Genomic DNA, 72,089 nt, shown 5'->3' on the forward strand with positions numbered 1-72,089 from the left:
TATAGGAGATAGATTTTGCAGTTATAAATATTTACTGTATGTAAGAGTATAAAGAGTAGAAGAGAAAAATTGATTAAAGATAAATTTTTTATTATTTAAAGATAAATCTTTTTTTCTTATGACTTATATATAACATATCTTTCAAAAACGACGTAGATTTTATATTGGTTTGAAACAATATATTTGATTGCCAGTTATAAGAAAAAAAATAATTTTATATAATTCAAATAATGTTTCAACATTTGTTTAAGTTACAAATTATGAATTTATACTTGAAATAAATATTAAAAAAAAAATCGTATTTCATGTTACAGATTTATTTAATGTGTAAATATACATATTTAATCTTTAAATCTTTGATCTTAAAATCTTAAAATCTTTAAATCATTGTCTGAAAATTATTATTACTATAATATATATTATTGCTATAACATATATTATTTTATTATGTTAAAGCTAAAATTATCGATATTAAAACAATCTATAATTCATCGTTTTAATAGATGTTTTTTTAGATGTTTTTTAGATTAATAGATGTTTTAATAGATGATTGTTCAAATAAAATATTGTTCATTAAAGATATATTTATAAGCAATTTTTGATCAATTTTAATCAATTTTAATCAAACAAATTATTTATTTATTTATTTCAAGTTGTTCAAAATTGTGTAAATTAAATCGAATAAAATAAATGATTAAAATTGAGTAATTTGATTTATAAATTAATAATAATAAATCTTATGAATAATTTAAAAAAAAAGCTAGAAATCTTATCATTAATTTTCATTGAAAAAAAATAGATACATATAAATGTATTATAATATATTCATAGAATATTTTTAGAAGATCAATTCTAGAGATTAAAACATAAAAGTTGATACATAAAAATATTTAAGGCATATTTATTAAATTATAATTTAGATAAAGCGAGATGGAAATAATGAGATCTTTCTATCTTTGTTTATTGCTATTATATTTTATTTCCATTTTGCTTTATTTAACGCAAACTTATATTACTTATAATATAACATAGTAAATATATAATATAACAATAGTAAATTTTAATTCACATTTTTGTATATTATTTTATATGTTTGTTTTGAATTTTAGAATTTAAACTTTTCAAGATATTCTATAAATATAAATATAAAGATATTCTATAAATATAATTTTTATATATATATATTTTAATATTTAATAATGTAATAATTGATATTAATGTTGACAGAAAAATTTTCAATAATTTTCAATATATCTTAATATGAATACACGTTTCAGTAAAAACGTATGAACATAAGATAGAATAATTTAATAATATCATGAGAAAACATTAATTAACATTTAATGTTAATTATAATTAAAATATAATAATGATAATTACAATACATAATAATTTGATATATGATTAATAGTAATATAATATAATATTTTTTTCAGATTAAATAATTGGAATGAAATCATTGATAAAGCTGAAAATTTATAAAAAGGAGAAAAATTCTTTTTATCATAATCGAATTTCCCTCTTGAAATAATGTAATTTTGTTCTGAATATTTTTTTCAAAAAATTATAACTAAAAATAATGGAGATATTTAAATATTTAAATATCGCAAAGAATGCTGTAACATTATTAAAATATGTATATCTTTATTTTGAAAATTTAAATAATCGAAGAAATTTGAAAAAGTGTTTGTTATAGAACAGTTCGCTATCGTACATAGAATACGGATAAAATCAAGATATGAATTTATCGTAAAGAAAAAGGCATGTATTATTCATGAAGCTACAAAAGCTAACTGAATAAAATGCATTCGATATGAACAAGCGTAAATAAACTTTTCTATAAAAAGAATTGTAAGAAAATTTAAATTATTGCAAAGTAATAATGATTTTGCTATATTTAAATATATTATTTTGTATTTATAACATCATTGATATATTTTTAATTTTAATTTCAATTGCAATAGATTATTTAAGACACATAATTTTTAATACAAAATTAAAAATGAAATTGTATAAGAAGTTTCGTTTTCGAGTAAAAATTTCTCAAATACAAATGAAATTAATTAATTTCTTATAACATATGATGAATTATTAATAATTATTATATTAATATTAAGAATAATATTAAGAAATATTAATATTAAGAATTTATATTAATATTAAGAAACTTCTAAATATGAAAAAAACAAAAAATATACAATATATTTTTTTCGTTTATAAATTAATTTTCTATAGAATAATATATAATAATAGAATAATTTCGATCGATTTTTTAATGGTATATATTCAGTTTTGACTTTTTCAAAAATGAGGATTTAAGAATCAAATTTTATTTTATTTTATTTTTTTATATAAAGTAATAATTTATTAATAATTCATTCGTCATTTATAATAATTTATCCAAAAATTAGTTAATTTCATTGAAAAATTTTCAAATACAAAAATTTTCAAACTTGATTTGCTCAAAAACAAAGTTTAGTATAAAAAAAAAATTTATTTTATATTTTCTTTTTATTTTGAATCATAAAATCCTTCTGACTTCATTCACGAATTATAGATCATTCTACATGTATATTCGCAGTCAATGTTTAATAATGAAAGAACTAGCTAGTAATGATTAATAATGATTAATAATGAAAGAAATACTAGTAATAAGGATTATGTAGTAATGGCAGAAGAAATTGCACAAACTTGCTATATTAAAAGTAAAATTCATGTCGCTATCGTTATAACTTCGATAAATGTAATTATTCAAGAGTCGTTACATATTTTATTTTTGCATTCTGTGGATTCGAAAGAGATCAATTTCTTCTTCAATTCTTTCTACTCTTCGTCTTTTAATTTATTACTCGCGCAAATATATATTTCTAAAATAAATTATAGATGAAAGAATATCTCCTAATAAAATTTTTTTACTTGCGACATATGCAAGATGCATGCAAAGCACCTTTCTTTGACTATTATATTAAGAAATATTTTCTCATGATTTCAATAATGTTAAGTGCGATATTAATATGAATGAATCATAGAATGCTAAAAGGAGCCAGGTCAAGAAAAATTAAGCTTGAAGAGAAGTTAAAAAACAAAATCGATAAAAATTTATATAATATGATTTAATATTGTTCGGATGTAAACCATTAAAGGAAATTAATATTTTCACAAATGAACTTTCTGAACTTTTATCATTTTTATATATTTATAAGGAATCTTATACTATAAATCTATTATATAAATAAGAATTATATTATTTGGTGAAAAAGTTTATAATATTTTCGAAAAGCATTGTATATTATATTTTTGAAGAGTTTATAAATAATATTTATTGATAAATTAATAATAAAAGTATGAATAGAATAGTTTTAGTAGGATTTATACTCATCAATATCGATAGTATACATACGCATCTCTATTCACAAATAAGCAAACATTTGAATTTTGTTAAAAATTGCTAATATTTATATCATAACTTTATGAAAAAAAAATCATATAACAATCAATTAGAATTTACTTTAAAATGTGTATCAATAATTTAAAAAAAGTCTTTTTTTAAAATTTATTCTTATTATTTTTTTATTATATTTTCTGGTATATGCATCATGTAACAGAGAAGAGAAAGAGCATAATTTTGACATTTCTCCATCAAAAATTTTGCAAGTGCAAATGTTTGTACAAAAATTTTTTTTATGACTGAATTTACATATATTTGAAGATTAATGTTCTTTTTTTATGATTTTAGCCGTTTTTTTAGCCATTTCATTATTTCTTAGTTTTTAATACACAAAGTGCATTTATAAATATTATATAATATTATAAAAATTTATAATATTAAATATATGTCTGTTATATTATATATATATATCTGTTATATATTAATTATGTAACATAATTATATAATTAATATATAAATATTGTATTATATTATTATAATACAATATAAGATTTTTTCAATGTTTAATATTATATTATAAATAAGAACTTAATTTAAGGAATGTTTAAATGAATTTAAAAATTAATATACTGTAACAAAACTATAGCCTTATCTATTGTCTATTTAAAATGGATATGTTTTCAAGTATTATTATTAACAATTATTATTTACAAATAATTAATATTAATAATTTTATCTAATAACCTTAAAATGTTATTATATTTATTTTTATCAAATTTTATGTTTATAGCATTTATACCATTTTGTTTATGATTAATTATAACATCATTAATATTATTTTTTTTATTGATGATGAATTTCATTTAATATAAAATCATAAATATATATCTTTTTTGAAATATATATTTTTTTTATTCAAATTGTAAATTTTTGATTAACATATGACACAAGTTATCTTCTCACAAAATAATGACAAAAATATGTTAATAAGTGAAATGCACTTAAAAAAAATTAATTAGATAGTTTTATATATATATATATAATTAATTAGATATGAATATATGTAAAATTAATTTATATATCATTATCTATATAATTTTGATATTACATAAAAGTTATATTTGAATTTATATTATATAATTTTATCACTTATATTATTTTTTTAAATAACAAATTAATGCAAAAGTTATAATTTTGGTAAATTTGTTTCTAAACTAAGATAAAAAACAATTAAAAAAAACTAATTAATATTAAAATTTTAAATACTCTAAAATTTATATTGAAAATATTATTATTACAAAATTTTAAAAATTATAAATATTTATTATTATTAATATGTATATTATATAAGTGATATAATAATAGTAATATAATAGTAATATATACTATTATTATTTATTTATATATATTCTTATATTTACAATCAATAATAGCTATTCTACAAATATATAATTCTGTAATTTATTGGTCAATGATTTCTTCCGAGGTTATTGCACTCAGATTCCAATTGTTCTAGAAATAAACAGGCTAATTATATATTGCTCCATTACTTCTCTTTACACATCATAATATTTATATATGTCAGTATACGAAATTTACTCACATTGAACATTTCGTTTCTTTTTTAATTTGTTTTTTTAATTTTATATTATATTTTAATTAATAAAGAAATGGATGAATAATCTACCAAACGAATAATTTCATGTTTATATAATATTTGAATCATAATATCATCAATATTTATTTTTACTCATTTAAATATTTAATTTTATTCCATATCTTTTCCTTACTATTTTCTTTGTCTAATGAATTTTTTTACTTGCTTACATAATTATTGGTTGCACATATATTACATATTTATCACTTATATTTATCGAAAAAATTAGGAATTTTATATATATAAAAATATATTTAAAAAAAACTATTTATTTTTAATAATTAGAAAACATTTTAGATGAATATTATTTTGTATAATGGAGAAAATAGTTTAATCATTTATTTAAATGTTAATTTCATTTTTTTAATAGCTTCCAATATTATGCTCAAAATTATTAATGAAATCATAAATGAAAAAAAAAAAATATTAATATTTTTTTTCTTTTTTGCAATAATGTATATATTATATGTATATTTACACATTTGTAATCAGTCAATTTGTTAATAAAATAATATGTTTATTTACTTACCTCTAATAAATTAAGTTAATATGATTATAAATTACCAAAGATAAATAAGAAAGAAAAATAATTTATTTTAATCAAACTTGATTCGATATTTTTTTGTATAAAAAAATATGATTTAAAAATAATTTAATATTTTTGATAGAATATTTATTGAATTTTATCTTCTTGTCAATCGTATTATAAATAAAAAGATATAATAAAGAAAGTTGGTATATATATGTATGTTAAATGTTAACAAAATTATGTATCACATATATATATATATGTTGAATAAAATTATTAAAATTAAGTTAATAAAATTATTAAAAAAAAATTAAGTTAATAAAATTATTAAATTATTATTATCGAAATATTTTTTTCTATTATTATAATTATCATAAAATCATAATATACAAAATAATAAATAAAAAACGAATGAATATATGATAAAGAAATTTATTTCATCTCTTTGCTTATTATATGTATACAAAAATTAATATGCGTGTGGAAAAATAATTCTAATTTATCATGAATTATTTATATTTTGATTGAATATCGAAAGTAATTTGTATGATTTAAAGTCTTGAATAAATGATTCATTTTTTAAAATAATCATTTTGAGGTAATGTGATAATTATTATTTTAAATTGATGATAATATATGTACTATTCTCTGAATATTATAGATAATTTTTTCATTATACTATGAAAATTTTTCTTTGATATTATTATTAATAAAAATGAAGATTTAAATTTTTATTTTTTCCATAATTGATATTTCCATACGTGTTATCTTCGCTTCGTAGAATTGTCACATATATAAGTAGTATAAAGTGTCGAGAAAATAGATGGCCTTTATGAAAGAAACTTTGATACGTATTCAACTGTAAATAAAAAAATGAGAAAGAATAAAGAAAATGTCATATAAAAACATAAATCTAAAAATTATTTCTCTTCCTAATATGTTTGTAAAAAATTTTTTTATAAATATTCAAAATTTACAAAAATTCATGTTGAAAATGATTCTGCAATAAATAAATTCATATTGATATTTTAAAAACTGTCGAAGATATTCAAAAATTTCTATATTTCTAGTTTTTTCACATTCAATAATAATTCGATTTTTTAGTGTTTTCAATAATGTTTTCAATAAGTATTGGAATACTTATATCTACAATATTTATGTAATAATACACAATATATAATTTATTAATAATGTATATATTCAATAATATTGTTATTGTAAACTATATTCTTAAAATTTTTCTATAAATAAAAATTCAAAGGATATAATCAGGAGAATTTCACAAATCAGGCAATTGGTCTTCTTTCCAACCCATTGATTAATATAATTTTTATTAAAATAATTCTGTGCGATTCAAAGGATCTATATTTTGATCATCTATTTCCTCGATACATTTATAGAAGATATTAATATATTCATGAAATATTTTTGAAGAATGGATTTTAAAGATTAAAACAAATATAAAAGTTGGTATATAAAAATATCAATTAAGATTTATTAATGAGAGAGATTATTCTGTTTTTTTTTGTATTATTATTTCATTCTATTTTTATTTTTATTTCATCTAATACAAATTTAAAATTGTTATTTAATAAGTAAAATTCAATCTATTTTTGTATATCAATTTTTGTTTAAGATTTAAAATCAATCCTTTAAAGATTATTTCATGAATATATCAATATCCTGTATATCTCATTGACAAATTATTTTTTATGTGAATTTTTAAAATTAGTAGTAGAAATGCATTATTTGAAATGATTTGTCCGATAATTTTATCTGATATGTTCTATCGTTTATATAAATTTGTTATATTAATAAATTAAAAAGTTTTCATTGATTTTTTGAAATGAAATGATAATAAAAAATATTTTTTAAATAGACAATGATTGGAATGAATAAAAGTTTGAAAAATAAATGAAAATTTCAGTCTATTAAATTGCTAATATGAATTATAACTAATCGTCTTCTTACATCTTATTTTTATTTAAAAAATACTGAAAATGCAGATATTTCTTTGCAACTGGCATATAAATTGCAATGGTTTTTCTGCGTAATTTATTATATACGATATAATTTTAAATACATGTAACATAAGCATTTCAAAAACAATTTATAAAACAGTAAAATAACTGACTAAGTTAAACTTTTCTTTCTGAAATATTTTTAATGTAATTGTTATTTTTATTCTATTGATTCCAACGTCGTTTTTGACAGAATATTTTTTATATCTAAATAATCTCCAAAATTATTATATAATTATGTGTTAATATATGTATATATATATATATATATATATATATATAATATATATATATATATGTATGTATATATTACTTGTCTATTCTTATAAGAATTCTCTAAGAATTGTAATTCTTGAAAAAATAGTTCGCATCTTTCTTTACAAATTTATCTATTAACTTCTTACAATGTTATCACTGGTCTGGTTTAACTCTTTCGGTATTTGTATCGGAAAATATTTGGTTTAATAGTGAAAAGAATATGAAATTTTCATTTTTCATTGACAACGCGTATGTTTTTCAAAATTCAGTACATGGTACTATACAATTTCAAATAATTTTTTGTGTAAATTTATTGAGATAATTTTTTTGCACAAAATATGATATATGACCGAAAGAGTTAAGTATAATATTTCATAAAATATATTTTTTTATAAAACTATTTTGCATTGAATCAGACGTTTTTGAATTAATATTTATACAAAGTTTTGTTTTTGAAATTATAATTAAAATCCAAAATCTAAAATTATTGACTTTTTAATTTATGAAAAAAAAATTTATTATTTATTATATTAATTTATTATAGTAATGTAAACAACTTTTCAAACCTTATATATTGTATTTTATAGAATAGATGTAAATAGATAACAAATAAAAATAATATAATATAGATTATATAATATAGATAATATAATATAGATAAAAATAATATAATATAAATAAAATATGATTTATATCTTGCAGATAAAATTTTATTTGCTGATGAAGATTATTAATTATTACAGTTTTTTACTAATCTGAAATTTAAGAAAAAATTGTAGAATATATTGGATTCCTAGTAACTGATGATTCGACATGTAAAAAAAAAAAAAAAAAAAAAAAAAAATCAAAAAATAAAAATATTCATTTGAAGCTTCATTTTCGAGAAAATCGAATTTGAAAACTTATTAGATACAAAATGATGTGTTTCAATTGAATACGTGTAAATTATTAGTAAAAATATTCTAATAATTGCAAAAAAAAAAGAAAGTATAGAATAATATTTTTTTCTTAAATTTCTTCTCTTCGAAAAATCGAAATAGAAGAAATGTAATCAAATATTCATGTATCCATTTATTTCATTTTCAAATTTTCAAATTTTATTTTTTTGTAAACCAATTTCACAGTGAAAAAAATTTTATTTTTCATTTATTATATATTTCATTATTTTCGTATATAAAATTAAGTTTTACCAAATAATACAATATTATTCAGTCGAAAATTAAATATAATAATCTATATTTAAAATAAATTTGAGACAATGCTATATCACATGATATGATGCGACGTTTGTCATTGGCAAAAATCTGATCACATGCTTGTCTAATGTAGCAATGGAAACAATATGATGTCGTATTTTTTTTGCAAATTCGGCAAAATTTAATTCATGAAACATAATATAATTCCATATATCAGTACATTGTATTAAATCAATATCTATAATTTGATTTTAATTATTATTATCATTAAAAAAAATAAAATAAAAGTAATAAAATAAAATAACATTTTTGAATCATTAATTTCTCATTACGTAAATAAATTCAAAATTGTCTGATTCAATTTAAATTAATATTCGTGATTAGATATTATTTTAATTTCTTATCTAATTCATTATTTTATATAAACCAGCTTAATAACATAGTTGTACCCATTTACGTTCACTATAATAAAATAAAAATTTTAGTTTGCGAAAAGATCTATTTTGATATTATAGTTTCTAAGTATTTAATCTTGTATATAATGTAGGGAAGATTTGTTTCTCTCTTTTTTTTCATTCAAAATCTTATTTGTATCTATAACGATTTTTCTGTAGAGGTCTATCGAGAGATCTATATCACATTAGGATAATAAAATTATATAATCAAAATTATAAATTTGTTAAATTAATAATTAATTGGAACAATTTATGATGAATAATGGTTAATAAATAGTTATGACATTATATTATTATATTAAATTATAAAGTAATTTTTATATAAGTATATATATTAAAAAATATTATAACATTGTGTATATTCATAACGTATATGTATATTTGTACATATATGCATACATATGTATATTTATACATATATGTATATTTGTTGTTTTAAAAAAATTTATAAAACTTATAAAAATTATTTGTTTTTCTTATATTTTGTTCATTAATTACTATTAATTATTTCTTGAATTTATTGTAAAAAAATTCATTTTTATAAATAAATTTTATTGACATTCTTAATTAATACTTAATTTTTGTTTTGTTTAATTTCTATTTCAAAAATAATAGAAAAAGAAAAATGTTCTTTTCTAAAAAAAAAATATATAGGAAGTGATGTGATTTATAATTATTTACTATTAAAGAAATATTTTTATCTTAATTGCATTATTCATTCACAAAAAAATATAATTCTTTTTACAATTAATATATTTCTTTATCTTTTTTTACAATGATTAAAATTCAAGATGTTTTATCCAAAAAAAAATTATTTCTTTAATCTGAATTTTTGTTTTGAACTTTATACTAATTCAATTTTTCATCATAATATCTTTTATCATAATTCATCTTTTTTTCTACAATTTTAATTTAAAATATTATTTAAATTATTTTTAAACTATTGCCCGAACATTTCAATCATTTACTAGAATAATTTATCAACCAATCTGTTTTTTTATCAAATTAAAATTACATAAATTTAAAATTATCTTTCTTTACTATTTTTGTAAAATCTTAATAATATTGTTTCATTTTTATATTTATATAAATAATGCATACTTAATTTTGAAAATTAAATGTATCATTTGTTAAAAATAATAAATAAACTGAATTTATTTGCATTATTTGCAGAATAATAATAATCACAATATATATAATATAATATTTTTTTGTTTAAATCAAAGGATTATGGACATTTTTGGCTACAAGTGAACATTAAAACTATTACAGAATTGAAATCTTAAATTTGAAATTATTGTATTAAACACAATCACTTTTATAAAAAATCATGAGAATTTATAGATTGTAATTTTTTTTTTGATGATAAATAATGATAATTCTTAACTATTCAAAATGGATTTTATTAAATTTTTCTATATTTCTCAAATTATCATTTGCACGTCATACATATGTAACTCTTATTATCAGTGGTTATCTGCGAGCATCACATGTATGTACAGGATTACCATATGCTATTTCCTTTATCATTAGAAGGGGCTCAATTCTCCTCTAATACAGAAAATATATGATGTTATATTATCTTCACTATTATTGTTAAATTAGGCAGAGATATGTCACGTGACAATGCTTAGTTTTGATACAAATTGTGACATACTTCTGCAATAGTGAGGATAATATAATGCCATGTATTCTTTTTATGTAAAAATTCTTATGTAAAATTGAGCCATGTTTAGTGATAGAGGAAGTAGCGTATTGTCTTTGCAACTTCGTGACTCAACCAACTAAGTATGCTCATAAATAGTTGAGTTATCTTCTATTTATATACATAATATTTGATATTTTAGAAAATATTTTATTTTTAAAAATATATATTTTTAAATAAATTTTTAATATATAAATTAAATATATAGTAAATAATTTAATTTTACAATTCATAGTAACAAATAAAGATATTAAAAAAAAAATCATTCATCAATATAATTTTATATGACAATATAATAAACTGTAATATAATTACAATATAATTTTATATGATTTTGTCATACAAGAAAGATATTATTAGCAACATATTATTATAGAAGATCACTCATTTTTGTTTATATATGAAAGCATTTATAAAAATACCCATTGTCTTTGAACTACATGAGATGAAATTTACATTCACAGAAGATATAATTAATTTGTTATATACGTATTAAATCATTGTCAAGAATGTCATTCTTGTAATATAACTCAAAAATGTTTTTCCCTTGAAAATATATAGCAAAATTATTCTTTCATAATAAAATCCATATTATAATTTTACATTACACACAAGTAGCCTTGTATCCAAATACAGTGTCGGCCGTTTTGCTGCAACACGGTTGATCCAATTGATAAGAGGTATCTTTTTTTTCTTTGGACATGCATTTAGCGAATATATCCTGTTTTCCTCTCTGCTCATTCCTCGCTTCCTCGATCGATGCATCTTTTACGATTTTCTCAATGTTACTGCTGCTCAAACGCCGTTCCATCTGAATAGTCCTCACAGTTTCCTCGTCCTTCTCCAAAAAGTTACACATACTGACGCGTCTCTCTTTCAGCAACGACTTGCCAAGGGAAAAATTAGGCCTGGCCAGAACGTCTGTTCTGTCAAAGTGATAAGCGCTACCTATGCGATCTCTTTGCAACGGTCTGGCCAATACATCCATTCTGTCAAAATGGCAGATACTTCCTCCGCGATCTCTTTGAAGCGGTCTGGCAAGTACATCCATCCTATCGAATTGGCAGATGCTCATCCCACGATCTCGTTGCCACGATTTCGGGGAACTATCGAGCTGACAGATACTCATCCCTCTATCCCGGAACAAGGGCTTAGCTTCTGGGGCTCTGTCCAATGTTTGGCAGATGCTGGCCTTTCGCTCGCGTTGCAACAATTTCGTGGATTCACTGATCTGTTTAAAGTTTCTTTGTGTATCCGATTCAATGGAGGAATCCGGCACGGTATTGTTCTCGGAAAACACCAAGAATTGGAGATCGAACGCGCTTTTCGTGCGTCGCGGTGTACCTTGACCACCTGGGAGCAAAGATGTACTGGAGCCAATGAACACGCTGTTCTGTCTCGGCCGCGTTTGACCCGAAGCATAGTTCAATTCATGTCCCGTCGGATAATCGTTGCAGAGTATATTGCATTTCGAAAATGTGCGCCGATTCTGCGAACAAAGAAAATTGATTTATCAAATATCGATTTCGTTCCTAATTAAACTTTACCAGCATTAAACGTGATTTAATTCTCCTGGGGAATTTTTCTGTACGAAGAAAATATGTGACGCTACATTATCTCCACTGTTACTGTTAGATTAAACAGAGACACGTCACATAACACGATACGATGCTTGGATTTGATAGAAGTGTGGTCATGATGTAATTTAGCAGCGGCAATAGGGATAATATGACGTCATTCGTGCGAAATTTCGCCGGAGAAAAATTAAATCACATTTAATATTAATAGAAGGAATACAGTAGAATTGGTTTTTGATAATTCTTCATTAATAATTCATTCGATTGAAGAAAAGAATTTTAGAATGATCTATGTATTTTTGTATTCTGTATTTGATTGTATTATAAAAGATATGATTTTTTAAATCAAAATAAGATGAAAATTGGGAATAAAAAAAAATTGCGTTTTCTGCTTTCTTAGTTATTGATAATTAAAAATTGATGCTTATTTTGAACGTAAGCTAACCTTTCTACACGAACGAATATAGGGTAAAATAAAGAATATAATGATCTTCAAAAAAAAAAAAAACGATCCAATTTAGCACAGTATAGTACAGAATAGTATTTTCCTTATACATCGTAAGAAAAAATGACTGTAATTTGAAAATTTCTTTTTTAAAATCTATAAAACATTTTCGATTATTTAACACAACTGAATTTGAATTATCGATTAAACAAAGATTCAGTTTTCAAAAAAAAAAGAGAGATTAAATTATAATAATAACTTTTAAATCAATTTAAAGACTTTAAATTTTAATATTAAGATTAACACAAACAATATTTTTCTAGAAATAAATATATATTTTTTAAAAATATATATATTATTTTGAAATTAAGAGGAATTTAAATGTATGTACTTTGAAAATGATAATTAAATAAAAAATTACAAAAAATGCAAAATCTTGCTTTTTTAAAAAGATTTTTCATTCATTTATGTTTGCTGATTATAGAATTTTTCTTAAAGATTGGATATGAATTAAAAATAAGAGTTTTTAACATAGAATATAAAATAGAGAATTTTTATTTGAATAATAAGCAAATAATTATCTATTCTTTCGTAATATATAACAAAGATCAATCAAGTTCATATTAATATTTCTAAAAGTATTTTGATAAATAAATTTAATATATAATTATTTTTGATTATTTGACTTTATTTGAAATTTTTTACTATTTTTATTGCTTTTTTATGTATTCCCAAAATATTGAACTTGGAAGTGTATATACATATTTAGTATAATATAATAATATAGATAATATATATATTATAATATAATAATATATATACATATTTAAATGTCTCATTTAATTGGAATGGTCTGTATATTCGTATTTTACATTGAATTCAATTTATTTCATTTTAAAAAAACATTAACGAAACATTTTGATATGAAAAATAAAAATATTTCATTTTTAAAAAATTTGAAATAATCTATTTAAATTATTTCATATTTCATGATGAATTATATATATTTCTAATACAACATTTTATAATAATTTTATATAATTTATTATGAATAAAAATTTTATACAATTTATTATAAATAAAAATGAATAAATTAAAAACATTGAGATCAAATTTAAAAATTGTTAATTAAAATTGATTAATCAATATTAATACACTTATTTTATTAAAAACAAGTTTTCTTTTGTTGTTTTGTTATTTTAAAATTTATTATAATTCAAGTATAATATATTTTTATATATCTGTATAATACTACAAATATCTGTTATTGAAGAGGATTCTCGATGGAAAGTGAAGAAAAATTGTTGACAAATTTTTGCTGAGATGTCATTTGAACTATTCAATTAAAAAAAGGATGAATGTACGTAATTCAGTTGATATATATATAGGGGTAATATATTATTCGTATTCGCTTCGCAGAACACGAATAGAATGTATATAAACTAAAAATTTCCTTGGTTGAATCAAACCATTGGATAACATTCATGTATAACATTCTATGTATCCAAACTAGATTTCATAATTTATTTTTACAATTATTAAAATATTAATTTTTAAATTTTCATAATAATAACTAAAAATATATAATACGTATAATAAATAAATATAAAATAGTTCGATTAATTAATAATAGTAAATTAATTTCAAGTTATATAGACTATAAAAATCATATTTAATGATCATTATATAATAATATATTAAAATTGCTTTGAAAATTTTTGTATATGATGTTTTTAAATTGTTAATTTAACAATAAAAATTAAATTTTATTTTTGCTTAGAATGATATTAGAATGTAAAAAAATATTGATTATATTTATATTTTAAATTGTTTTCAAATCACATTATGTCTTTGTGCTTCGTAATGTTAATATATTAAAAATATTGGATTTTAAAAAGAAAATAATTATTTACTAATTGAAATACAATAATATTTAAAGATTTATATTAAATTAATTAATTTATTAAAAAATTTATTTCAAATATAATAAATATAATCATTAATTGAAGTAATAATTTTTCAAGACATATTAAAAATAATTATTTAAAATAGTATTCTATTTAAATATAAAAACGAATTATAATTGAAATAATATTTCAAATTAATTATATGTAACAGAAATAAGGAAATATAAATATTTGTATTTTTTATTTTAAATATTATTATTTAAGTTTATATGTTGCAGTACATTATTTTAATATTTTCAATATTTTAACTATGAATATTTTAACACATTATGTGATAAGAAAAATATATATTATTCAATTATTTAATATAATAATATAGTGTAGGGTATATATAGTATGTAGAGTATTATCTTACAATATTATACAAGTTCAAGTTGCAACTTAGGACATCATTTTATATTTAAAAATCTTGTTTCATATCTAATTAATATGTGAAATTATTTTTTTAATTATTATTTATATATATATATAAATTATTTATATTTATATATATAATAATTATATTATTGAAAAGTTTTTTTATTTTATCATATTATTGAAAAGATTATATCATATTAAATACTGTATAAATTTGTGATATATAAATTTTTTTAATAATAATTTTTAATTATATTTTTTGGAAGATATTATCTTGTTTTTTTTTATATGTAATAATTTATATTAATATTAATATATGTATATATATTGTGACATATGTATATTCTGACATAATATTTCTTATATTTCTTTAATATTTGATTATATGAATTATTTGTGTAATATCAAAATACTCATCATTAATAATAAATAAACATATATTATAATTATTTATCATATATATTATTTATTTATTATTATCATTATTAATTATTTATTAGTTTATACAATATTACTATTTATTTTTTATAAAATTTACTATATAAAACATTAAATAAAAAAATAAATATGAGAATATTGTTTTCCTTGTCTTTTATATGTTAAATTTATAATTTAATTTACAATTAAAAAATTAAATTAATGTATAAAATACCTCTAAGAATCATTATTTAGAATAAAATAAAAATAGAATAAAAAAAAAATGAAGTTTATATATGATTCCTAATATTTCTTAATTTTCTTGATGTTTATTAGTATTTAATTCTCTGTCATAAATATGAATAAAACTAATTGAAATGTTGCTTTGTTATACATAATCAATAATGTTATACATAATCAATTATCAATTACTTATAATTTCATAAATAAATCTCAATCAATATTTTTGTATATCAAAAATATTTTGTGTTTGTTTTGGCTTTTAAAATCGATTCTTCAAAGATATTCTACGAATATACTAATCTCAAATATTTTGTTAACATTAACCTCTCTTAAAAGTATAAATATTTTGTAATTTGTTTTCCGTTCATGATATCGATGGATACAAAATGTATATTTGGGATTTGGAATAGTATTGAATTTAGTTGGAAGCCAGAATGCTCGTAAGTCACAGCATGAATGGGTTGTTGAATCAATTTATTGATCGCTTTCATACAAGTTAGTTGTTGTATTGATAAACTAAATTAGTGTTTGTAATTGAACAAACAATAAAAAAATTAAATAAATATAATTAAGATTAAATAAACATAATTAATAAACAGACATAAAAGTATCAACAAAATATCAGAATTAGAAAGAATTGTTATTTTGGATTATTAATTATTATTAAAAATTACTATTATATATTAAATAAAAAATTAATTGTACTGAAAAACTATGTATAATTATGATTCAATATTTAATCCAATGGAATTAGCACTTTGAGATTAAAGATTATTCTCATTTTGAATTCTGGTGAAAAGGATAACTATAGGAAGCTTCGCTGCAAGTTATGTAGATGATATAGCAATTTCAATAAAGAGATATTTTTTTATTTTGAGAAGAATAAAAGAATGGTACGGATCTCAAGTACTTGCAATAAACCTTAGTAAGGCAGAAATAGTTTTTACGAGAAAGAGGATAAACTTATAAAGCTTTATAGCCTCTCATGTTTCGCTTGAATTGGATTAATGTTTTTTTTGAAAATAATAAACTTTTGAAAAAAATGATAGAGATTGTAATGAAGTTTTAATGCTTTTTATAACAAATATAATAATGTACGTAAATTTTTTATATTTACAATGTTATTTTATTATAATTATTATTAATGAATAAAAGTTTCGAATTTAAAATGAATTTAAAAAAATAATTTCTCGAAAATTTTATATCTGAAATAAAAATTCTTAAAAATTCTATATTATATATATGTACATGATATACATAATATTTACATATATATAATATATATTATATAATCATGTATATATAATATATATATGAAGGAAACAAATTTTTAACTTTTTATTTCATATTGTGAATAGTGACAATTTTTGATTCAAATTATTAATAACCATCATCAATGACATAGTATAAATTATAGTAGATAAAAGTAGAGTAAAACACTTCACTTTAATACATCAAAATTTTTATTAAAATGAATGATATAAATTCAAATAGAGATAATATATTAATTATGATAAAATTATAATTAATCAAATATAATAGAAATAATATAACTATTATGAGTTATGAATGATCGAAATGTGATAAATGTATCCGACCAAAATAAAATTTTTCTCATATTATGATCAATCGAAATAAATTTTTTTTATTGATAATTATTATAATATATATAATTATTATAATTATTATAATTATTTCAATATATTATTATATATTGAAATAAATTTATCTCATTGATAATGGTTATTGGCAAAGAAAAAAATATTCCATCGCTTATTTGTAATTAAAAATATTTTAATCGAAAAAATAATTTTTATTCTACGATTTTTTTCATTTTCGTTATAATATAATCTTTAGATAAAATTAAATATATGATACTATATAATTACCAAAAATAGAAATTATCTTCTTATTTGACTCTGAAAAAAATTTTTGATCAAACATAATACAACATAATCAAACAAAATTTATTAAAAATATTATAATATGATATATATTATTAAAAAAAATATGTGTGTGTGTGTGTGAGTGTATGATATAAAATAACTGAAAAAAATCTAATTAAAATTTTTTATATTATAAAAAAGAAGATGAAAATTAGAAAAAATTCGTGAATTATTGTGATTCACAAAAAAATAAATATTATTCTTTAAAATAATAATAATAATATTTTCATAATTGCTTTTATGTATTTAACTATGTGATTTTGAAATTAATTATATATATAAATTATATTGAAATTAATTAAAGTTTTAACTTAGGGATATATAAAATGAAAAAAATTAATTCTTACTAACTTTCTATATTCTGTATAATTTATTTATTATAATTTATGCTATTACTATATCTACTACTATATATAATAAAATTTAAATATTTGAAATAAAATGTTATTTATAAATTTTCCTTGAAGAATTCTAAATTCTCCTTTTATTAGAAACAAGAAATGTGCTCGTTTTTAACGTTTTTAACGTTTCAGCACGTTCAGTCTGTTTATTTTCTCGTTTATTATGTAAAATTCATTGATGAAGTATATTAGTCATGACTATTTTAAATATAAACAAAATCCGAATGAAGTTAAGTATACACATCACGCAAAATCAAAGTTTACATGTGCCATTAATATTTCTTTTTCGATATTTTATGGATTATATTTGGATTTAAATTAATTTATATATTATAATTTGATTTTAATAGGCAGTTTTATCTCATGATGCCGTCTTTTTATTTATGCTAGTCATAATATTAATTCATGGAAAGATGAAATGGAATTGTCATCTTTTATTGATTTAATATTGGCATTCAAATTCAAATATTAAAAATTCAGTTTGTAATATAAAAATATATTATTATATGCTACAATAATTTATATTCATTATGTTCGGGGGTTATGAAGGGATGTATCTTATCTATGATAAGATACATCCCTTCAATAGGATATAATATAATTGTAATTTCAAAAAAATTATTAATTATGCTAGTGGTATTCTTCGTGAAGAAATGAATAAAACCAGAATATGCTTCAGAATTAGAGTATAAATTCAATCTAATTTAAATTTATCTTCAATTTCGACCTAAAATCAAATCGTTAAAATATATATGTAAAATTAAAAATATATTTCTTTATCTGTATATATTAAGATTGTACAATAATTATATGTAGAAAGAAAAGTTGTTTCTAACAATATATTTCAGGATTATTGAAATTTATAAAATGTTATTTTTTTATATAATTATCAAATTTTCTTCTTTAATAAACATAATTATTAACATTTATATATATTTATTAATATAGTTTAAATAAAAATAATTGCTATTTCATAATTGTAATATACAGTAAAATCAAAAGATTGAAAGTATAAGTACATATTTATATATATTAAATGTATAAGTGATAATATTTTTTTTTAATGATTTTATTTATAGGATAATCAAATATAAACAAAGTAAAAACGTGTCATTTTGAGGGATTTAATAATTTCATAGTTTTAAGAAGTATACGATGTAGCAATTTCTATCAAAGAACCAGACGAGGCGCCAATGTTGCAATGGTATACTGGGGAAGAGAGAAACACATTTCTCTTAAGAACAATATACTTTATTTGATCTTTGGATCTTTTGAAATTGATTAAATGCTGTGCATATATTGTAAACCTAGTAAAATTTTAACACAATCAATTGTGATTATTTCGAAATTAGTATTATATATTATTTTAAGATATTAAGTTATTCCAAATTGTAATTTTAATAAAAAAAATAATAATATATATGATATCTATTTATAAATGTATCTATTTATAGATATATATTTTCAAATAATTAATATTAATATTGTAAAAACTATTTTTTAATAGTTGAGACAAAATTTTAATTTAAATTAGTTTTACAATGTTTTCAACAATTGATTTTTTAATCTTTTCAACAATTATATATTAATAATAATTAATATTATTGAATATAATGTTTATATTCCATTTCAACATTACTGGGAATATTTATAATATTTAACAATATTGTATATATTTATATTTTATACATTTTTGAAATTTATTTTCAAATTAATTTTAATAATAAATTTCGTACAATTTCATAAAAATGTATTTATTGGATTTTATAATTTCTATTGATTATAATTTTTATTAGATTTTATATAATACAATTGATAAAATAGAATATATTATTTATCCTAGTGATATTGCTTCTAGTGTAACATTAATAAACAGAATATTATTAAAATTTATATTAAATCAATATTATCTGTAATTACTTTGTGAAATTTGCTATATTATTTATAAATATAAAATATAGAATATTTTTTTTGTTCAGTATATTTTCATTTGTTTCATAAAATATAATTAGAATAAAAAGTAACTTTATTATAATGTCTTTTCAATTCTAATTATGATAAAAAAAAGAAAAAATACTTTTTTAATATTTTTTAATTTTAAATTTTAAATTTAATTCCATCATAATAATCATTATATTAGAAATAAAATGTCGTGTTATTCAGAAACTTGTTTTTTCAATTAAGAATTTTTTTTAATATTAATTTTTGTGTTTTTAATGTGTTAAAGTGACATTCCATTAAAAAATGAATTATTTTATATATAATTTATTTTTTACATAAATACAAATTTTTATTAATATCAAAATTTAAATTACATTATTTTAAGATAATATATTTAGAATACTCTATATCATACATATTTTTAGATTATACGCTAATTAAATAAAATTTTGAAATTATATTAAATGTAACTTTAGAAAAAAAAGACGTATAAAAGTATGATCGAAAACTCGATCATAAATATCAAACATAAAAATACGAGAAAAGCCGAAGAAAGAAAATACAATTGTATGTATTTCCATTGGATGTGTTTCATCGGTGTAAATCGTGGTATATGGGTTTCTAGATTCCTACAACCGCCAATTCCAGAAGCAACACACGATACACGATTCTTCTAGGGCTATATTAGAAAAGCCTGGTACGAAACTGTGATTGGAGATTGCAGGAGTCACGAGAACTGACCTCCTATATAATTTCTCGGCTGGTTACCGATTGGTTGTCGTCTTTTGCGGTATGAGATACGAACGAGACGATTTCCGTTTCCTCTGTGTCTCCGCATAACATTTATTGCTCTCTTTTTATATCTATTGGGAGCAAAGAACAAAATAATATCTTGGAAACAGATCCTGGATCGTTTTAAAATAAAATATAATTACATATATTTTTGAAGTAAATTTTGTAATAAATATATTTGTTAGATTTTTTATAATATAAGTATAAATTTATAATATATGTAATTTTTTTACTTGTATATTTTAAAATGTTAATTTTAATTTTTGCTTTTGATTCTAGTGAAAAAAAAGTAAATCTATGAAATATTTAAAAATTTAAAATTAATTGCAAGTTAAATAATAAAATTTATCATTTGAAATTTTATAAAAATGTTCTGTATGAAATATTATAAAAATAAAAATTTACATTGTACAGTGTACAGTCACGTATATAATTCAATTTCCATAGATCTAATTGTAGTAATATTGTTTAATTGTTCATGTATGTGTATATATAGTATAATATTATAATACATAAATCATAAATAAATCTTTTAGCATAATCATTTTTTGAAGTAACATATAAGATGATTCTCGTAACATATTATTTCAAATAACATCGTGAATTATTCACTAGTATAATATTCATTTATTACATTAACTTTTATTATGATATAAAGACAATGTTTTTTTTATAAAGTCAGAAATTCCTACTATTAATAATTTTAACTGCTATAATAATTTTCTTTAATTATTTATTTCAAATTTCTTTATTTATAATTATTTCTACTATTTTTTGTTACAATGAAAATGAATCATAAAATGTAATCATAAATTATTTTATTTAATCCTAGAATAAAATTTTTTTTTTAAAAGAATTTTTTGAAAAAAATCGATAATGTGGTTTTATGTTAGAAAGTAATTATGATATAATTATGATTTTTTATGATTATAAGCAAATAAATAATATATCGGATTTAATTAAAATTAATATTTAACTTTGGTGTGGAATATCCCCTAAGCATATTCATGTGTCATAATAATTCATCATTGACGTGAGATAAAATCTAATATATAGTATAGTTATATATAAAATTTTATCAGCTATATGTTTTTCAAAACTTGCATCAGTTTATATATTTATGAAACTCTATATTTTATTTACTTTTATTATATTTTTTTATTTTGTTTATTTTGTTTATTTTTTTGTGAAATAATTGGTAGCAATTATAATATGATTCGCAATATTTCGCAATATGCACAATCTTTTACTTCTTTGAACAAAATTATTTTTATTTATGACATATCCTAAAAAATAATAATTTAAATAGAGATATAGAGATATAAAGATCATATGAAAATCAATTTTAATTTTTTAAATGATATTATATAATTTTTATTGCATAATTAATGCAAATTATTATTTCTTATAAAAAAATACTAATTGTAAATAAGCTATGTAAAAAAAATTTTTAATTTGGAAGAACCTTGAACTTGTAAAAAACTTACCATATAAATAAGGAATACATGAAATGATATATTATGTATACTATTCATGTTCTCTTTATTTTTTATATAATAACTAATTTAATAAAATTTTATATGATTACTTTTATAAGTAATATGATGAACTAAAATATCTTTTAAATTAAAAATTTTTCGACGAAAATAGCTCAGTACTTTTTTGTATAATAAAAATTATTTCATTTAAAAAATTAAAAACAATAACATTCACTATTAATATTGCAAAACTTATATCAAATAACAAGTTTTAATCAACATTTTTGTATATCAATTTTTGTATTTGTTCCGTTTCTCGCAAATATATTATCTATATTAATTTCTTTTAGCAAATCTTAAATGAATATTTTTTTATATTTCTAATTTATAAATATAGTAAAAACTCTTAATTTTAAATGTCAAAATATGAAACATATTCTTCTAGTTTAGAATCTTATATTTTTTTTATTTAAAACTCTTTTTAAATAATCTATAAACTATTTTGTCTTTTTATATCAGTTTCTATTTTATTAACATATATAAATATTAATATCATATAAAAATAAGAACTGAATTCGAATTGTTATATATGGAAGAATATTATTTATGTATTAGTATATTTATAATATATTTATATAGTATACAGCATATTATTCTGTTTATTATTTAATTTTGAATTTATTTTTAATTATAAAAATATAATTCATGCTTGGTTGCACAAAAGATTCTATATTCTTCTTTTATATCGTGCATTGAATTCAATATTTATCATTATCTAAAAGTTTAAGCTTAAACTTTGTTACTAGCTTAAACTTTGTTAAAAATTCGTAATATTCAAAGTATAATTTTCTTTTCAACAATAAGTACCATCTGATGTTAAGCAGGATAAATGTCTCCTCGAATAATTTATATAAAAAAGTTTTATTTCAAAAATTGCATAACGTGAAAAAAGTTACAACTTAATGTTCTTTTCACAATAGATATATATATATATATAAAAGTTTTATTTTATATATATTTTATTTTTTATTTTTCTAATAATTTTTTTAAATAATCATCAATAATTTTTAATATATTAAAATCAATTTTAATTGTTAATCTTATATCGATTAATTCTTAAAAATAAATAAGAGAAGAATAATGATTAGATTAATTATAATTAGATTATTAAGAATAAATTTTAATTTCAAGTCGATATAACAATAATATTTATGCAATTATTAAATTGTAAGAAAAATGTAATCTACCAAACATAAATCTTTTTAAAAAGATCCGTACAGGATTATATTAAAAATAATATATCGACAATCCTTTTCAATTTTCATTTTCGAGACCGCATACAATCAATATTATTGATAGTACTTATCAAAATATTTGTCAATATTATTGATCATGTGCAGACCTTTTAAAAAAAAAAAATGCAGCGGAAATGTATTATCTATAGTGAAAGCCAATACGTACATAAGTACGTAAATACTTGTCTATGAAATATAGATATATATAATACGAGACACAACAATTCAATGATCTTTACTATATCTTTTAAGAATATCATCCATTTATTTCATTCTTATTATTTAAATTTACTGCATGATCTGAATGTTGAAGATTATAAGTTAAAAGTTAATGTAACAAGAAACTTATTTTGATGATAAAATTGATGATAAAATCGTACAAATTTTTTTATAGATCGAAAATATTGTTAAAAACATGTTAATTAAAAAAATACTATCAAAAAATGGTTTCTTTTCGAGAAATCAATAAAGATGAAAGGAAAGAAAGAAGAAATGGAGGAAAAAGAATGAAGAAATCTTTTTGTTCAAAATTAATTAATTTTATCATATATAAAATATATATAAAAATAAATTATGATAAACGAATATATATAATAAACTAGTGATTAGATATTAATTTCAAGCTAATTTAAAGCTAATTATACAATCGAAAGATAATATTATTAGAATATTAATTTCGTTATAATATTTCAAGGAATTAATAACAAGTTATGAATATTTACATTGTCTCGCTCAATATGTTAACAAAATATAATTTGAAACATGTTATCAAAGTCCTATTCATATATCTCTTACTCGATCTCGAATACATAACATAATTTCGATACTGTATATTATACTTTTAAGATTTAAATTTAGAATTAAATTAAGATAATTTTAAAATTTATTAGATTAGATTTAAGTATTTAATTCGAAATATATTTATATTGCATATATGTATATTATTTTTTTCTAATCTGAATTTTTGACAATTAAATTTTGTTAAAATTTAGTTTAATTTGATTAGATTGAAATTTAAATTTATCAAATATTAAATGTAATTTAATGTTGATAACATAGATTTATCTCGCAGATTATTAGTTAATTATTAATTAGCAATTATTAGTTAATTTTTATTTGGATTAAATTTGAAAGATATTTTAATTTTATTTACTCTATCCCTTGGATGCAAAGATTTCAAATCTACGAATTTTCTCTGTCCGTATAACAGATGACAATTAGACTCCAGACAGAGACAAAAGAGACAAAAGAGAAAATAGAATAGAAGAAAATAGAAATGTAAAATATTAATAATAAACGTTGATATAAATTATCTAAATTATTTAAGGTAAAAGAAATTAAATCAAATCCATTAAAAAAAAAGTTAATTATCAAATATAAAAAAGCATATCATATTCGCATTGATTTTACTAAATATGCTAAGAATTATTTTATTTTTATTAAAAAGGATATATTTTAAATACTATGATTTTCTTCGAAAATAAAATATAATGTATTTTACCTGAAGTTGATTTTGTTCAATTGTGGTACAACTTGATCTATGTTGTTGTTGAAATTTCGGTTGATATGGTTCTAACATTCTGATTTTTCCCCATCGATTGAAGAATAATGCAATTGCCGCAGCCCAAAGGAGGAGAACCAAAATAACTATCAAAGCCTCTTCTGCTCTGACTATGACTGCACCTATACCGCAATACCAAATAATATTATTTCTCATTATTTTAAATTTATTATATAAGTACAAATTGATAAAAAGAAATATAAATATAAAGTAATAAATTCATTAAAAATTAACAATCTAGCATAATTAACATACATTAAAAGTATTTTGAACTTTAATTATTTTGCATAATCTTTTTAATCCCTCAATGTAACACTCTAATCAAATAATAAAAGAATATTTTTAATAAAAATTTATATATATGATTTTTAATATATATAATTTATTAAAAAATTATGATAAATAAATGAGTGCATACTTTTGATTAGCTGTATACTATTGAACAGACAATTCAAAGCGTATATAGAGACTATGTTTATAGAGAGTATGCATTCGGATGGATCCGGAAATAATTAAACAAAATCGTTCAGACTTGAGCATATATTCGAAACATTTAAAAATCGTTGAATGTTTGGAATGTTTGAAAATTCGGGTATTCAATTATTTAAATCTTAATTTTGGAAAAAATTCGGATGAATTGGGATTGTTGAAAATGTCGAGTTCTTGGATAGTTAAGTATTACGGATATGCATTTGATTTTTTTCAATCCAATCGGATATTCATATATTCATAGGAAAATTCATTGATGAATCTGCTAATAGATCTTGAACAAAATGCTCTTTTTTCGTCTCTTCTAATTCTAATTTCTACCTCTTTCCAGCTCTACATTATTTTAATATTCTAAATAATCTATAAATATTTTGTAATTGTTTAATATTGATTTTAATATAGTTTTAAAAAGTTTTGAATATACTTAAATAGAATGCTAAATTTTAGAAGAATCTTTGGAGGATATATATAATTCTAATATATGGGAATAATATACATATAATCTATAACATATAACCTTGCTTCAGTTTTTTAATAGATTTTTTAATAGATTTTGGAGCTTTAATTTTTAAAGCTTAAAATATTCTTTCATAAAATCGCAATTTTGATAAATATGATAAAAAAAAGAATCTAAAATATACACATGATATCAAAATAAATAGAAAGCAAAAATTTTATAAATATATTACATAAGATGTTTGTATGTAATATATATACTTGTTATGTATATATATTTTGATATTTCTTTTAACAAAATTTTTTTTTAATTTGTATGGAATTTCATGAAATATAATAGATAACAAAAATGTATTATTTATAGCGTATGATTCAATCGATATGTTAGTAATTTCTCGAAAAAGAAAATATCAAAAGCTACATATCGATATATCGATGATATAAAACATTAATAAAAATTGCAAAATATGTTAGAGATATTAGAGATATTTAATTAATTATGTTACATATTATTTTCAATAAATAAAATGTAACACATATATAGAACGATCATATGTATAAATAAGTGAAGAAAGACAAATGTGAAATATATAATCATATTATTTAATCTACTTGAATTATTAATTGCAGTTTGATTTATTCAGAGAAAAATTTCAAAAATTACAATCTCAATATATAGATTAATATGTTAATATTCGTAGAACATCTTTGAAGATTATAGAGATCAAAATCAAAATTTATTTATTGAGTTGTTATAACCAATTGAATTTTGCGTTAGATGATAAAACGAGGTGGAAATAGAATATAATAAATTTATCCTACTTTTATCTAACTCAACTTTTAATTAATTTCAATTGCTTATACTTTATTATTTTTTATTATTACTTATCTTATAAAAAATTATCTTTGTATCAATTTTTAAAATCAAATCTTCAATGAACATATTAATACTCTGTATAAATATTCGATAAAATTTAAATATAATTTATTATGTATTTCGAACAATATAACAAGTACAAAGCTTTTACTGCGAATCTATAAAAAGATATTTTATCGTTTCCCTCATGTCAAATGCATGAATATACAAATTATAAAGAAACAAATATCTTATTTTTATTTTTAAATTTAAATGATAACAATAAAACGATTTTTTATAATGAGATTAAATTAAAAAAAAATGATGTCTTAAAAAATATTGATTTCAATAAATATCTTGAAATATTTTATATTTAAAATATGAATTTTTATGAATTATCAATTCTATTCTTTGATAAATAAAAAAAATTTCATGTTTTATTTGCGTGTGTCACGTGTATTGAATTTATCAATCATGATTAGATAAATACACAATGAACAGTTATAATCAGATATAGAACTGAAATAAAACAGACATGAAGAGATGCTAGTGAAGAGATGTGTAGCAAGTGAAATAAGCCAATTATGATTAGAGTAGTAAAATAGATTAACTATGATCTAGACAAATAGAAAAGATTAGATATAATCATAAGTGAGAAAAAATAAAAAATTTAATTAAATTTATATTAGATCAATGCAGCTGAAATGTTGCTATTGTGTCTAAGATGTATCATATTATTTATAAATAAAATAGCATATAATATTTTCATTATTCAATATATTTTCTTCGTTCATGAAATATAGTTGATGTGATTTTATTAATACTAATGTGATTTATTTAATACTTTGTTAGGATAAAAATGATCTACTTTACTTAAAAAAAAAAAAATTTATACATCATATTTTAATATAATTTTATCTGATAACAATCATCAACAAATTAGTCATTTGTATAATAAGTGCAATATTAAAACGATTAAAATAATCTTAAAAAAATTAAAATTCATATGAAATAATAAATAATAATTTAAATAAATGCAAACAGAAATTTGATATTTATTTTAAAATTTACAAGTGTTTCTATTGAACTTTATTCTTTGATTTTTTTTCATTTTCTTCCTTTATCATCATTCATTTTTCCACAATTTATCTATTATTCTTTCGTTTTGAAATGAAGATTTACTAAAAAATAAATTTTACAGAAGATTTCTCGAAATCAATTGCATTTTGTATGAAATGTTGGTCTACATTGTTCATCTTGTTCTATAATTGCTAATAAAAAGTTCCTGCACTTGAAGAAATATTTTCAAACGTTTACTTAAAATTGACTGCAATATTCATTAAAAAAAAAAAAAAAGTTTTAAAGAAGGAGAAAAATAATTGCTGAAGAAAGATAAAAATTATGATTAAAAATGCTTACTTTTCTAAAAGTAATATTATTATTTATAATAGTCTGCATAAATTATTTAATAACTTGGTTGATTGGTTATTTGTAGAAAAGAATTGTGAAATACCAAGATTTTTGTTATATCTTGGAATAAAAAAATTAAAATTTTAAAGAAGTATATAATATAGTATAGAACTTAATAAAAGAAAATTATTTTTGTGAAATTTTAAGATAATTAAGAATTGATAATTTAATAAAGTTAAATTTGTAGAATTTGAATAATTGTTATTTAATATCAGTATATATTCATACAATTAATAAATTATTAATAAATTTTTAAATCTAAATTAATAATAATAATGTTAGTAAAAATATATTTACTTATTAGAATAGAATATTGTTATTTAAATTTTATTGTTTGACATATCAAAATAAAATAATTGATTTATTTCTCTGGATTTCATATATTTAACATATGTATCTTTGTATTCTATTTAATTCTTCAGAATTTTAAAAATTTTTTTGCGAAAAAAAATAAAAAAAAGGATAAATGAATAGTTTTTAATCTAATTTTATTTGTTAACAAATTAAAAGTACGGATAAAAATATTTTTCAAGATTCTTAATAATATATACACATATATATTACAACCATGTAAAAATATTTTATAAATAGTATGTTTATATATAAAAATTGCCAAAGTTTATATATAAAAATTTTTTATCGTACTAAATAAATTAGAAATGGTATTATAAATTTATTATAAAATTATTAATAAAAATAGTTAATAGTTATTAGTAGTTAATAAATATTAAATGTACTAAAAATACGAAAAATGTTGAAAATTATAACTGATTATCATTTTTAGCCAACATGTTTTAGCCATATTATTTGTAGAATATATATTTTATATAAAATTTTTATATTTATTATTTAAAAAAAAAAATAGTAATATTTAGTATGAGAAAAGTGAAAACTTAGAATTATAAATCAGTTGATACTTTCTTCTATGAATATAAATATAATGTGTTAAATATTTTAAATCTGATTCTCATTTAAATATCATAAATTTACAAATTTCTGCTATTTATAAAATATTGATTGAAATCTTCGAATATCATTTAGATACCTTATAAAGAATTTCAGATACGTATACATAAAAATTTTATTTTAGTTATTATAATTCATTTAAGAATTTTGAAAAGTCATTAAAATTATACATAAATGGTCCACATATGTATATTTTAAACATAACATTAAAAACAAAGAAGAAATTTAATAATCTCAGAGACATCCTATGTATATATATATATATGTATAGCATTTATAAATTAAATAATATTTGTTTTGTTATCATTTATAAGTTAAATATTATATATATATATATTATATTATATTATAATAAATAATATTTATTATAATATCGATTTGAATAAATTTGAATATTTTTATAAAAATATCCAAATATTTCTTATCACTTCCAAGTTGACTTTAGCATATGTTACAATGATTTTTGTCCCAATATCTGTTTATTCTAATTATGTAATGTTAAATGATATAATGTTAAATGATATGCAACCAAATATTCTAACAAACAAGAAATGTGGCAAAGGACTCGTACATTATGCACATACAATAAGAGCTACTTACTCAATAGAATCTGCCTGAATCAATGAATACGATGTGCTCAGCCAATTTAGGCTACCTCCATTGACGCGTTCTATAGATAACCTATACATGACGCGTTGTATACATAAACCTAATATTATATTATAGTAGATATATAAAATGTTCCAAAGGAAACAACATAAGTAAAAAAAAAAAAAAAAAAATTTTAATAAATGAACTTTAGTAATTCTAATATTTCTGGAATTTTGTAGGTTTGTAGTAAAAATTAGATAATTCTTTAGATCATAATTTAATATCTAGCATAAAAACATTCCTTAAAAATAGAGTTGTATCTTTCTAATTACATAGTATATATTAAGTAAAATGAAATGTAGGGATGAAATTTTTTTATTATATTTGTGATATCTAATAGTGAATAAAAATTGCCTAATATATTATAATAATATTTAAAATCTGAATTTGATTAATTAATAAATATCAAAAATTATTTATAAATTATTATTTATATAATTTTATAATAATATTGAAAACTTATTAATTATATAGACTGTTAATATTTGTAAATTTTAGAGATAAAAAACAAGCACAAAAATGTCAATGAAGCTTTTATTTATTTAATTATAAGCAGTTTAAGTTTTCGTTAGATGAAACAAGACAAATAAAATGAAATAGCTTATTTTCTATTTGCTTCTCATTTCATCTAATGTAATATAATTTAAATCTCATAAATAATTATATATTAATAAATCTAATAAATAAGTATTATAAATATATTTCATTTGATATTTTAGTATGCGATTTTTATTTTTTGGCATTTAGAATTAGCTCTTTAAAGATGATTCACAAAAATATATTAATATTATATATATATATATATATATATATATATATAAGATATATATTATCGTACTTTTATTCGTATAGAATGAATAAAATAATTAGATTATCTGGAATATCTTTGTTTTTTTCGATATTAAAGAACATTTCGAGTAAAATTTGATTGATTTTAAGAATGTGCATATTCTAATATTATTAATTTTTTTAGATGGAATCATATAATTTTTAATACATTAATTGATGCAATCTGTTATTTTCTATAAGAAACTATCTATTAAAAAATGATTAGATTAGAAGATATTTAATAACCTAAATTTTATAAAATTTATTATATATTATACATATTTATATTATTTTATTATATAATTTATTATATAATAAAGGCAAAATTTTTATTTATACTTTTCTTGTCTTTCATACATCAAATTTTATAAAAATAAATATCTTGTAACTAATAATTTTTTGTCGTACATGGATTAATACTTTATTATAGAAAATATTGAAAGAATGTTAATCGATGAATCTATTAAAAAATATATGATTCAATTTAAAGAATTGAATTTCATATGTTCGTTATTTTTAAACTTTTTTATTTTATTTCACGTACAGAAAAAATTTATTTCTAGTGATGAAATTATTTTTTATTATTTATTTATTCTCTTTATATACAATTTAATCCAGCAATAAAACTTGTTTAGTTTATTTTTCTATGTTAAATATTGTTTTTTCAAATTATGATGGCATATTAGATATCATTTATTATATTCTATGTAATTATATTCTATATAATTATATTAATGTAATTGCACATTTGAAGCATGAAAAAAATTTTAAGAAAATTCATTTAATATTTTCATATATTTTTTAAACTAAAAAATTAACTTTTCAAAACAGAATGTATATTTTGCATTTATAATTTTTAGTATTTCATGACATGAAAGATCCCAAATTATGCCATTGCAAGATTAATAATGTTGATAATTTTTATGCACGTAAGAATTTGATTAAAATTTAATTAAAAAAAATAACAAAAATTTATAGCAATGGAAGCGAACTACAATACAAATTAAAGTTTTTGTAAACATTTTTAAGAAAAGTTTATAAAACTAATTTTCAAGAAAAGTTTACGTATAAAAAGAAAAGTTTCAAATTTTACAGCGTTATATTTTTAAATGCAAGAAATTTAATTTGAAATGAAGCATCAATGTTATGGTGTTGGGTTAATGATTAAAAGTTTTTCAAACTTTATCTTAAAATAAATTCGACCATGTTTTTTCAATAACTGTTTAAATCTATAAAGTTAAATAGTTAAAAAAAGTTGAATAATGTTTTTTTATTGATTGATTCTGAATGATCGACAATTTACATTAAATATACATATGATATTTATGTAATTACATTTGTAGAATTATTTTAATAATAATCAGTCGCTGCTTCATAACAATTAATTATAATAATTTTTATTTTACAATGTTAATAGAGATTTTTAAATTTTTACATTAATTATTTTTATTTGATATAACAATTAAAAAGTAGTATTCACACCTGCAGTATTAATATTAATAATGATATTGATAGATGAAAGCTAATAGATAAGTGTTTGTAGAATGCCCTTCGATAGATGTCGTAACAAGTGATATATTTCTCAAATATAAGTAGACTGTATTTGCAGTTAGAAGTATGATGTCTATAAGAGAATTAGATTTCTTTCAATATCATAGCACATCGTATCCGACGGTCAGATGCGTAATTACAAAGAAATTATCTAATTATCATATCCGGCGATCAGAATACGACCTCTCCACAATGAGACTTTCTTTAATGAAGCTTGTGCTCTTAAAAAATTCCTTCCTAATTTAAGGAGGATCTCAAGTTTCCGGTGGGGCACGATAATAACGAATAATCGCAGTTAGTGCTTGGTTTGCGACACTCTCAAGTTAGAGAAAAATTTCTCGAACTAGATATATATATATATTAATGATAATTACATATGAATACACACACATATATTATTCTGCTGCATTTACAAAAGAGACTCAAATTATATGATTCAGCTAAATACTATTTATTTAGTATTTATTATTTATTTATTTATTATTTAGCAAACCAAGCTTTCATTTTAAAGGAAGAAATTTAATGTAATAAGAAATAGTAAAATCTTGTTCATTTTGCTCATTAGCATACTGATTTTAAAAGTTTTTAAGAGTATCAGTTTTAATAGATATATGTAAAAGATTGAAATACAATAGAAATATGAGATATCAAGGTTTTATACATTGACATATTTGACAATTAATGTAAATTCAATTCTTTTTTCTTAAGTTTTTATTATTTTTTATTTTTTGGTTATAAAGTGAAATAAATTCTTTCTATTTTAATAGGCAAATTTATTTTGAAATAATTTTTCAAGTTATTTTCTATTTATCTATTATATCAACTGCATTTAAAATATATTATATATTATATTTTATATAATATATAATAATAATATATATATTTATAAAAATGTGAATAATATGAAAAAATATTTTAAAAATTATATATATGATAAAAAGATTGATTTTTAATATATGACATCGATTTTTATTTGATTTTGCGATAACAAACTTCTTATAGATTTTTTAGATATTTATTATTACTATTTGAATACATTATATACATGTTTTGAATGAAAAAAAAAAAATATATATTTTTTTGATAAAATAATATCCCATGTATAACATTTGAAATCTTCAAGCATTAAATAATATAAAAAATATTATAAAAAAGTATCCTATTTTCAAGTTTTATGATTATGTTTTTAAATTAACATATATAATTAATTACTTCAAATCATTACTTCAAATCATATTTCTTTATTTTTTTATTTTTATATCATTCTATTTCTTGAATGATCAATATTTCTTATTCTTATTCTTAATAACAAATCTCTTTCTAAATTTTTTATATTAAATATTAAATATTAATATTTTAATAAATGAGTAAATAAAAATTATTTTATTTGATTTCTTATTTGATTTCCATATCAATATTTGATTCTTAATTTATAATCAGCTTAAAAATATTTAATTTTATTCAATCTATAATCAATTCACAGATATTTAATTTCCAATTCTCAATCAGATCATAAATATTTAATTTCAAAATATTTATAATCATTCCTTTTAAGATTTTTTGCGCAATATGCCTCAAATTATTTATGAAAATGAGAATTGATGAGATGTCTGTTTGATCAAAACATGGTGAATCGATAAAAACTAGAAAAAATCGTATCATAGTGAAATTTAAAGGTTCAATTGTTCCTTCAATCTTTTCGAATTCTTTGGTTTGAAATAGGGAGATGAATTGTGAACCATCCATGACTTTCAAATTACAGGCAACGAGAGTTATCAATCTTTTGTGAGATTTTTCAACTCACCATCCGGATAGGTCGAATTAATTTTACTGGTGACGTTCAATTCGGATGGCATCGATCCAACGAAGATCATGTCGTCTGGAGCTTCCTCCAGCTCCAGTTCGATTTTTGTTACGTGCCCTAAACAAATGAAAACAAAATAATATATTATGATTAGAGATTTTTAAAAAGAAAATGTGACAGAAAGATTTATAAAACAGAGTTTCTTTGTGTAATAAAAGTTGTGATGATTATTTAGAAATATTAGATTATTTAGAAATATAATCTCTTCACCGATTGTTCTTGAAATATATTGTCAAGCTCATCATTTTGAATAATGCATGTTATTACCATTCAGTCTTAGTTTTCGACATATTTACAAAAAATTGAATATTTTTAATAGATTTAGATTTATTATTAGATTTATAAATGATTATTATATTTTTTATAATAAATATGTTATTGCTATGTTATATTTAGATAGTTGACACGTGATTTTTTCCAGAGTTAGAAATTTAAGAAATTTAATTATAATGAAGTTATACATATGTATTTTTAAATATATGTAATAGTTAAATTAATATTTTAATAAATTTTTAATTAAATAAAAAATAATTAATATTATGATAAATTATATAAATAAATTATCATAAATGAAATCTATCTTAATCTAATCTATAATTAATTAATTTTTTTTTTATTGTTTAAGCTATATAGGAATGCGGTTATCATTAGACAACAAAGCATTTATAAATCATTATTAAAATTATACATAGTGCAAAAATATTATTAAAATAATAGATATATAATAATATTAATATTATTAAGAAATTAAATAAATTTAATAATGATTTTTTATTTTCTATTTTACAAATTAAAAAAATATCGTTTTTATTAAATATTATCGTTTATTAAATATAACGTTTATTTAATAACGATATAAATATCGTTTATTAAATATCTATTTGAATTAAAATGTGATAAAAAATGTAAAATATAAAAGTTTCTTTTTTTATTTATATAATAAAAAATAATAAAAATAATATATTTCTATTTCTATTCTTTTTAAAGAAAGAAATTGATCATTAAAATCACTTTAAACACATCTAACAAATCATAAATAGATATGTTATGCTGTTATTATATTTCTCTCTCTTTGAAGTTATGAAACTTTTGCACTCAACATTTTCAAAAATACGTTGTTTTCCAGATATACGCACATATAAAACTTCAAGAATGTTTATCACAAAATATTTAACGATACAAATTTTAAAGATCTAGAAATACGAAAAAAAAACAATATTTATATAAATGAATAGCATAAATCTTGCATCGATTATGAGATATTATCATGTATAAGATATTTGTCATACATGAAGCATTCTTGTAATTAACTATGTTATTTATTTTAATTCTTTCGCAGCAATGAAATCGATCATTATATTGATGAATTATCGTGCTGTAAGAATTATTGTCTTATATTTTCATATACTATTAGTTACTATTATATTATATTACTAATTATGCTTACAATTAATAAAAAAGAATCATTATTTAAAATGAAATAATAATATTATTAATAATTGAAATCCAATTATATACATTTAATATTGATGATAAAAATATGATAAAAAAAAATTTTGATATTATTTTGAATATTAGATAGATTAGATAAAAATAGTGTTGAGTTGATAATTGAGAATCTTTTTAATTTTTTAAAAATTAATCCAATAATAAATCTTTATTTTTCAATTATTTATTAAAAATTATGCTTTGCTATGATACGATAGCACTTGTAGAAAACGCTAATTTGCTTATGATATAAATGGCGTTAATCTTTATAGATCATCTTTTGAATATATATATATATATATATATATATATATATAGCTAAATGCGAAAACATTAATAATGCGAAAAGATTAAATTATTATTTTTTATCTATTCTTATATTTTAAATTATTTTTTTTACATTTTTACATTATCGTTTCATTATATGAGCTAATATGATTGTATATTTTTTCTTGTTTTTTTACTTGAAAACATTGAAAATATAAAAATATAAATATATAATCAGACGATTATATGAAAAATCACTTGTCTGTATCTTAAGCTCTATTTATATTGGACAATTCTTGTTCAAAAAATGAAATTGATCGATAAAAAATAAGTAAATGGGCTATTTTTGATTGAATGTTTCAACAACTTGATAACAATTATCTTTATATGGATTAATAATTTAAAATTGATTAACAATTATTCAGCTAAAAGATGCTTAATGTAAAAATAGTTTTAAAGAGATCACGTTTAACTACTATTAATTAAATTTTAAATAAAGAAATAATAATACTATACTTAATTAGTAATTATATCTATGAAATAAAATATATATAGATTGATTATTAAAAAAATTCAACTTTTTTATATTTTTTATCTTTATTTTTTAAATATATTCAAAAAAAAATTATTAATATATGAATTATTGGTATATCTTACTTTGTTATTTTTAGTTCCAATTTATTCATCTCAGAGAATGAGAAATATAAATAAATTCTCAAACGATTTGTTGTTTTTTAATTTTTGACAATATATAAACATATATTGAAGTATATTTGATGATCAATAGAAATTAAAACAAACACAAAATTATACAAAAATTAATCGATTAATTATTTATGAAGCTAAACAATTACTTATTTATTAAGCTAAACCATTTAAATTAGCGTTGAAACGAGACAAAGTTAGAATGACATATCTATCTAATATCTACTTCTAATACAGAAGCTTCAGTTGATCAATTTTTGTAATTTCTTTATTTGTTTTGTTCCTTTATAATCAACTAAAATAATAATAAGATAATTTTAAATTTTCATATTTATATTTGCTCTATATCTTTTTTTATTGATATAAATATTAATATTTAAATAAAATAAAATAAATTAAAATATAATAAATATATTATGTTTATAATTTTTTATATAAAATAGCTTTAATCACTTTTCGATTATTAATTTTCACGAATCATTATCATTAATTTGATTTAATTTTTATATTTTTTATAACATAATACCATAAATAATATAATCGCTAAATGTTAAAAATATTAGAATTATATTGGTATGAATAAATTGGTACTATATATCAAAATAGATTTACAATTATCATAATGATTTAAATGATATTCAATGATAATCAGTAACCTGAATGACTTCAATTAGTGATTGAATTGATAACAGTCAATAATAGTCACTTTTAATTTAGTGCATAATCAATTATGAAAGACTTCATTAATTTTAGATAATAATATAGTACTCGATAATATTAATATAATAATATATATAATATAATAATTAATTTAAATAATATTAATATAATAATTAATTTAAATAATTTCATACAAATATAAATATAATATATGAACTGACAATAAAAGAATCACATATTAAATTTGAAAAAAAAAACGTAATTAGCTAAAACATAAATAAAGAATATTATATTATATTTGTAATATATTTATTTTCTTCAATTATATCATTTTTATGTAAATATATATTTTTTACATTACATATATTTTGCATATTTCATATGAATAATATAAATATGAATGTTCAAAATTTTAAAGAATGATTATTAGTTTAAGTTAAAATAAGACGAAAATCAAAAATAAAAAACTTTTGATTCTGTTTTTTAATCAAATTAAAAACACAACAATTAAAAATCGACAAAAATAACCACAAGTATGAGCAAATTTTCTTAAAGGAACGGATATTTACTAATATTTACTTCACTTTATTTTATACGAAATATAAAAAATTCGATTCAAAGATTTTTCTTGTAGAATTCATAAAGTCTTTTCAATTATTTAACCTAATTAAACTCAAATCAAATCGATTAAACAAAGTAACAAACTTTAACTTCAAATACAGAACTTAAGATATCGTTTAAATTAAATTAAATAAAGTCTTCAATATATCATTAGTACTTCGTTACAAGTAATTTAATTTTTTCAGAAATAAATATATCTATAATTTTAATTTATTTTAAAATTTGAATAAATTCTATTAAGGTAGAAAAAATTTAAACCGTATATCGGATATTATTATATTATATAATTCCGAAGATAATTATTTTTAATTATTTATATTATAAAATTCCGAAGATAATTATTTTTAATTGATGAAAAGCTCATAAAAAACGTGAAACTTTGTTTTTTAAAACGTTTTTTTATTTATCTCAATACGAGTTTCGAGATATTGTCGTGAAAAGGAAATGATTTTTTTTCTTAATCATTTACTATCTGCGTCTTTGTCGCACACATTGACTTCTCACTGATTAGAAGCTTCATACAAGTTACAGATAAAATTTTTAGAATAACATGTGCATAAGAAAAAAATTAGATAATAGGATTTGCGAATTCATTTTTATAATATTTTTAGCTTCATGAATATTTAATATCTCGATTATTCAAAATATTCGAATGAAATAAGAAATGATTTCAATGGTTTTTTTTTCTATGATTTTTTGAATGACTTTTGATGCCAAAATTTGGAGCTTTTTTTTATTTTTTTACATGAAAAATCGAAGTTTTATTTGTATTCATTTTTTACAAGATTATTTTGCAAAAATAACCTATTATGGAGATGTAAAATATAAATATAAAAACTTAAATTTATTGAATTTCATATTTTTATAGTATAATATATAATATGAATAATAATAAATATGTGCACGAAGTCTTTATAAATATTATTTTAATACTTTATATTATTGATTGCACATAAATCATAAAAAAGACAAGAATATAATATCGAAGGTTAGTTACTGTTTTGTGTGTTATTGGATTTGAAAATCATTATATTTTGCATTGTTTGAGCTGTTTTACATTCATTCACAAAGAAAAGTTTACTCGCGTTTATATTATAGCTATAAAGTTATAAAGATTTGGCTATAAAAGAAGGCGAAAATGAAATTTTTTGATTTTTGTTGTATCTTGGCTTGTAAAATCATTTTTTAAATACTAAATTTTTAAATACTTATAATTATATATAAAATAAATATTATTTAATAATAAATCTTTAATAACAATATGTCTTTTTAAAATTTAATTGAAAACTTAAGATTAATATTAATATTAATATTAATATTAATATTAAATAAAATCTAAAATAAAATGATATATTTATTAAAATAAATATTATGATATTATAATATTATAATATTAATATTAATATTGATATTTCATTATAAGAGAATTTATGAAATAGATATAAAAAAAAATATTTATAAGAATTTAAATTAATAATGTGGATTATAAAAAGAAGCGTAACGTAAAATTAAAAACATTGATTTAATTTCTGCTAAATTAACCATATTTTACATTAAATCATCCTCTATATTAATAGTTATTAATACACGTACCATTCTGATTAACATCCTGATGTTTGTCCAGTGAAAATGTGACATGTTGTTTTTTAAATCGATTTCTCCCCTCCACACTGATAAGTAAAAAAATTCTACGCTCTTCTGAAACCATAAAAAAAAAATCTTTAAAAAATGATTTTTATTCTCATATTGATTTATTTTTTTAACAATAAATAAATAAAATAAATCATATATATATATTGATAATTTGATTACTCATTATGTTCAAAGATGATCACTTTTTGAAAATTAAATTTTTAGAGAAACAATAAATTTTCTTGTAAAATTAAAAATATTATTATCAGCTTTTTTTTTAAAAATATTAATAGTTATAATGATTATGATTAAATAAATCATTTTGGCACTGAAATATCAATATATATATATTATCGATTTAAGTGAAACCAAAAAAAAAAAAAATTGTATTAAGATTAAAATTTGTTAATAATTAAAAAGAAATTTGCTTTTAATTTTCTATACTTACTAATGTATAGAAAATACTTTCATAAAATTGTTGACATGTTATAAGAATTTTAAAATTTAAATATATTTTTTCTTTTTAATTCTTATTTTTATTATATTAATTATAATTTTATTTTTCTTAATTTTATATTATAAATTTATTAATATTTTAGAATAAATATGTGAAATTATGTTTATATATAAACGAAATTATATAAATTAAGTACTTGCAAAATGATAATTTTCTTTAATCAAATAAATATTTTTCAAATTTTTTCATTCAAAAATTTTATTTTTATATAATATAAATATTATTTGCTATAAAAAGTACATTACTATTAAATTATAATACTATAAAATTGTAATAATAAATTACAGTAATTTCCGTAAATTATGATAATTTCAAATGACATTGTAACATTTTAAAAAATTTATTAATTCAAATTCCAAGAAATTTTAATTATTTTGTTGGATGGTAATTTTAACTTGTGAGAAGTACGAATAACAAAAAAAAAATTTTACTCGTATGTTTCATTCCGCCTTATTATCTATCAATGCAAAACGATTATTTTTTGCAATGTTTTCAAGTTTTTTTGTTATGAGCAAAGTATTTATATCTCTTTAAAAATTGTATTAGTTTTACGAAAGTTTGATCATTTATTCCAGTATTATATGAATTTCAATGATTTTATATCTGATATTTAAAATTTCTATTTTTCCGATTTACAAACATTTCCTAATAATACAAATTGTCGATAAAAATGTACATCAAAAATGTTTTAATTTTTTTTAATGTTCATAAATGTTTTTTAAGAATTAAGATATGATAATAAAGAAATGTTGGAATATTGAACAAAGTTTATTAATATTGCATTTATTAAAAACGAAAGACTATCTTTTGTCTACAAATTAATAATTAATGTTTTTAAAACATTTCATAAATGTTTTTAAATTCGTATTATTTATTGTTCATTTTTAAAAAAGTTTCAAATAAATATTTACAAAAATAATATATTTACAAATATTTACAAATGTATAATATATCTTTATTCCAAATAATCTTAATTTTTTAGTTTTCTTCATTTTAACATTTTCTCCTTGAAAAATATTTCATTGATATTTACCTTATATAATTTTCATTATATAATAATATAATACAATAATACAATAATAATATCAATACAGATATTAAAATCTCAAATAATAAATGAGAAGAAAATTTATGATCTAATTATTATGATGAAAACTTGGGAATCATCAATTTTATAATAAAAGTTGAACGTTTCCAAGGAATAAAACTTTGTTCCATAATCTGTATCAACATTTGATTTAATTAATGTTAAAATCTTCCTCAAGATTTGATTTTATGTCAAATTCATTCGATTATTCAGAAGTAATTGCTCTAATCTCAATAACTTTCTAATTTCGTATCTGCAAGTCTAGACCATTTAACATTTCCTGATTTTATCGTTTTATGTATACTCATCTCATATCTTTTATCCTTGTCCTATATATCTCGAATTTCGTATCAGATTTATTCAAGATTATCCAAGAAAATCATTAAAATTTTTATTCAATTAATTATTCAAGTAAAATTTTTATTTTATTTTTCATTTGCTTTATTATATATCAAATAATGTTATTTGAATAATATTGTATTTGAAGGGCTGAAAATCATAATGATAGAAGTCATATGGAAATTATTTTGAGAATTATTATTTAAGAAAATTATATTAGAAAAAATATATTATTTAAAAAAAGAATAGTTTTCTTCATTATATTCTTTAATTTCAATATTGGATTAATTTTAATTTGAGATATAATTCAGAATTTTAATATACTGAAATAAAATAATGTAAAATTCAATAGCATAATTTTATTTTCTATTAGTTAAACTTACATCATTATAATTTTCAATTGAAAAAAACAATTATTTTTTTTTGATGATTCTGATTTTTTTTTGATATTATATCTGAGTTTAAATATTTTTCTCTTTGCATTTTTTGAGATAAAATTTTATGAATTTTATGAATTTTTTTACAAAAATTTTTTTATTTTATTTTCTATTCTTATTGAAATAATTAAATATATAATAAATAAATCATTTAATAATAATTATATTTATTTCTTACATGAAATTTTGAAATTAACAAAATTCTTTATAAATATATTATTTTAAATAAAAGTATAATATAATAATTTTGAGATATCATTTCTTTCTAAATATTTTTCATTTTTTCTGATAATAAGTAATTAATGAATAGAAATGAAGTATAATTTTAAAGATTTTTAATTTTGAAGTAATTTCAAAATTTACATATTTTAACTTAATCTAATTTAATTAGTAGCTAATTAATTAATATTTTCATTTTTATACATCAAAGACTATCAGAAAATATAAAAAGAATTTAAAAAAGAATTAAAAAAAAAATGATGTTTCAAAATGAAATTCAGCTTAAATATAATTATATATCATATATATCATTTATTTTTTTTAAAATAATTATTTGTTTTTGTTATTTTTTGTTTCAAATAAAAATTTCAATCTTGAATTTATCTATAAATTTTCTTTAATCTAATTTTTGATTATGTGTCAAATTCATTTCTATCCTTTAATGATACATCGATTTAATGATACATTTTCGCAAATGGTTCTTTCATGAATTTTCAACCTCTTTGACTTTTTTGATTTTGCATGAGATTCATTAGCATTTCGTTCATTCTCAGAAGATTCTTAATTCCACATCAAATTCGTTTGCATTTAACTAATACATTGAAAATAGCTTTTGAAATATGCATTTTTCACTAGACTCTACATTTTTGCAAACTTGACATACAATAGTATTAATTTTTTTTTGTTCATTGCAAGATATAAAATCTAAAATTTTATATACATGAATATACATAAGTATTAAGTTGTACCACAAAAAATTGCCGTTTCTGTTGGTAAAAAGAAAAACAATATATTTTCAAAACTATAATCTTTATCCAAGCAAAATACGAACCATTGGTTTTAATGACCTTTTCCCAACGAGATTCCAAGTGATATTTCCATTTTTATAAAATTTTATAAAATTCATTTTAATATGAAGAAATTCTTCGAATGCTGTGATTAACTTCTCGAGTGTCGAATATTTTATTTTTTAAAAACAACTAAATGGCGAAACAAGTGAGTATAGTGAGTATGGTGGATGGATTAAGATTTTAAATTTCAATTCAACTAATTTTTGTAGAATGGTTTATGATGGTTATGATTATGCGGTCGAGCATTGTCATGTAGAAGAATAAGTCCATATCTATTGATTAATACAGGCTGTTTCCTAATCAATTTTTGTATGATATCAATTTCTTAGCAATAGGATGCTGCTGTTATAATATTTTTTTGTTTCAGAAAAAAATAATGAATTAATTATCATCTTTACAGATCATTATCATTTTAGTCATCAAAACTTTTTTGGATCGTAATGATGGTTTCAGCATCCAATCATTATTCAGATCATGTACAATTATCATATAGCATTCATTTTTCATCACAAGTTATAATTCTATTCAAAAATGGATTTTTATTGTTTCGATATTTTTTTTTATAATATTACACTAAACAACTTTTCTCTGTTAGTTAATATGATACCCACTTTTCATTTTTTCACTTTAGTCGCTCAAATGAAAATTGTCATTGGAGATATATTTAATTCTGAATGTTTGTTTGTGGATTAGTTTCCATTTTGGCTTTCAATTTAATATGGATTTCGATCTATCTTGGGGCTCATTTTCAAAATTTTTATTTTTGAAAATTTTCAAAATTTTTGAAAATTTTTTATTAATAGAATCTTCGAAAGCTAACATAATATTTTGATATACTTCAGCTGCACTGTGATGTAATACAGGAATAATATTTTAAATTCATTTGGTAACACTATATTATTCATTTCTCAAAAAATAGTTAAATTAATATAAAAAATAATTTATTACGCAAAGAAATGTAAGAAGACAAAATATGCTAAGCAAAATATAGGTCAAGTAGAGTTTATAAGTCACAGTTGATTGTCATTTATTGTAAAATTGGCAATTTTATATGATACAACTTAATATTTACAGACAAACAAACTAAAATCAATATTATATATTATATGTTATTTTGCAAATAAAATTAATATCAGAAAAAAATTGCAACATATTTATTTAATGTATGTAAAATATGAAAAACATGTAATATATATTTGCATAAAAATGTTATAGCTTTTCTTTCTAATAGGATAGTTATGATTTGTACTATAAGAAAATAGATAAAGATCTAAAGACTAATTTATACAGCTTGTCTACGAAATTGTCTTACATAGTCTTTGATCAGTATAGTTTTTATAGTTTTTGAATATCATATTTATATTATTTATCATATTTCAAACTGTTCGTTTATTTTATTTTATTTTTTATTTTTCACATTTACAATTTGTCAAAAAATACAAATAAAACAAATAATGTAAATAAGCGAATAATGTAATTAATTTTAACTTCTTTCATTATTAGTAGAATTATGCTTATTAGCATTTATTAATTAACATTTATTTAGTTTTTATTATTTTATATATTAATATTTTTCTACTATATAAATTTTTAATATCATAATAATTGTTCTTATGTAGAATGGATGTACAAAATATTTCATCTAACAAACAAGTTTTTCACGTTTTGAAAAATGTTCATAATATAATTTGAATGGTCAATGAAAAAATATTTTCAATGATAAATTTTTCTTTTATAAAAAAAAAATATTCCTAAATGAAAATTTGATGATTGATTTTTTGCACGAACTTTTTCGCCAAAAAAAATTGCTACATATAATTATTCATCATTAATTTGCGAATTTTTAGACACGTAAAATATGCAAAAAGCATGTGAAACTTATATTCTTAAAACATGCGAATATATATATATGAAAAATATGCGTGTACAAAAATGTTCAACATAAATGCATTGCATTTATAATATTATCTGAATTGGTGTAATGGATATTTAACAATTTTATTTTAATTAATATTTATTTATGATGAATGGCATTACAAAATCACAAATAATTTCTCCATATTTATGGAATTTAAATTGTTGCAATCAAATGATAATTTATATATCGAAAATGAACATTCTGTAATACAAAATGTGATGCTATATTTATATTTGTAAATATATATATCAATATTTTTGTGATACATAACCATATTCTTCTTCAGTGTTAATATTTGCGATTTTACATATCTCTGATTTTTATATTCGGATTTTTGTTTATAACTGCATTTATTTTCTCCTGAATTTATTTGCTGCAATTATCAGATACATTCTGTGAATGAGTAAATTACAATTCATAAATTTTTGTATTAAATCTGTTAAAAATAAATTCCCGACAATTCCCAATCTCTTTGTCATGGCTTATAATGTTTGATGCGTATTTTAACATGATATTTTTTTCAGTTTAAAAAATAGCACAATCCAAAGAAATTACATCGTATCCTTGAAAATTATCGAATATTGGAATATATGCTTCTATCTTCATAAAAATATTCAACTACTTATTTTCAAAATAAAATAATTAGGATATAATAATTTCATTTTTCTAATTAATAATAGTAATCATCATTGATTATATAAATACAATTTAACAATATGAACTATGTATCTATTCAAATTCTATGATATTATTATTTTATTGTATTATTAAAATATATTACTTATTTATTTAAATGTAACAAAATATTTTATTTATAATTATTTATATAATCAAATATATGAAATTTATTATAACATATGTACGAACATATGTGTATATGCTTTCTGATTAAAAATATGCAAAATACAATAAAATACAATAATAATATATCAAAATATATATTTACATAAAATCTGCAATCTATTTATCATATATATGTACATATGCAAAAATTTTCATTAAAATCAAAATATTTGATTTAAGCCAATTTTCTTGACGATATAAGATCTTTATGATTCTATATGTTTGAAGAAAACAAAGAAAAAACATCATCTTCAACATTTCAAAATAATCTTTTGTCGTTATAAATATTGTATTTCTTTGTTTCGTTAAGGATTGGAACAACCCACTTAACCGTGAGAAAGGAAACATCTAGTGAATCCCGAAGTCTCGTATTTCCAGGATGAAGGCTCGGTTGCCGTTAAAAGCTCGATAGACATTGGATAAAGAGCGAGGAATTTGTGTGAGAAAAGGACGAAGCAAAGATAATTACATCAAGGCATCGTCAGCTTCCTCTTATCCTCTTTACATCTCTCTCTATTCCTTTCGAATAAAAACGTTTTTTTGTAACATGACATTTTTTTCCATCTAAAGAATAGCGTAGTCAACTCAGAATACATCGCATCCTTGAAAGTTTTAAATACGTTTATATTGAAGAGCGAAGCGTTACGTAATAAATATATTTATTACGTAAAAATATATTTTTTTCAAATGTTTTTTTCAATTTTATTAAAATATTCTTCCTCATATATGAATATTTTTTTTACTTTAAATAATTGATATGATTAAGTTATTTCTAGATTTCTAAATTTTAGATTTAAATAGTTAATAAATAGTTTTTTTTATTGGATAAAGTTTTCTCACTTACTTTATTTCTATACTGATTAGAAACGAGAAAATACTTACTTACATTGATACTCTACTCGGTTAAGTGTTAAAGGAGGATCCAGGCGAAAACCAATTCATTTAGTAAAGTATTTTATGTTCGTGTTATATGTATTATCATTGATTTTAAAAAAAAAATAATTATCAAAATTGAATTTTTATTTTCTTCTTAATTATTTTGAATCATTCAACTCTTTTCAATGATTAAATTAATAATAAATAAATTGGACTTATATAAACAAATAAAATGATGAAACAGTATATAAGATATAGATCTTTATAATATAGATTTTTATGAGACATCACTATTTTTAATTTTCTTAAGCATTCAATTTCGTTTCCTTAATTAACATTAAATATATATTTATATTTCGATGTTCATTATGTAGGATGTCTCAAAAATGTTATGGAACATCCATAAATTGGAAATTCCTGAGATAATTTCAAACAAAATTTTCCTTTGTAAGAAATTTCGTTATAGTTTTGTTAACTTATTAACAAAAATAATCACGGCGCGTAGCCAATCTACTATTGAGCTGCAATAGTAGCATAGGTGAATAAATCCAAGCAACATATGTCGAACAAGATATGTTGAATATTATGATGATAAGGAAGAGCATCTATTCAGATTGTTCAATATAGATAAGATACATAATAATTTGCTACTAATAGTTCGATATTCAATAATAGAATATTTAATTAATAGTACGTTGGGATATTAAGCTGTTTAGATAATCAATGTTATAATAATAATGTTATAATATAATAAGAGATTTTATCGAATATTGAAATTCAAAATATGTATAAAATATATATAATTATTTCGAGTATTTCTTCTAATGAAATAAGAAATAATTATCATAGAAAATAACCACATTGAATTATTTTTTTAATGATACATGTATTTTATAATTTCTGAAGTTTCATCAATTTCCAAATTTTCAATTGCCATTCTTTTTATTCATAAATTTTCTACAGCCATAGTTTTAATTAATACATAATACTTAGAAATAAGATAAATGCTCATTGCTTCATTTATCAATTACAAAGAGTTTAAAAACTAATTTAATTAAAATATATATTTCACTGATTTTGATGATCTTGATATACATATATATATATATATATTATTAAGTTCATTATTAAATGATAATATAAATAAGAATTTCAGAAACTTTTTAATCTTTATATATTATAATGTTCTAATAATATTTATATTATATTATTTTCAATATAATATTTTTTAAAGAAATAATGTAAAATCAGCAAAATAAAGCGTGTATAAAATTCAATGCAAATATAGAAATCTGGGTTATGGGAATTTTGTTTCTTATCTTTACAATAGATAAATACATGTCTGTAAATATTTTTCGAACAAAGATCTTACCACTATAAATTTCCATATAAATATTTTCTTATGTATTATGTTTATGTATTCTTACTCAACATCTGATATCATACTTACAAATATTATTAGGTCAATGTAAGGATGAAAATTGCAAACGCAATAAAATTTTAACAAAATTATTTAGAAGATAAGCTTTGTTTTAAACATAATAAATTATTGAATGAACCAATAAATAATGTTCTTAAAAAATGAATTTAACATAAATATAATTTTCATCATTCATGAATTATAATTTGAATTTAAAAAATTGAAAATAATGCAAATTTAATTAAATTTAAGAATTTAATATTCGTGAATAATAATGATATCATTATTAATAATAAGATTTGGATTCGATTATAAAATATATATTTAAACAAATAAATTTTACTTTTTATTTTTTAAATTAATTATTACTTTTAAATTAATTTTATTTTTTAAATTAAAGATTATAAAAAAATTAATTAAAATTGTCACGATATTAAAATTTTTTATCGACAAGATATAACTCATATGAAATTTCGATTTACATTAAAGATTGATGTACATTAAAGATTATACAAATTTAATATGTTATATAAAATTATATATATACATATAAATATTGAATATAGATAAAAATAATTTTGAGATGGATTTTATTTTTGATAATAAATACAATTTTACGATAAAAATATAATAAATCAATTAAAAATAAATTGAATTTAGTTTTCAAAATTGAATATATAATAATATTATATCTAATGGAATATTATATCTCAATAATCTTTTCAGTAATATCAGAAAAATTATAATTATTAATTAAAATTATAATAAATCTAAAAATTTATGAAAAAATTTTTATTTATTAATTTCTTCAGGGAATATTATATAATATTATATAAACTGACATTGTATTGATATTGTATTATATAAACTGACATTGTATTGATATTGTATATATTTAGTTTTTATTTAAATCGAAATTATTGTAAATAAAAAAAAAGGTAAAATTTATTGAAGAACTTTTTATCACAAAACCTTTTCATAATAAAAACAAAAAACTCAAAACACTGATGATATTTTATTTTACTTGACAATTACTGCTTTGAAAGTGATATTTTTGATGTTTTATAATGTTCTTCAAGAAATTAAGTTATAAGCCATTTAAATTTGCAGTCAGCAATTAAAACAGCCATAATGAAACGAAGTGGAAATCGTTCGTCTCTGTTGCACTCCATTTCTAATGCGAACTTAAATTGTTCATAACTTAATAAATAATCAATATTTTTGTATATCAATTTGTTTTAATTTCTAAAATTGATTTTGTACATGTAAAACTAAGAGTAAGAATTTCTTTAAAATGTTTAAAAGTTTAATATAAAAATAAATTTAAATAAAATAAATAATTATATAATTTTTTATATTACATGTTATATTCAATAGAAATGTTTACATTTCCATTGAAAGCAAATTAATTATTCAATTTAATTTTTATAATTAAATATACAATTTTACGATAAAAATATAATAAATCAATTAAAAATGAATTGAATTTAGTTTTCAAAATTAAATATATAATAATATTACATCTAATGGAATATTATATAATATTATATAATAAATATAATATATGTATATACATTATATTAAAATTGTACAATCAATATTATTATATCATATCATATTGTATTACATAAAATATACATAAAAATGTCTACAAGGAAAAATTTAATATCAAATGTTATATATAAATTAATAGTTTTAGTAAAATTTTATTTTTTTTCGTTTCATTTTACAAAGTCTGATTTTATAACGTAATAAATGGACTCTAAAAGTTGCTGACATGTCTTAATGAAATATCTTACTCGATGTGCCATATTTTTTTCAGGATATTTTTTCATTAAAGAAAAATAAAATATTTGATGAAACGCGATTATTTAATTATTAAAGAAATAAAAAAATAAAAAATTAAAAAATATCTTTTAAAAAAGAAGGCACAAAAGACATATTTTTTACATAATAAAATTTTAGAAACTACTACAAATATCAAACAGACTATTACAGAATAGTTTTACAATAATAGAATATAGAAGGAACTTTTCAAACTTTTTAAAGTATAAACAATTTTAAAGATGGATATTATCTTTATTATTATTTTTTTTAATAGAACGATATTATTTTTTTCATTTTCAGATGACTATTATCGAATATAATATTTATTTGAAATATATTTTCACTTTGTATAACCAAAAAGAACGAAGAATATTTTTCTTTAAATACAAAAAACACAATTTTTCTAAAAATTAAATTTTGAAATGATTTTTATCTTTTTTCCCTATTCATTTCTGCATCAAAATCACAGATTATTTATCTGCATATATTATCTTAGTACTATATTTTGTACAAATATTTTAGAATTAATAATTCAAAAAAAAAAAAAAAAGAAATGATAAATAAATCGAAAAATGTAGAGCAATATATGATTTTTATCAATATATAGTATATATATAGAGTATTATGATTATCTTCTAATAATAGTGAAATTTTATGATTATTTTTTAATAGTAATAGTAATAATAGATAGAGTAAAACAGTTCTACAAGTTATTTATTATTTATTTATTGCAATACTGACATAACAAGAATTATTTCAGAGAAAATGAAGTTGAATTTCTTAAATTTAATAAGAATGCATAAGAACATTAAAATTTCAAACTGCAAATTCATTTTTCGAAAACTATAAAATTATAAAATACTATCGGTAAAAATACAGATTAAGATGATATAATATAAAAAAATTTTTAATTAAATAATTAATTAACAAAACCTCTGCGATTTTAAAACAAAAACACTCGTAATAATAATAATTTTACATATTATAATTTCTATACTATAATATTTATAATTTTTAATTTCTATATTATTTATAATTTCTACATTAAATTGAATTTATAATTCCACATGTTTATGTACGATATATATGCAAGAAAGACATTCATACATAAAGAAATATACAATTATATAAAAAATATATATATTCACGAATATTTAGGATGTTAGGTGTTAATAATAAATATTAACAATAGATAAATATAATTTGCAATTATTATATTATAATTTAATATATTGCAAGTATTATATTATAAGTATTTTCTTATATTTAATGAAGTTATTTGACATTTATTTGTAAAAATTTCATACAGAATATGCATATTTAAATTATAATATTTCTAATATTCTGATATTTATATTATATATTATTATTATTATTACAACATTTACTGATAAATTAATTTAACGACATAAACAGACATTGAAACGGGATATATATAATAGGAGAATAACATATGCATTAATGTGTATATGCATGTATTGCATTATGCAATAATTATTCATTAATAATATTATATAAAATAAGCAAAATAATAAATATATTTTTAGAGCCTTCTTATCATAAAATAAATTTTATAATTTGGTTCCATTGTTTTATTGATTTCCAATAAAAAGTATTGTGCTATTGCACGAACATACCTAATATAATTATTTTAAAACTTGAACAATATATTTAAGATTTCTAAGATTTCGACACATTGCTCAATTGATCTTATTCTTCGGACTATAGACTAAACATATATATGGACTACAATGGACATCTGGATTAATGAATCTATTAATTATGTTGACTTGTAAACATAGACAAGCACCTAGATATATCACTTGAATAGGCAGTTGTATTGTGCGTCTGAGACATTATTGGAACGGAGAATGAATGCATTATTTTTCATACATGTTTTTTAATCAAAATTAAATTCATATTTTAAAAATAATATATTACAAAATGATATTTCATTAAAATTAATATATATTATACGACTTATATATATTTGAATCATAGACTGGATCTGAGAAACATATAATATTTTGGATTTTTCAAATTTGAAAATTAAAAAATTGAATTTTAGTTATAGATTATCTTTTTTCAGATCACTGTGCGCTACAACTGTGTGTTTTAACACGTTCCAAAATTTTCATGGAGTATCAAAATGAATGAGATCGATGAACAAGAATGAACTTACATGTGCATGCATGTGAAATCATATCATGAAACGAGAGATCTAGGTTTGCGAGGAAACTCGCAAAACCTCTGCGATGCGAGAAACATATGATAAAGGATGATTGTCTACAAAAAAAGAGGGTCTTATGTCATCTTGAAAAAATTTGACTGTGAACATGAATATAAAGTAGATGGAATATTAAAGTTGATATTAACGTTTAATATAACTTTAATATAATATTATTAATATTTAATTAACGTTTATGTGATATATTTTAACTAATTTTTTTATTTTTGTTAATATGTGAATATTATATATTATATTCATGTATATCATATTCGAATAATTTCTTCATCAAAACTATACTTACTTAATGTATGTATACAGATCCCGTGTTCGTTCAAAAATATAGAAAAATGATTTAACTGGAGATTTCTGAGATAATTTCAAACTATTTTTTCTTTTGAAGAAATTTTCGTTTCAGCTTTATTAAATAAGTTATTAATAGAAAATATTACAACAATCATGTAGATTTGTCGAGTTGTATAAAGTATATTACAATAAAAATCATAATATTCCATTCATATATTCATTATTGATTATATTATGAAAAATTAAAAGAATGTGGTAGAAAAATTTATTGACTTATTTGTTCGGAAAAAATTTTAGAAAACTTTTCGAACAATTAAGTTTAATAACTTTAAAAAAAGTAAAACAGAAAAAAAAGGAATTATAATAAAAATGATGATTACATAAAATACGAGATATTTCATTTAATTAAATCAATTGAATATCTTACGAGAGATTAAAGTTAAAAAAATATTTTAACTAAAATTGAAAAAAGTACATTATATCGTGCAAACAAAATCAATTTTATTTTTTTAAATACATTATATATGCATTGATTATTCATGCAGGCATTCTCTAAAAATATATTAATATATTTAAAAATTAATTTAAGATATTTTACCTAAAAAAAGAAATTACTATATGAAAAATAAAAAAAAATATAAATAATATACTTCTTATTATTATACTTCTTCTTAATATACTTCTTTATTGTTCATGTTCTTTTTATTTTTCATGTAATAAATGTCACAAAGTTAATCTTATCAAATGTATCTTTAATTTAAAATATCTCCTAAACTAATAATTTTTTGAATAATAAGATTAAGACTAAAATTTTTATATAATGAAATATAATATTTAATATTTTATTATTATAAAATTTATTTAATAAAACAAAATTTAGATTATAATTTTCTTATTTATAGAGAATATCAATAATATAGATAAATCGATTAATTATAATGTAATGTGTTTCAAAATTATATAATTCCATAAAAAAATAAAGTTGACATTTTTCAATATTATTTAATCTACAAAATATGATGTAATATGATGTTTCTTTTTGAACTAAACAATTTTAATTATCTTTAATCTCTTTTGTTAAATGGAATACCTTATCTATCTAATTCTTCGTGACTTTGTGTCATGGACAACGTACATTTCACAAATTATTAGCGAATTTTGAGAAAGATGAGCACAAAAAAAACTTTCTCAAGTTCACCGTTTTCGTGTGACTATTTCAGAGTGGAGATGGAGACTGTCATCTTGAAGATAGATTTATATTCTTGACACATTTTTTCATATATTTAAAATATTCAACAAGAAAATGCTTTTTATAAGAAAATTTTAATATAAATTGTATATAAAATACAGATATTAATAATAAAATCAAATATTAATAATATAAAGAATTTTTTTCAAAAGATATCATTTTATATACATATATAACATATATAACATATATAACATATATATTGTATAAAATAATATATTTTTTATTTGGCTAGATATTACTTGAAATAATTATATATTCATTTAGTTCATTTCATATGATTTTTTTCTAGATTATATCATCTATTTATAAGATTTATTATAATATATATATATATATTGTAATAAATATATTATGAGAAACATATATTTTATATTTTTCTCATGGACTGTTTGAAGCACGAATAATTTTGAATAAATTATTGCTTATTTTATTTAAAAATTTTCTTAAATCCTCTTAATAAGGAAATTAATAATATATTTTTTATATCAGAACAATTTATTTATGTAAATAAATTTTGAATCAAAAAGAAGATGGAAATGATATAATGGTATAATGAAGGTAGAATCATTTTTTTGTTTCCATTCTTATTTCATTTAAAAGTTTAATTGCTAGCTCAATAAATAAATCTTAATCGGTATTTTTGTATACTAATTTGCATATTTGTTTTGATTTATTTTAAATATAAAAAAAGAATATAAAAAAATTAAATTATAGTCAGATTAATTAAATCATTTCATACACTAATTTTCGAAAAAAAAACGGTGATAAACAAATTACAGGATTATCAATCTTTCCTTTATACAAAAATTTCGGTTGAAATTCAGTTATTAAGTTATAAACAATTTAAGTTTGCAAGCAAGTTTGTAAGCAATTTAAATGAAGCAAAGCAGTAAATAAATAAACCTTAGTTTAATTTAGACATTTTATATATCCAATTTTTATCTTTTTTTTTTTTGCCTTTAAAGATGATTTTTCAAAAATGCATCAAAAATTATACTAAAATATACTAAAAACTAACATTTTATACATGAATCTAATGGAAAATAATATTCAATTCATATAATCAATTAGGTTCACATAATAGGTTATCTCTATTGCTTATCTCCAAATTCAAATTTAGATAATTCAATTATAAAATCTATTTTTATTTCATTTTTTAAATTTTTCTCATATTGCTTATCTCCAAATCTCCATTCAAATTTAGATAAGTGAATTCAATTATAAAATCTACTTTTATTTCATTTTTTAAATTATGTATATGGATAAATATTTTTTTTCACAGTGCTCGATTTTCATCATGTCCGATTGAAAATAAATTATCAATCAATTATCGATCAGTATAAAATCACATCTCAACTGCGTTAATATTTGCGATTTGTTTGTCGACTTAATTTGAAAAGTCGAATGGTATGCCGATCGATTAATCGATTGATGTTGAAGCCATGTCGAAACTAGTAATGGAATATATTTAACAACATAATCAGATTTTATTCACCGTTTCTGAATCCGCTTAATCTATTCTTGAGATTAAATATTAATGTCTTTCGAGATCAAAGCTTTATGTAATAAAGTCAATTTTCATTTTTATTGTAAATACATAAATTAGAATACACTCAAAATCTTCGTTTCTTAATTGTTTTTCTTATTTTTTATAATTACCATAAGTGGGAATTTTAACAATTCTCATTGTCATGAATTTTTGTTTGTTTTTGATGTGATGTTAATAATTATTAAGAAAAAATATTTCTTCACTAGTTTTGATGCTTTTTGAACAGGTTTTTCCTGTGTATAACTGCCAATTTTAATTTTTGAGATATTTACAAAAAAAGATTATTATTATTGCATAGAATTTTTTTTATAAATATATGATAATATCTATATATATTCAAAAATTATCAAAATTGACAACGAAGATCAAAATTCATTATATTGATGAAATGAAAAGGCTAAAAATGTTGGCAAAGCCCATAGAATTCAGCAATCAATGCTAGATGAGAAGTGTCAACGTCAATAAGGACGTGGCTTGCTCGTTTTTTACTCATATCGATACGTGGCATCAAAAATGCATGATGAAAAGAAAAAGAAACGACGTGGAAAAGGAGTATCATATCAATCAACCGACATTTATTCTCATTCGGATAACAAAATCCAAACAAAACAATGTGAAAAAGCTCTTAACCTATTATATTATTTGTTTTCATTTAAACATAAACATTTGTATAATTGGAATGAGATTTGCCATACAATTACAATAAGGAATTGAATTTCATCCAAAGACCAAAATTTAATATCGATGAATAAAGTTAATAATAAATAAAAAATACAAAATAAATGATTAAATCGAATACATTAAGAATGTAAAATGAAAGAACATTCATTCGTGTAAACGATTACATAAATGCATCCTGTTCATAAACTCGTTTCCAACAGAAGGAAGTTCTTCATCACGAATATTCGTGGAAAATAGAACTAGAATGCTCATTAATCATTTCCATTTCGGCTCTATTCAATTATATTCGTGACAATGATATCTGAGGAAAAAATAATAATTACGAATTTCATCATAATTTACAATTTAACAAAAGAAAAAACAAAAAAACGATAGATAAATGATAGAAATCGTGTGCTCGTTCTTTTTATATTTCAGAATCGAGCAAGCCTTCATAGAATATTTGGATACGTTCATCTCTATGTGGCAATCAATGAATGGTAAAAGAATACTCGTTTCATTTGAATAACAAGCAATTGTTTTTTTGATTTAACCATCATTTTTCGAATTTATAATAACAATAAAAATAATTCATATTTTTCACAGAAAATTCTCACGTGTATGTAAGAAATTAATATATTGATATTTTTGGAGGATCAATTCTAAAGACCGAAATAAATATAAAAGTCGATATTATTAAAGTTAAAACATTAAAGTTAGAATTATTGGAAAACAATGACAATTTCTCTATTATTAAAATATTTCTACAAAAGAAATATTACATTATCTTTGCTTCTTAAAATTAAATAAAATAAAATAATTAAAATTAAATAATTAATTACATCTAAAATATTTATTGCAATCATTATTGAATGTGTTTTAATTAAATTGCTGTAAATATTTTGTAAATATCTTTTCTTCTATTTTTATTATAACATTGTGCAGAAACATTTTTTCTTAATTGCTTTTATATATATTATATGTATTATTCATATTATTCATTTTCATCATTTACCTTATTTTCATTATTATTTTCCCGATTTTTATTTACAGTCTTATGTAAATATTTCCATTTTGAATAAACTTTCAACTAAAAATAGAAGGAATCGAAAGAAAAGAATTCAATTTACGAATTAATTGGAATGAAAATTCAATCTATTATATTACAGATATACTGATCTCTTCAAATAGAAGATCCTACAATATTCATATTTCAATTATTCGAAACAGATATAATTCATGATATTAATATCATAAGTATTATATTTTATTTTAAAATCTTTTATCTATGTTAGAGGATAAATGCAGTAGTCTGAAATATGCTGGTTAGGATTGCCTGCTCTATCATTAAAAATGATTCAATTCCGGCAAATTTCCGCAGGAAGAGAATACGTGACGTTACATTATCCCCATTCCATTGTTATAGTAGACAGTGTTATATAGACAGAGGCACATCACGTGATACGATGCAACGCTTGGATTTGGCGGAAATCTGATCATGTGATCTCTGTTTAATTTAGCAATTGGAGTAGGAATAATGTGACGTTATATATTCTGCTCCTGTAAAAATTCACTATAAGAATCATATATTAATAGGAACTATTTTTAATGATAAAGAGGATAATGTATATTCAAATGTTGCTTAAAATTTATTTATTAAATTATAAGCAATTTAAGTTTGTATTACAAAAAGCGAGATAAAAATGAAGTGCAATGGAGACAGAATGATTTCACTCTATTTTCATCTCATTTCATCTAACATAAACTTAAATTGCTTATAATTTAATAAACAAGTGCTGAACTGATATTTTTATGTTTATTTCGGTCTTTAGAATTAATCTTTCAAAAGTATTCCACAAAAATACTAGGAATACTCTGTATATGTATATTTTTTTTTTATATCTATTGTGATTATGAATTTAATTTACGTAATAATAAGCAAATTCATTTATAAAAATTGAATCTAAATCATAAACTATACGAAATTTATTCACACATTCTTAATAAATTAATTTATTATAATTTATTATAATATAATTTTTTAAATGTTGTTGAATGATATTTCTGAGTATATTATTATAAACTTGATACTTTTCCAATAATAAATTTGATTTGTAACAAAATAAAATTACATTTTATATATTAAAATCAATAAAAAGAATAATTAATAAAGTTTAAAATAAAAATTAGATAGTATTATTTTATTTTTGGTATTAAAGAGGTAAATTTTAATATAGAAATTTCAACTATAAATAGAAAATAATTTATTCATATAATAATAATATAAAATAATATATAAAATATATAAAATAATATGCTGATCTTAGAACTAATAATAAAACTGATAATTTTAATAAAATATTTTATAATATCGTTAAAAAGGAAATATTTTTAAAAATTGAAATATGAAAAATCGGATATTCTTATTATTGAATTCAATTTAGTGAATCCTCATTTTCTGAAAGAATAAATTTAAGTAGAAGCTACGCAAGAGAACCAAAAAATTTGATATTTATTTAATCTTTGTATTAATTCAATTCTTCTTGAAAATCATAAAATCTTTTATAATTTTTGTTAAAGAAAAATTTTATTAACAAAATAAAAATCTTATAATTAAATGCTATAAATTTATTGCTCTTATTATTTCAATTATTTCATAAAAAAAATTATTTCAACAACAGACGAATAGAAACATAACATTTTTTTCTCTATATTCAAAAATGAATTAAAAATAAAAATTAAAATAAAATAAGCAAAAATTTAGATTTGTCTAAACTTAATTTAATTGTAAGATAAAATTGAGTAATATTACAGTTATATAATTCACATAGATACATAATTCATCACTTTAGAACCACATTATAACCACAAGATCGTGGTTGCTGATGAGCAAATGAATTAATATGGAAATGATAGTATCCACACTAATCACTAATTGAAATTATTATTCAACATCGTCAATTATATGGATGCTATCACTCGTATTATTTTCTAATAATATTTATTTGAAACATTTTTTTTAAACATTACTAATTGGGAAAAAAATATCAAGCAATCATAAAAGAAATCTCAAAATTTATTTAACAGATGTCATCAAAATTGTATCTATGAATTTTTTTGTTATAACAATTGGTAAACGAAATCACTTAAAATTAAAATTAAATTAGATTTGTAACATTAATTGCAAAAAGATTTGTAAATCTTTTGCTAATACTTATGAAAAACATAATGCAAATTAAAAATATGATATAGTTTCTTATTTTGTTTATGTTATTTCTAACATTTAATTCGAATTAAAATGGTATCATAATAAAATTAAGATATCTAACAAATAAATATTAATATTAAATATTAAAAATAAGTATTAAATAATAAGAATAAATACTAAGTAAATTAAGTAAGTAAATTAAATAATAAGTATTATATTGTGATATAATTGTTCTAAATTTTAGATTGTGTATGAGAAGAATTATTTTTTATGGATTAATATTTTTTTTAATAAAGTTTCTTTTAATTTAATAATATTCGTTTTATATTATATGATTGAGATATCAAATATTATATTATATGAGGTAATATTATATTATATGAGGTAATAAATAAAGTTGATTTAATATAAATATAAGTATTTATTTTTTTATAAATTTAGCAAGAAATTTTAGTCACCTTAGAATAGAATAACACGTACGTCATAATTCAAAGCTTTCAAGACATTTTAACAGAATGATCGTCCCATATAAAAGCACATAAAGGAACAATAAAATAACGTCCTTCGAAAGCCAGATCGATCCATAATTGTGCCAATTCTAAATTGCATACTATTTTGCAACTTTTTTTCTTTCTTAAAATGTATTTTTTAATTTATATCATATTTATATAAGCCTGATAAATTGCTAATATAATTAAAAATTACATAATTTTTTAAAATAGAAATAAACATAACTATATAAACTATTTTTCTAATAAAATTAAAAATATATAAATTTTTATAGAAAATAAACAAGAAAAATTGTTTTTCTTCAAATATTGAAGAAAATTTATTATTATTTAAATATATTAAATTAGTAGATTTATATTTTTTTAGAATTCATAGTTTTCAGTTTCAGTGATATTTGACAAATTTATAACTAGATGATCTATAGATACGTAATAAATATCATCTACTGTCGTAAAAATATAAGTTCTTTTATTAAAAATTTTACAATATACTTTATTTTATAACGCGTGATAAAACTATTATGCTATGATTTTATTATGTGTAATATTTATTATATTCCGATAAATAAAAAGAAAAATTTATGATGAAATAAATTTCTATATTTTAAAGATACATATAATATTTTATTTTTAAAATTTATAACTACATTTTTTGAAAAATATTAATTTCTTTGTATATTATTGCTTTAATTTTTTAAGAAAAAGTAGTCTCTGATTTTATTACATAAATTTTAATTTCATATTTTTTTTATTTTTTATAAGTCTGTATTTTATTTATTATAAATATCATAAACTATACAATATATATAATTATTATAAATAATTATTGTAATGTATATTATGAATATTATATTATTATAATTATTATATATTTATATATATTATATAATATATATATATATAATAAATATTATAAACAATTTATAAAAAAAATTTATAAACTTTTTATAATTTTAATTTTATAAATTTAAAAAATTATAAAATTATAAAAATTATATAAATTTAAAATATATTAAAATTATTAAAATTTTAAATAGAAAAAAAATTAAATATTGTTTGCTTTATTTTTAAGATGATAATAATGATTAATTCATTAGCATAATGTAATCTAATGTAAAATAATTAATTAATTATAATAAGTCTATTCCTAAATGACTATTAATGAGTGATATTTTTTAATTATTTTGATACATATGATAACATTTCTTAAATAACTTGATAAATAATTAATTTAAACTTAAAAAATAAATAATTTAAATAAAAGAAAAAAGAATGATAAAAGAAATTCATTATTATCTTTCATGCAAATTTATATTTATATACGTCATAAAAATTTCCTTAGTTTTTTTATATAAAAAACTATGCCCATGTTGTGCATGTAAAAATGTCATGCATTCTCTTTGAAGAAAATAAGTGAAAGAAAAACTTTCAGATTTTGCACGAGTCTTATATTTTATATCAATATATATATATATATATATATATTATTGTACTCTTGAGCAAGAATATTATTAATAGATTGTTTACGTAAATGCATATTTTTGTAAAAAAAAGATAAAACAATAGAATTTGCACAGCTGAAAAGAATATAAAATTTGGAAAAATACTGAGAAAAAAACAAATACTATTTAAAAATACTATTTCATTTAATTAATAACTATTTAATAATTATTAACTAATTATTAACTAAACATTCATTTAATAACTTAACTTAAACAATAAAGAATAAAATTAACAAAATGCAATGGCATCAAAAAGTATCCATCTTTTAAAACAAATAATTTTTTTAAAATTGGATTTAATAATTTAAATTGTTTTGAGAAGTTAACTTGAGATTAGATTAGATTGAAACTTAATTTATGAAATGTAACAAATTTTTGAAAAAATTGCAAATTTGTCAAAATTATCAGAAAAATATAGCAAAGATGCATTTTTAGGACTTTTTAAATTTGTAATGAAATTTTATTTTGAAAATTTATGTCAATTATGTGTATGCTAAAAATTTTATTAAAATCGATTAAGAAATAAGTAACAGTCATTAAAAAAATTATAAAACTTTATTTTAAAAATTATATTATAACTTGTGATTTTCATTATCTTTAACACTACAGCTCATAGCAATGTTAATTGATTTCGATAAAATTTTTCGCATATATATAACTGACATAAATATATATATATTTTTTCCTTAAAGACACAGAAAAAAAAATTGAAAGAATGGTATTTACTATTTTTTTTTTTTTGCGATTTCAATAAATAATAATTTTTTGAACATTCTTTTTTTTACATTTTTTTAAATGCAAAAAATTAAATCTAATTTTTCAAAGAAATTCAAGTTAAATCTATTAAATTTAATTTAAAAAAAACATTTTATTTTAAAAGATGTACCAATAATAAAATTTTTGGAGTTACTATTTAATGAAATGAAAATTCTATTTTTCATAATACATAATTACATTGTACGCTAGTATGAATTAATAATTATTTATAAATAATTATTTTTGATTCAAGGAAAACAATTTAATTACAGATATTTTTATCTGTAATTCAAAATAAATAGCTGTAGTAATTGTTTTGTATTGTTATGTAAAGATGATTTAACGATAGTTTTAAGTCTTTATAAGTTTTCAATGGCAGTATTCTTCAATTCAAAATCTTTCATTCATTGTATGATATGTTGCCGTAACTTTTTGTAATGTTGACACGAATTGCTTGGTCAAAATATTTTCTGTTCAGAATCGCTTCAGGCAATAACATCCTGTCTGGCGCTTTAGAAAAGAGAAATATCGTTCTCCTCTTTTTACGGGTGCGAATCTTTCAACTGTGTTCTAAAATATGATATATTTTCAAAAAAAAAAAAAACAGTTTTTATTGTTCTGAATAATTATAACAGATTACATAATTTAATATTCATTAGATGGAAAATAAGATATGAAAAATAAATTTTTATTTATTAAAACAACTAAATATGATAATTATTTAATTATAATATTTTCATATATGTATTTATAATTTATAGTTTATAATTTAAACAATAATTATAAATCTCATCCATTTTAATGATTTCATATGTTATGAAGATTATCATACTAAATATTTTTTCTTCATTCTTTTTCTATATATTATCATTGCTGAGCTTTAATTTCCAAAATATTCGCAAAAAAATTTTCTTCTTCTTCACTCAAATATGTGACGGATTTTTTTGAACTTGTCTTATGAAAACATTTATTAAGATATGAATTTTAGCATAAACGATCATCTAACAATGATTATATTCTATATAACCTAACTTAAACAATAAAGAAAAAAATTAATAAGTTTTATCTTAGATTAGATTAGATTGGATTAGCTTTCGTTTATATATAAGACCAGAAAGAAAACAAAAATGAAAAATGAAATGAGAAAGAAAGAATATGTTTATAAACTATATATATATAGACTATCTTAACAATAATTACATTGTACGCTTGTATAATGTAATTAATTTAAATAATAAAGAAAAAAATTATTGAATTATAGCTTAGACTACATTAGATTAATTTTCATTTATAAAACAAGCATAGGAAAAAAATAAGGATGAAAAAGAAGGAAGATAAAGAAGTGTGAAGCAAGATCAACATATATAGAAGATAAAGAAAAAACTTACAGGATAAGAGATAAAGGAAGAGAAACGAAGAATCAGTAATATCAAAAGATCTGTGATGAGTTTATCGATAGAAGAGAAGTTTTAATTTAAAGGGAATAAGTTTTTAAATTTATTATATATGAATACTAATATTATTTTTACATAGACAACTTGCAGAGATATAAGATATTTATTCTTTCAAAATAAAAGTTAATGTAACTTATTTATTGACAATGTATAATTATAAATATTGATTTTATAAAAATTATAATTGTAGAAAGTTGAAAATTCTTCTTTTTTATTTTTTATTTTTAGTTCGAGATGTTTAACAAATTCAAATATATAAGAATTTTCTGTCATGACTACATGGGATGAGTATTGGTCAAATGTGGTTATGTAGTTTATAGATAAGCTGGAATCATAGTGTTGAATCGAATAATCTCTTTATAGCTAACAGTAGAAGCTCAAGAATTAACAAATATGTGACGGATTAATTCACATAAACATCAAAAATCACTAAGAAAAATGTGAATGAATCAGTACTATCGGATTATTGAATTAGCAATGTTACAATAAAATTACAAAAATTGAAGATTATTCACTCTAATTATACAATTTTTATATTTTTTTTATATATATCAAAAGATAAATAATATTATAAGAATATAAAACAACATAAGAATCTAAATAAAAAAATGTTATTTGAATAAAATTTAATCATTTTTCAGTCATAATATTTAATAATTCCAAAAAGTTTTTTTCAAAAATAAAAATTCTAATGTGTCTTATTTATTTTTCACAATATTGGAAGTGATGCTACAATGAGTTCAACGAATTATATATTATAATATTAAAATGATATTAAATTTAGAAATGTGGAATTAATCAATAGAAATATTATTATGGAAAATTATTTTATTTTATTTAAAATTATATATTTAAAATGGTAATAGTTTTCCGCATATTTTATTTATTTTATTATTTTAATTATGATATCGATACTAAAAATCAATACAAATTTATGAAATTTAACATAACTTTATTTTTTTAAATGTTTTCTATTCTTTGACAATTATAAGAAACTATAAACTATATTATGCGAATGCAAAAATTATCTTTTCATAATTTATTTTATTTTACAATTATTTATAATATTTATGGATTTGCAATATTTATAATTATATTGAATGAAGCATATCTATGTTCTGGAACAATTTTTGTTAAATCAATGGCTGTCTTCTTATCTTCTGCAGTTTATGTTGCGGTTTTATTGTATATTTCACATTTTGATCGTTTATAACGACTATATATATATATATATATTTATATTTAAAACAAATTAAAGTTATTTAAGTGTTGTTCCAGAAACTAGATATTATCTAAAAATGATATAATTCAATTAAATTAATATTAAATACTAAATAATGAAGTAGTATTTAATTGATTTATTAATTGAAAATTTGAATAATAATATTTTCTTATGTAAATAATTTTTAAAGAATGTTATTTAACATTGGCTTTTAAAACATATACTACATGAGTGTATATACATATAATAATTCTATCAAATAAACAAATGGAGGCGCAATGATCAGATCATCTAGGATTAGGATTATCTAATGAGTTTTCTTTCTTTTGTCTTTTGTTTTCTTATATTTGTTGTTGATTCATACATTACATGATGTAATGAAGAATTCAAATCTGAAGAATTTATATTTGTTTTGTTTTTCTTTTTTTTTTTTTTGGTTGCAGATTATAATCGATGGGCTTATTATATATATTTCGTATATTCTATTATCTATTCCATTTTATTTGTATTCCAATTTCTATTCCATTTTTATGTGATTTCATTACACAACATTATATAACATTGTCAATTATCAAGTATTAATATATAGAATAACATTATTTAATTATTTTTAAAATTTATTTTGCCAAATACGATTTCAAAGATTCTTTAAAATAATAAAATTTGATTTTTTTGCATATTTTTTTTTAATAAATTTTTAAAATTATTTTTGATTTATTTATATATGCACACATAAAAAATAATCTTTCAAATTTATACAAATAAAATAGAAAAATAAAAAAATTGCATTTTTAAACTTTGTTTTTTATTTATTGATAATTCAAAAGCGATGAGAATATTCCTGATAACAGAAAATTTTCCTTCATGAATAGATATAGTAGATAAGTTTTTGAAATTAATTTATATTTACAAATATAATTTATTTCATATAAATCGTGAAAAAGAAAGCTACGATTCAAAGATCTTGCAAAAATATCAATTAATTAATTAAACACAAATTAAATATAAATCGATTAAATAAAGATCAAACTTCAAGGAAAAAAGACCACATTTAACTCAATTTAAAGAATATTAAATCAATTAATATATCATTAATAAAATTATTATAAGCAATATTTTTTCATAAATAAACATATGCATTTTTTTATATAATTATTTTTAAGATTATTTTAAAATTGGAGTAATCTTTAAATCGCTATAAATTCGAAGTTATTAATTTGAAGATTTTTAGTTGACTAATGAAAAATCACGAAAGGCATGAACTTTTGCTCTTTAAGAGTTTCTCATTTATCCTAATACGACTTTCAGTTTTGAGATAGTGTAAAGAAAAAAGGGTAATTTTTAATCATTTACCACTCTCCATCTTCATCACTTCAATATTTTTCTTATATTTCATCACTGATCAATTTCAAACCAGATAAATGACGAGAAGATGGAAAATTCTGGAAGAATATGCATATTTCCGAGAAAAAATGTAGGTCACAAAGCAGATTCATTCTTAATTTCTGCACTGTCGTTGGCAACCAATTGAAATATCGAGATATAACAAAGCAATAACTCCAATGATATGATTTTTTTTATTTTATGAGAAACTTTTAATAATAACCTTTTTAATTCCCTTTTTATGTATTTTTTATGTGAAAAGTCGAAACTTTAATTGTGAATTTTCGCGAGATTATAATCTATTTTTTGTGATTTTTAAAGTAAATAAAAATAATAATATAAATACAAAATATTTTATGTAAATATTATTTTAAATAATTACCTGATACTGCATTAATAATTTATATGTGTAATTCGTTTAAAAAAGATTACTGTTGATTGATAAACTGTCGTCCATTGTTAAGTTTGAAAATCATTGTATTCAACATTGTTTGAATTTAAGTTTACTTATGAAGAAATATTTATTGGCAATTAGAATTATTTTCATCAATTTTTTAAATGCATTTTTTTTATTTTTGATTTTTCTTTTATTTTGATCTGAAAAATGAATTATGTCTTAAATTTTCGAACACTCATAACTGTTTTATATATAGAATATTAAAATTTATATTTATAAGATATTTTGGAAGGTCGATTATAAAGATCAAAACAAACACAAAAAATGATAGACAAAATTATCAATTAAGATCTATTTATTATTTATTTAAGTTATAAGCATTTGAAGTTTATATCAGATGAAGCAAAGCGAAAGTAGAGTGAAATAAAAATCATCATCATAAAGATATAGATGTATACATATATATCTTGTACATAAATTCACTCTATCTCTATCTTGTTGCATCTTAGTGCAAGCTTGAATTGTTTATAATTTAATATTTTTTTATATCAAATTTTGTGAGTATTTTAGTCTAAAATTGACTTACGAATATATTACATATCTAGTAAAATATTAACAAAGTATTAAATATCAAATGTATAATGAACAAATAAAATGTTATTGTATAATATATAAACATAAACATAATATAATAAAAATCTATATAAATCTATATTATTTACCTTAGAATTAAATTCAATAATTTAAAGCAAAATTTATATAATTAATTAAACAATAAAAAAAGAATATGGATAAGTCAATAAAAATTAATTAATACAAAATTAATATAAATTTCTTCATATAAATATGATTAAAATAAACGAATTTTTTTCTATTTTCTTACGCTTTTAAATATTTATTTATATTTTTAAAATACTCTATTTCAGAAAAATATTAACAGAATAAAGGATATTTATTTACAAATATGACTTTCAATTAAAAAAAGATCGCAGTTAACTTATATATATAGGGAAATTTTAAAGGATTTAAAAAACTTTCAAAAAAGTAATCAAAATTAATATAGATTAAATTATGAATTTTATTAATTAATATATTATATTAATATATTTTATTGCATAATTATATACTATTGCGTTATTTTATTTACCTTATTTTATTTAAAAATTTATTAAATATTAATAATAATTAATAGGAGAAATTACAATTTGCATATAATTGATCCAATAACGTGTCTTTTTATTTAAAAGTTTTCTTACAAAATTATTTGAAATAAAAAGATATATTATGTAATAATATTAAGAATTTTTGAACACATAGAGATTATATAAAAGTTAATTTTTTTTAATAATTATAAATATATAAATTATATGGAATAATATAATTTTTATTTTTTATTTGTTTTTTTTTATTTTCTATAAAAAAAAGTATTAAATTATTTATGAAAAATTTAGTACTGATATATTAAATATTTATTGTAAATAATTTGAATTCTATTAAATTTATTATATGGAGTACAAAGAATATACGATACTCTAGATATTTTACTACTTATGCTCTCCTTGTCTTCCAGTTACAATCTTCGAACTTCAAATTACAATCTTCTGAATTAATTATTTTTTAACATAAATATTGAATGAATTATAAAGAAGTATTAAAGAATTTTCATATATCAAAAATAAGTAAATAAATAATTTATTCAAAAAAATAAAAATAAAGATTTGTGTAATTCTACGACTATGTGTCAATTAAAAAATAATTCTTCATTTTCTTAAAAAAACATATTAAACATATTCTCATTTCTTTATATATTATAAATATTTTAATATCTTTTGCATAAAAAATACAATTGCATTGATTAATGACATTAAAAATGAATAAATTATATAATTCCATTTAAAAAATTAAAATTGATTATATGATTTCTATCATTTATAAAAAACTTTTAATATAAAGTTAAATTTCTGTAAGAAATTTTTTTTTGTAACAAGATATTTTATTATGTATTACTTTGTATTTAGATAAAACAGACACTGTATACATTTTTAAATATTTTTAAAAATTCTTATATATATATATATATATATATATATCAAAAGTAAATGAAAATGAATGTTACTACATATTTAAGAATAATTTAATTGTTATTTTGAAAATATCAACGTATAATAAATTACAAATTGCATACATTTTCATTTTCGATTGCATAACGTCAGGTTTTCTTGTCATAATATTGGATTTGCTGATGACATCAGATTCGTTTAGTTGTACACAGTTAAATACAAAACTGTTCGTTGATTGAAAACAATATCTATTTAGATTTATTTTTATTTATATTATTTTTATACTGTATGCTTCTAATATATAGAATATTTAAATATTCTATATATTAGAAAATATTAGCAAATAGAATATTTCATTTTCTTAAAAATATACAAGCTAAATCGTGAAAAATTTCGAATAACTTTTTACTTCGAATTACTTATATTTATAAAAAAAATATTTTATACATCATCATTTATACAAATAAATCATTTATACATCATAAATATTATTTTCCAATTTTATTATATAAAATATTTAATTTTAATCACTAAAAATATATATTTAGTGATTTAAGCTTGAAATCAATTCATTAAATAAAAGAGGAATAAATTATCTATAATATATCTATAAATTATATATAATTATAAGAGGAATTAATGGGAATCGGTTTGATTTTATCCGCGTTAATTACGGAGATATCGATATTTTTGACTATACAATTTATGAATTGCAAAATTTCGCAATATTTGTTTTTAACAATATTCAGCATATTTTAATCAGCTTTGTATTCATGCTATGGATAAATAATAAAATAATAAATTACATAATAGAATTTATGATGAAAAATAAAATATCAATACTGTTCGCATTATTATTATCGAATGTTTCTCTTGAAATAGTAAATATAAGAAAATGATAAAGAAAAAAAATTGTCTTCTGTAAATAATCTAATGATTAATACAATTTCTATTCTGATTTTTTTTTGCAGATCTCAATTAATAACCTTCAATTTTTAAAATAGAATAAGTTTTTTTTTTTAATTGCATGAGAAAATGCTTCAAAACAAATTCAAACATGTGCCATATAATAGTTAAAATCATATAAGATCAGAAATGAAAAAATAATTTAATTATTCATTTTTAATTAAATATTCATTTCTTAATATTATATTTATTAATTTGTCTTATTATATATTATATTATATAAGGCTTCATAATGTTTAAAATGTTATTTTTATTGTTTTTATTTATCAATATTTGTTGTTTTTATCAATATTCATCAACATTAATCTTTTATAAACTTATTCATTGTTTGTAATTGAAATAGAAATATGCATAATAATTATTAATATTATAATATTGAATATTTTATGTAATTTTAAACAAATTAATGAATATTATAAAAATAATTGAATTACTAAATTCATTTTTGATCTTGTATGATTTTAATTAAAGATTTATTTTGAAACACATTTCCATGTGATATAAAAAAATTTATTATATAGTATCTATATAAATATATTATATAGTAATCTATTTAAAAAATCAAAACTTTTTTGAAATTTCAAAAAAATTATAAAAACTTGTTACAAAAAAAAAATATTTATATGAATAAATATATTATTTAGAAAAATACAACTTTTTCATCTATATTTTTAAATCGTGTTTAAATTTTTAAGAAAAAAAAATAAAAATAAATAAATCTAACATTCTATATTTTTAAACATTTCAGTGCTATAATGATATTACTTCTAAAATAATCATTTCTGAGATTGAATAAAATAATTAATTAAATTTTCAATTAGCCATGAGATAATTTCCAATTATTTTTTTATTTCGAAAAAATAATATTTATAAATTATATGATTATTTTTCCAAAAAATCATAATGATTATCTTATATTTCGATGTAAATCTATAGAATTTTTTAATAATATGATTATCATCTTTCAATATTTTTTTAAAATTATTTCTTAAATTTAGTTAATTCTATCTTGTGATAAAAAATTTTGATCAAATGCAATAATATATTTTTAAAAAATACTATTAATTTTTTTAAAATGCTATGGAATAAATATGAAAAATATAATGCATGAAAATGTTAAATTAATGTAATATAAAATAGAAATAAAAAAATTAATTTAAAATTTAAACTTTTCTCTTAAAGAAATATAGTGAAAAAAAAATTGATAGTTGAACGTTAATAAATAAGTTATGTAAGTAATAGATTTTGGATATTTTTTTTTTCTATGTTTGTTTAAAAATTTTATTTATTTAATCTTTTTTTTTATTTAATTGATTTAAATTATTTAAAAATTTGAAATTAAATTTCAATTTTTTATTTAATTAAAAATACCATCGAGTAACGCGTTTTAATATTAATTTTCACTATTTTTTTTTTTTTTCAAAAATTCTTCTAAGAAGAATTCGCTCGCATATAATTTTCTACGTACATGATGTGCCTTGACGGTAAAATTTTAAGTCTATAAGTGAGAACCATATTTTCTATCTTTTATAATAATAACAATTTTTAATTTTTAAAATATTTAATTATCATTATCAGTTAATCTTTTATTATAACAATAGAAAATAGAACCAAACGAAAAATCTTTTTTTGAAATAAGAAATAAATTCTTTTATCAAATAAAAAATTTTTTTACTTAATTTTATTATTTCTTTTATAAATATTTTCAGAAATATCTATTCTCATAACATTAGAAATTTAATTTATAATATTTTTCTTAATATAATAACTTTATAAATATGAATTTTAGAAATATATTATGCATTCTTATAAGACTTTTATTTTTGAATCTGACAAATTATTTAATGATGATCATATTAGTTTTTAAGCTAAATCACATTAATACTTTGCCAACGATTAATTGTGACTCATATTCTATAAAATAAAACAGATAAAATATTATCAATATATATATGGTAATATATATTTTTTTTTTGAAAATATTAAAGATATTAATATCTTTATTAAACAGTTATAAACATTAAACAATATCTTATTAAATCAATAAAAATAATCATAGAAAAATTTAGAGGATGAATTTAAGAATGAAAGAGATGTCACTTCAAAAATAGATTATTTCTTAAGTAATTTTAAGAAATAACTTGAAAATTTAGAATAATTAAGTCTAATTG

The 72,089-nt window shown here is 18.9% G+C and overlaps 1 protein-coding gene across 1 annotated transcript; it reads right to left on the minus strand.

Moving 5' to 3' along the window:
• Positions 1-6,367: 6,367 nt before the first annotated feature.
• On the minus strand, positions 6,368-40,170 carry LOC122717596. Its single transcript, XM_043941819.1, has 5 exons — positions 40,095-40,170; positions 34,701-34,817; positions 25,570-25,751; positions 11,822-12,698; positions 6,368-6,433 (listed from the first exon to the last, which is right to left on the minus strand). Exons 2-5 carry the CDS (start codon positions 34,768-34,770, stop codon positions 6,405-6,407), a joined length of 1,158 nt encoding a protein of 385 aa, XP_043797754.1. The 5' UTR covers positions 34,771-34,817; positions 40,095-40,170; the 3' UTR covers positions 6,368-6,404.
• Positions 40,171-72,089: the final 31,919 nt, after the last annotated feature.

The sequence above is a fragment of the Apis laboriosa genome, unplaced genomic scaffold, assembly GCF_014066325.1.
Source record: "Apis laboriosa isolate Shangri-la unplaced genomic scaffold, ASM1406632v1 scaffold53_cov140, whole genome shotgun sequence".
NCBI classification, from domain to species: Eukaryota; Metazoa; Arthropoda; class Insecta; order Hymenoptera; family Apidae; genus Apis; species Apis laboriosa.

Coding starts and splice junctions, on each gene's coding strand:
- LOC122717596 (XM_043941819.1), bottom strand. CDS start 34,770: ATGATCTTCGTTGGATCGATGCCATCCGAATTGAACGTCACCAGTAAA. Junction 12,699..25,569: donor TTGAACAAAATCAACTTCAG/GTAAAATACATT, acceptor CTTTGTTCGCAG/AATCGGCGCACATTTTCGAA. Junction 6,434..11,821: donor ATTTGGATACAAGGCTACTT/GTGTGTAATGTA, acceptor TTTTATTTACAG/TTGAATACGTATCAAAGTTT.